The 67783-nt window shown below is 40.5% G+C and overlaps 2 protein-coding genes and 1 pseudogene across 4 annotated transcripts; all 3 read right to left on the bottom strand.

Annotated features, from left to right (window-relative positions):
* Positions 1–17452: 17452 nt before the first annotated feature.
* Positions 17453–20750, bottom strand: LOC137211072 (small ribosomal subunit protein uS2-like). The gene is made up of 3 exons (XM_067713190.1): positions 20673–20750; positions 20479–20559; positions 17453–17916 (listed from the first exon to the last, which is right to left on the bottom strand). The coding sequence occupies exons 1-3, from the start codon at positions 20748–20750 to the stop codon at positions 17527–17529; spliced, it is 549 nt and encodes a 182-aa protein (XP_067569291.1). The 3' UTR covers positions 17453–17526.
* On the bottom strand, positions 18089–18222 carry LOC137211521 (small nucleolar RNA SNORA62/SNORA6 family; annotated as a pseudogene).
* Positions 20751–35640: 14890 nt separating the features above from the next.
* MRPS31 (mitochondrial ribosomal protein S31) lies at positions 35641–64853 on the bottom strand. Of its 3 annotated transcripts, none has more exons than XM_067713154.1 (7): positions 64605–64851; positions 60751–61035; positions 55194–55349; positions 54278–54418; positions 51434–51513; positions 48140–48283; positions 35641–35936 (listed from the first exon to the last, which is right to left on the bottom strand). In XM_067713154.1, the coding sequence occupies exons 1-7, from the start codon at positions 64727–64729 to the stop codon at positions 35707–35709; spliced, it is 1161 nt and encodes a 386-aa protein (XP_067569255.1). In that variant the 5' UTR covers positions 64730–64851; the 3' UTR covers positions 35641–35706. The 3 variants fall into 3 exon arrangements, with proteins under 3 accessions (XP_067569255.1, XP_067569254.1, XP_067569256.1); XM_067713153.1 differs by having other exon boundaries at positions 55194–55352; positions 64605–64847; XM_067713155.1 differs by lacking the exon at positions 60751–61035 and having other exon boundaries at positions 55194–55352; positions 64605–64853.
* Between the last annotated feature and the right edge of the window lie 2930 nt (positions 64854–67783).

The raw sequence follows: 67783 nt of genomic DNA, 5'->3' as shown, positions 1-67783 counted from the left end.
CCTCTTCCCTTGGGCGGGAATCTCAGACCCTCCACTGAGTCAGTCGGGGGCGACGGGGAAGGGGTCAGAGGAGAGCATTTAGTGAGAGCCTTGTCACTTTATTACTTACCCTAATTAAGTTTAACTGTTTGCTTGCCATTTCTTTGCTATTTAGAATGGAAGTGCTGAGGTGTTGAGAAGTGAAAATGGAAGAAGGGAGAGGACCAAAGCCTTGGGGTGCAGCCCTGCTCCACTCCCAGATGTTCCTTTAGGCCGCTTGCCCCGTGCGTCCATCAACCCACCCCACCTTTCCCCATCTGGGCTCCAGGTCCAGGACGTCCTGCCGAGATCAGTGGGGCAAAAGGTAGGAAGACAATGGCCCTTGTGTCTCAGGGAGCAGAAGAAACAGTCGTCAAGTTTTGTTTTCTTTTGCATTTTTTTTTTTTAGGAGGAATATGGAAGGCATTTCCTTTCAGAGGGATGGGATCACTTAAGATGGAAGATTGACCGTAGGGTTTTAAATATCTTGTCCAAAATGACAGCTCCCAATTCCAAAAAAAAAAAAATCCCTGTTTCTGACAGGTGGTTCTTCAGTTGAAAAAGTGGCATCTAAAGAAAATGAGGCCTCGTTTACAGAAGTTTGAAAAGACTGAAAGATTTATTCCTCCTTGACATTTTCACTCGTCCAAACTCCTATTTCTTCATAATCTGCTTATCACAACAGCTTCCCAGTGATAAAGGGGCTGGGTGGAGGTTGTGAGCCTGATAGATGGAAGCTAGGGTTGGTTCCCACCCTCGTTTTGCGGTCTCTGCGTTTACTATCAAATTTGGACTGTTCGGGCCTCGTCTGCCCGCCGCTAGGGGACCTCAGTAACCCAGACGAGCTGAAAGGAAGGCCGTAATGTAGAACTACTGCTTCCCTCAACCTTTGCCACTGCACTCTGCAGGGGCAGCCCCCATTCGAACGGCCGCACCCTTCGAATAGGCGGTGCCCTAGTGGGTCATTCTTGGCAAAGGAAGCCAGCTGGCAAATTTGGCCTTGCCTTCATTTCAATTCCGGTTTTTCAGGGCCTCAGTTGCAGGAAAGTATTTGGTTAAGAGGGTTTTCTTACAAACTTTCTCCCCAGATCCTTGAAATCTTCTGAGCTATCCTGCCTAATTGTTTCTGTAAGTGACATATTTGCTTTTGTTTGGTCTTTTTTAAAAATTTGACTTGAAGCAGGCCCAGAGTACCTACAAGCACCAATGTCCCTGACACGTGGTTCCAAAAAATTAAAAATATATATTTAAAGGTTCTTATAGCTGCCTAAAATACCTTGGTATGTATCAATCTACTCATACAAGCTGGTGGACATTTGGCTTGTTTCTACTCTTTAATGGTCACAAACCCTTCTTCTGTAGTGAATAACCTTATATAACTCATTTTGCATATGTGCAAGTACGTCTATAGGAGGAATTTCCAGAAAAGAGATCACTGGGTCAGCAGTTAAATGCATTTGTAATTTTGAGACACTGCCGAATTGCCCTCCCTAAGGGTTGTATCAAGCTGAACTTTCTTTTCAGCTAGACCTGGAGAATGATAAAGTTGAAAGTAAACCTGGAGATCATCCTGGTGGTCCCTTTAATTTATAGGTAAGGAAAACGAGGCACAGAGAAGCTAACCGATTTGCCCGAGTTCACACAAATAACAGTGGTGCTGTTAGAACTAGAGCTTCAATTTCTTGCTTTCCCATCCATAATCTTCTCAACACACAGATAGAAAATTATAAATACCCTGTAATCCCAATATGCGATAACCACGATAAAACTGTGGTGTATTTCTCTCCAGCCAATCCCACAGATTTTAGTAATTTTACTTAGATTAACTCCACTGAGCTGGAAGTTTTGATTTAAAAGATTTTTAAAAAGCAGACACACAAAAAAATGATAGTGATAGTAAGATAATAAAAAAGATTACAAAAGAAGTGGTTTGGGTTTTTTTTAGTCAAAAAATGTAAACGTTTTCTTTGAAGGATGGCAAAGGATTTAGGTTGGCACTAGTTCTGCTTAAGAGAAAAAGGTTTATTTCTTTTCTCCTTCAGTATTTTTTTTTGTGGTAGCTGTTTGCTTAGAAGGGTTTTTCTAATGATTCTCACTGATTAGTAAGTAAGTGTGAGTCATTATCATCGGTTCATGTGGCCAAATTGGGAAGAAAAATGTTTCATGTCAGGTAAGCACAATTAAAATGAAAAAGGAAGTTTATCCTCACAAAGCCCATCTCACAAACCAATGTGGTATTCTTTCCTCTGCCTCTTTTCAGGGTAATTATTACATCATCCTTGACAGGAAGACTGAGGGATGGTTCCCTTTGATCAATTCCAAGGTAGAAATTTCTATATTTACCCCTCACTACCAACACACTGATCTCTGGTTTAAATTCTTATCAAAAAATAGGTAATTTAAGTCCAAGTTAATGAGTAAAAAGCCTGGATGCTTATTCTTCAGTCACAGCACTTAACTTCATACTTCACCTTCCCTTCCCCAGAACTGCCCATTTCCAATATTTTGTCTAAATCATTAGGAGGTATTGCTATCAACTTAAAACAGGCTTTCTTCAATTTGCCCATAGAAGATAATGATATGAAACAACACAGCTTCAGCTTCTTAAACCAGTGTCCTGAAACCTGGCCTTTTAAGTGGTAGTTATAGCAATATCAGAAGTAGCCATTTATTTTTCTCGAGGGGTAATTTCCTTCGGATTTTGTCATTCATTCAGCAAATACTTGTAGAGCACCTCCTATGTACAGGCCAGGTGCCAGGCATCACACGGTACACTGGTTTTTCTTTTTTTTTTTTCAGAGTACATTGTTTTGATGGCAAATTCCTTGAGGTCATAAATAGTTTATTTTCCTTTATATGATATTTGATGTCAGAATTAAGACTATGTCACTCTTTAAATAATCAGGAATGCATACTGACAATATTTCTTTGAAGGAATTACACACAAAAAAGTATTTGATAGATACAAGGAATGCTAAGTCAGAAAAGAATTGACGTATTATCGTAGTCACCATTTTGAAGAAAAATAATAAGATGAGGTAGAAAAGCTGAATAAATGAACATCCGTAGGTGTTGGGAGTATGAGCTCTGGCCACCAGGCTTTGGGATTGGGAGGATCTTGCTCCAAATGGACAAAAGACACGGGATATGTCAGATTATTTGTCTATTACAAATAAAGATGATGCTTACTAATCTGTAACTGGAGAGAAGCATTGGGCAAATCATAAACCAGAGATCCAACAGTTTCTATTGTGCTATGAAGATGTGTGTCAGCTTCGATAAACTCTATTCCTTTGCTTTAAGTGTTAGTGAGAGACTACCTGTGGGTCCCTACAACAATACTAAAAATGTATTTGGAGATAATCTAAATGACCAACAATAGAGAATGGTTAAATGCCTGTAAGGTAGAATCATATATAGTCATTTAAAATAAAGTGGACCAAGCATACATAATGGCATTGCGACAATGCTGGGGATACAATATTTAAAAGGTTGGAGGTACCACTGTCGGCTAAAAAATTTTGGCAGTGGTTATATCTGGGTGGTGGATTTATAGGTGATCGTTACAGGTCTCACACAAACCCCTCCTTTTACAGGTAAGAAAACAGACAATGAAAAGTTAAGTGATTTGCCCGAGGCCGCACAGTTAGTGAAGAGCTGGGCCAGGATTCAGACCTCCTAGCATTCAGGCCAAAACTCTTTCTTGTATAGCATTGCTTTTCACTTTACCTTTCTAACTGGAGGTTTTCACTATTTAATGAAATTCAGCCTATTTTAAACACTAGGTCTTTAACTAACTTTGAGACAATAAAATTACTCTCCCAAACTCCAAACAGCCTGCACATTACAATTAAAATTTTTTCTAACATTAAGGACTGAGAGTTGCCATAAAAATTAATGGATGGCACATGAAATCCCAAATTCTTTGAATATCACAAATCTGAATTTTGCACTCATGCTTGAAACACAATGTGTTTTCACTATTTTATTTCTGTTTCATGTCATATTAAAGCTCTTAACATGCTTCCCAAAAAAGGGGGGACATATGTATTAAATAAGAAAAAGCTGCCATGTAGATCACAGATGGTAGTACATTTTTGGCAGAAAGGAAGTTTAACAAGGCGTTCTACTTATTTACTTGGAAAACTAACATGTATGAATGTTCAAGTTAAGTGGTAAGAATTAATTGCTGTTTTACTATAATCAGTTTTTTCCAATCAAATTGCCCTATTTCCATAACATTACAGTAGAGAAAGGGCGTCAAATGTGATTGTAACCCCCTGGGAGTCCACGACAGTAATGAAAGAATGAAGGAAGAAGAAACAGCATTTTATAGTAACTAACCATGTTGCTTGTCATTTGTTGATAAAAATCAATAACAAGAGGTAATGACTGTATAGTCAGAGTACATGTGTTTTTAATATGACATGTATAGTCACTGACTGTGTCAGTTATGGTGTAAAAACAGGAGATAAGAGTTTATCAAATTTCAGATTTGGCTGACTCAACACAGCCCACCCATATGCAAAGTCTGCTATGCCAGAAAGTAAACATAGATGAATAGTGAGTATTTCTCTGGAATACCAGGTTTTTATTTTGTGGTAAATAGAGCCTTTAAAACACATTGAAGTATTCTATATTCTAAGGTTTAAGATTTTAAAATGGAACTTCCAGTTAGCTGATCACTGATACCATGCTGGAGGAAAAAACTGATTTGTCTCATATGATGCCGTTATATACTTTAAATAATTTTGTGTTTGAACAACAAACTGAAAACAGAACATTTGACAGCTACATTGCATGCCTGCACTCCAGAAGATTACAACCTGGAAAAACTCTTCCCACAATCCGAGACTAAGCTTGGAGAGATCTCACCCTCCTCTGTTTCAGATTTATATATCATCTGAAACAAGATGATATGTATATTGATAAATATAAATATATACCTCTCGTTTCAAAATGTTTTCATTTCTAAGCCATAAATCACTTTTTACTCTGAAGCAGAATATACACATTTTCTTTAGGCCCCGGTGTTAATAAAAACTACCATTTTTCAACAGTAGTTATGGACTAAGCACTATATAGCTATTACCTGAATCAGTCCTCAAAGCCAACCAATAATGTAGGAATTATCATGATTCATATTTTACAGAAATTGAAACTGAGGTACAGAGAGCTAAGAAACTTACTTAATGTTGTACTTTAGAAGCTTATCTAATTGTAATCAGACTTGACCCTACTGTTATCAAAATACAGAGCTCATCTCCTGGTTAACAGACCTTCTGCCTCCGTAAAATGTTGGGATTTTTCTAGAGCTCTAGAAATTAACCAGAGGTTAATTTGATGATTCAGTTTTTTTCCAGAAAATTGACGTTGGAACATTTTGGGAGGTGGAGGGATCTTTGTCAGCAATCAGCTCTGCCTGAAACCAGTTTAGTTTATGTTAATGAAGGAAGCCTAGAGATAGAATATAAATGACAATAATAATGCTGACGTTTGCATTTGTATAACACAAATGATGTCGGGGATTTCAAGCCATTAGCACTTGCTTATCTGAACAGACGGCCTCAGACCATCTACAGTAAGAGCAACCTGCCCTTCCGGAAAGGTTGGCTCATCTGGAACTCTTTCCGAAGCTCTCCTTATCTTCAATAAAGCACATCAAACCAAGTTCACCAGCTCTACTGAGCTCTGTCCCCACCAGAGAAAGTGGTTAGCTTCGGATCTGTATCTAAAAGCCATCCCTCCTATGAGTTTCAGAAGCTCAGATTTAGCTTAGAACTAGTGAACATATATTTTACAATTCAAATGAGAGACCTTACGTTATTCCAATACTACTTGAATCCAGCTCTGTTGCTGAACGTGCTGGGGATTGATCCAAGCCATAAGGTTTACTTTCATGAGCCAGTGAGTAAAATTAAGAGCAAAACAAACAAAACCCTTGTGTTCCTCTCCACCTCAAAGTGACTTGGAAAGTGCCCTCTCCACCACCAGGTGAGCATAAAATATCAGGAATATTTGTAAAGCACCTTTAGAAACACTTACTTTGGGAAGGGGATGGGATCCTATCTTAATGCCCCCAGTTTTCATAAGAAGCATGAATAAAACACCCTTCAGCTAAGAGTTTAGGCTGTGTTCTCGTATCTTCAGCTTTCCATCACAGAGACATATTGGCAGCCCCTACGACCCACAGACTACAGTCAGAAGACCCACAGACTATCAGTCAGAAGAGCTTATCTGTGGCTACCTTCCTTTCAGTCAGTTTAAATTGCCAATGAATCACGAAAGGAAAATCACGCCTCCATGCTTTCCCATCCTCAGGAGATGTCCTAGTTTTAATTAGCCAGTGCATCCAGTTGTGAGAGTCAGCAGATAATCATAATTTTGTATGATAAGTAAAATCAGTATAATAATCCAAATATATTATCTCTTTTCTTCAATAGTTGTATATTTGATACTTGATTTGATGTTTTACTTTTTATTGTAGACACAGACCGACAAGGCCTGGGGAAGTAGGGTGGAGAAAGGAGCAGAATGCCTCCGCCTGGATAGGAAAGCAAATCACGTGTGTCCCTCGCTCATCTCCAGCCAAGGCTATAGTGTGAGTAGAAAGCTCTGGAAACACAGTGGCTCTCTTATAGATCACAGCAGCTGTTTTATCAAGTATGCTGTGATGTTGGCCCTACCTGCAAAATATGATAAAATGAAATCACCAATGGCTCTTCCAAGAAAAGCAGAAAATCAACAAAGCACTATCAACTGAAGTTCTTTTATTCCCTAGGTAGTGTTCAATTTATTCTGCATTTTGAAATTTTATCTTGATATTACTTGCCACCTACATACCTCAAAGAGGTATTGTAAGGATTAAAATAATGTCTTAAAGTGCTTTGAAACAGGGATGAAATGTTTGTTCTTTGACATCGGTACAACCTCGTGGGTAGGTCTTTGTTACTATACGAATGACTTCAGCTTAGGTAAACACATGATTTCTAAATCACTGATATTTATTCTAAATCCTGCTATGGCTCCTTCATGTTCACATGTTTTGCACATCGGTTGCCCAAATCCAACTGATTCTTTGTGGATTCAGAGATAGTATGTATAACATCCATGGTATATCATAGCAAGAATTTAGGAAAAGTCTCCAATCTCAGAGATTTTTGTTACTTACCCATGCCCTACAGCTGAGTTTTAAAAGGAAAATTTCATGGAAATGACTTGAGAATTCTGAACCATTGATGCACCTTCTTATATGGCCTGATATACCAAAACATTGCTATAAAGGCTTTAAAAATCCTCTTACATTATGCTTGATAGTCTCAGCAGGCAATTAAAAAGCGGTTAAAAATAAAGTTAGCTGACTCATTTTGGTAGTTTAGCTGATGATGATTTTGGCAGCTTCATTTAACAGATAATGTTATCATAGAAAGCAGCACAACTTTAACAATAGAGCAAATTTCTCTAAAACAATTGCAGAAGAGAATTGATACAGTGTATTCTTTGGTTTTCTGTGGCTCTTCTGGGGGGGCAAAATTCTTAAAAATCTAAACCCACTCAAACACCACAGCATGTTTTGTAAGAGTTAGATGTCTCCAAGAAACATAACAACTGGAGACAAGTGACTTCCTCATGAAAACAGAATAGTCCTACAACATTAGCGCTCTCAAAAAAAAAAAAGAAGAAGAAGAAAGAAAACAAAAACATACAGAACAGAAACAAGAAAAAGTATTCTACTTAAACGGAATTGGAATATAATGGCTTCTGGGTCCCAAATTTTTTTTCTAGGTCTGATTTTTTTTTAAGACTATTGAAATACTTATTTAGAAACTAGCTTCTAAATGCTTGATTAACTACCTGTTAAGACAATTGATTCAGGTTAGCTTCAGTAATTTTAAAGCATTCCTTTAGATAAACTACCTTTCAAACTTGAACCATGAACTATTTTTATTTAGGAAGTCATGTGAAGCGTAATTCATGATGTTTTTTCCAATCTTCTCAGGTTTAATGCCTTATGTATGAGAGAGAATAAAGTGATTTTGATAGTTAAAAAAAAAAGAAATATTTAGGAATAAGGCAGTAGCTTAATTTTAACATTCACTTTTATAATTAAAAAGAATTCATGTCTGTTCATGTAGACAAATTATTTTAACAAGAAACACCACCTGTATTATCAGATTCTGCAGTTATTCCTAGATTAGTTATTCTTGGCAATGGTACTGTAAAACTGTGTCACTGTGTGTGTGCGCGCGCGCGTGCGCGCACACACACACACACACACACACACGGGAACGTGCAAGCCTGAGGGCGTACACGCCCACGTTCCTATGTGTACACACCAGGATTCTATTAAAAGATCGTAAATGCCACCTTATTTTCACAATCCAATTAAAACATACAACAAATTTAGTCACTGATAAACAAAAATTGATGAGAACCATAGAAACCTCTTAAATTAGGAATCAGGAAGACCTGAAATTAAGAAACAAAAGTTGCTAAAATTACACAGTCAAGGTAAGAATTTGTAATGTAAATGTTACCCCCAAACACTTAAAGGTGTGAAAGTTTTTTTATTAGGAAGGACCTTCATAGCTGCATTTGCTGATCAATTCTTAAACTGGTCATAATGGAAATATTATTTTTAAATGGGTCGTGATGTAGAAATTATTAAGGTGGTCATAATGGATAAAGTACTCTCTCTTGTTTCCCAGAGAGATTCAAAGGCCTTTCTTGAGTTGGACCCAGGTGAGGGGACATCTGTGTTCCTTAGTCCACACTCACTTCTATCTGCTGCCCTGCACCGCGTTCTTCTCTTAGGCAGCTGAGAACGACAGCAGGAGAGGAGAGCTAGGGGAAATTTTTAAATCGTGATATCCTATGCAATTTAAAATCCTAAGTGTGCTGTGATACCCATACATGGCACTCCCACTGGTATCTACCAGTCATCACACTGCTTCCAAGCTCACAACTTTTCCCTTTAAATAGTACCTGTTGCAATCTTAGATTGAAGTTAGTGCATCTAGATTTTGGGGGTTTGAAGAACCTGACTGTTATGGGCTACATTGCATCCACCCCTCCAAATTCATACTTTGAAGCCCCCAGAACTTCAGAATGTGAGTGCGTTTGGAGAAAAGGCCTTTAAAGAGGTGATTGAGTTAAAATGAGGCCATTAGGGTGGTCCCTAATCCCATCTGACTAGTGTCCTTATAAAAAGGGGAAATGTGAACACACAGAGAAACACTAGGGGTGTGTGAGCACACACAGAGGAGAGATGATGTGAGGACATAGCAAAGAAGGAGGCTGCCTGCCAGCCAAGGAGAGAGGCCTCAGGAGAAACCAATCCTGCTGACACCTTAATCTTGGACTTCTAGCCTCCAAAACTATGAGAAAATTAATTTCTGTTGTTTAAGCCAACCGGTCTGTGGTATTTTGTCATGGCAGCCCTAGAAAACTAATCCACTGGCTAAAGGATCAGTTACGTTTTTCCAAAGGTTAGGGTAGATTTTTAACATTCCACTGAGGGACTAAAGGGCCCTAACCCAAAAATGTAGTTAAGCAAATAAAGCACTAACTTGAGAGCAAAGTCTCAACAAAATCCATGCTGCTAATGTATGGTTTATGAACAAGGAGCATGGTCAGCATTAGAGGAAAACATGCATCTAGAACTTACGATGTTCCAAGCATTGTACCATATAAACTCATTGCATCTTCACAAACCCTGTGGGGGAGGCGCTCTTTGACAGAAGAGGGAATGGGGGCCCGTAGAGGTTGAGCAACTTGCACAAGGTCACCTAGCTAACAAGGATACCTACCCAACAGTTTTCTCCAGAGTCTTTGCTCTTAAACAGTAATCCATGTGGCTTCTTTAGTAAGTAGATCTAATACTTGTTACCCCTCCGTCACCAACCCAACAGAGGGCAGTGAAATGTGGTGAGAGGATCACTAGCCTGGAAGGTTGAAGGACCTAAATTCAGATTCAAACTCTTACTCCTTATTCCTCCAGGCAGTTTGCTTATCTGAATAATGGGAATGATAATACTTACTGCTGTGAGGCTCCACTGAGATATATGAAAGTGCCTGCAGGTGGGATTAGCCCCAGGCATTGCAGACTTGTTTACAAGGTCTGAGATTCCTTTTAAAGATAATTCAGAGGGGCTCTCTGCTGAGTGGCAACCCACCATCCACCATGGCTTTTCTGTTCCATCAAAGGCTTACTTCCACTTCCAGTTAGTCTTACATCTGTAGTGCAAAAGGGCTCAACCATCCCCACACACGCTTGCATTCCTCTCAGCTCAAACTACTGTACAGGTCCACTACCCCTTGCCCTCAGTAAACCATCATGTGGACAAGTAAGAATGGCAGGGAAACGAAGGCCTCACTCTCTCTTCCCTACCCTGGAGGTCTTCTCTCCCACCTTCACTAGGCTTCTGGAGAGCCCTTAGAAATACCACATTTAGGAAAAACAGCCTTTGGATGAAAAGCATTTTTGTGTGCAGCTCGTTGAATGGGAAGGCCAGCCTGTTGAATAAGGCGAGGGTAGACCTCTGGTGGTCCCCTCAGGAGCCTACAGGTTGCATGAGGTCCCACCCTCCCACACCCAGCTACCCAAAGTGCATTCAAGCTCCCACCACCACCCCACAACCCCTCCAGGCCCATGTGGCTGAAGGCACCCTAATGCCAGACCAGCCTTTCCAGAGACAAGCCTCAGATGTCGCGATTGGATCCGGTCCACCCAGGTTGTAAATACTGGCCATCCAGATAACCTCTGTGGCTCCCTTGCAGGCCTTCCGCAGCCTGGGCCTTTTGGAATCACAACTGATAATGTGAATTGTCAGTCGGTGGTCACCCCCATCTCTCAGACTTGGTCTCATGCGCATCGTCCATGCCTCTGTCGTCCACCTGTTTGGGCTGATGACAACATTTCATTATTTCCCTTCCTCGTCATAAGGTTAGCCCGGGCCTCTCGATGGGGAGGGAAACACTCTTCGGAGAACCTGCTTTTGAAATCAACACTCCCCACACATGCTTGCATTCCTCTCAGCTCACATTACTGCAGCTGCTCCCATGTCTGGATCTAAACCCTCATCTCGTGCCCCGCGCAGCTGAATTACCTTGCCCAGGGAGCTTTTAACATCTTGGCAGGGACAGAACACAAGCCTACCCCACTGGAGACTAGCTGGGCTGGGCCCTGTATTTGATAGCCATCTCAACATATTCAGAGCCATAGGAATTTTTTCCCCCTCTGCTGCTGGTTTCTTTCCATACTACTAAACTTTGCAAAATAAATGACAAGATGCCGCAGGCTAGGCTAAATTCAGTGCACAATCTCTAGCTGTGCAGCATAGCCAAAGGGACATGCACGGGCTTGCTTTTCCCTCTCATGGAAATAAACAATCCAAGAAGCAGAGCACTCACTTTTTTTAAAAATTTAATTAATTAATTTATTTATTTATTTATTTATGGCTGCGTTGGGTCTTCGCTGCTGCTCAAGGGCTTTCTCTAGTTGCAGCGAGTGGGGGCTACTCTCCGTTGCGGTGCACGGGCTTCTCTTTGTGGTGGCTTCTCTTGTTGTGGAGCACGGGCTCTAGGCACGCGGGCTTCAGTAGTTGCAGCACACAGGCTCAGTAGCTGTAGTTCAAGGGCTACTGAGCGCAGGCTCAGTAGTTGTGGCGCACGGGCTTAGTTGCTCTGTGGCACGTGGGATCTTCCCGGACCAGGGATCGAACCCAGATTCTTAACCACTGCACCACCAGGAAGCCCCAGAGCACTCACTTTTTTTAGGACCAGATGTTCATTCACCTCATGACGTGGGTTGTCCCTGCCAGTAAAGAGCAGGGAGCCCAGTGGTCCAGACTGACCAGATCAGTGTGGCACCCGACACCCGAGAATGTCATCTAGCTGTTCCCCACGGTATATTCTTGCCACACCTCAAGTGAATGGCCAAAGGGTCCAAGCCCAAACTACCATCTAACTGAAAGTTATTACAATCTAGGATTTTAAAGTTACATATCCTAGACCATCACAAGGCGTAGTAGACCACGTGCAGTTGAGTTTTGCCATTTGTTTCCATTTGAGGGATCCCCATACGTAATCGTCCACAGTTGTTATGGGGCATCAGAGAGCCAGCATGAAGTCTTGTGTCCAGAAGTTCACTGATTCCACACATATTACACAACTGTCACGTTAGTTTTTACACAGAAAATGATTCTCTGCAAACTTAGCCAAGATGACTTATTAGCTTTGATCTTCTAATTGAACTGTGTTTCTCTCCCTTGCCATCTTCCTCCATCATTTTCCAATTAACCTGATGGGGCAAAAGATAAGTTGCCAAAAAACCCGTTTTCACTCTGATAAAAGTGTTTTTTAATAACGTTTAACAGCAATGTTTTAGTGCCCCCTACTGGTATGTGACATTAGTGGTCCATTTGCAAAAAAGGTTCACTTAACCTTTTAGAGAAAAGATAATAAAAGATAACTCAGAAAAGAAAAAAAGAGTCTTTTATGAGCCTTTAAAATTTGTCTAATTTTTATACTATATAAATACTTAAGAGTAATAGATACTCCACCATTTTTATTGTTCATTGTATAGGCATATTTTAACATTAAACATCTTGATTAATTTATATCTTTCACTCTATCCAGTATTTAGTTGGGGTGAAAAAAACTTTATCAGTTTCATTTTGGGAACCGGATCATTTTTATTTAATAAGTAAATATACTCGTTAAGAGAGAATTTCCATTAGATCTTCACACCCTCTCTGAGGCTGCTTATTAGTCTAAAATAGAACCTTTGTTTCACTTCAGAAAAAGGGAGGAAGTAGGCTTTGGGAATGGATCCATCTTTAAAGGAAATTTATGCTTTGGATTTTCATGAACAATGGATAATAATTATGGAGGCAGATTGCTGAATAGCCGTTATGATAAAATCCAAAATCCCAGTAAGGAGAAAGGACAAACACTCCATGCCATAAGAGATCAGGAGACGGAAGAACTACTAGACGGGACAGGAAGTAAGGCAAAGAGGTGGGGAGGGTGGGTAAGAGTTGGAACCGGAGTGATGATTAATTAAATGTGGAGAAAGATTTTTGTCCCTGATAAAGCAAGCCCTGTTTTAGATAGTAAAATAATTTTGGAACAACGATTTGCACTTAGAAACCATTTTTTTTCTCATTGTATTTGGGTAGAATGTGCAGCCAACTAGGGCAAAGGGAGCCCATATGGCCTAGAGCTCTCTGTCTACTCCTAGCCAACACTAAAGGGGAGAAAATGTAAGTGGGTGTCCAAGAGCGTTCCACAGCCAACTGGAGCCTGGTCTGTGCTGAAAGGTCCCAAGGGCCCAAGAGGGGAAGATATGCAGTGATTCGGGGTTTCCACTTCAGTCAGTGATGGGCGAGCCTGTCTTTGAAAGCCAGAGGGAAACTAGAGATAGCTTCATGTCAAATATGGGCCAAGTGAAACCTTTTCACTCATAATCTTGTGCCAGGTTTGAAAGATTAGCCCTGACAGTGAAAACCACTCTCAAAGTATTAGATCCTCACAAAGAGCAAAGCTTCGCAGGAAATTTAAATTTCCCAAAATACTCTCCTCAAGGATTTTCTAAGCTGTTTTCAATCCTTTAGACTTGACCTTCTACTCAGACTTTTTTCCCTTATCCTACTTTTCATTTTAAAATTCATTGGAGGAGCATTTAAGATACATTTGTCATATAACTTTTACTTCTGTCACTTATTTCCACCTCTTGCTTTTAAAATCTGTTAAGTGAGAAGTGAACATTTCATCAAGGCATATACTTAAAATGTCCAAAACCATGGAATGTCTCAGTATGTTCTGCCAAAATCTTAATTCTAGGTATTTTAGCTTCAATTTTAATACCTGCCATTATTAGTCATACTGTAGGGGAAGAAAAGCTGCCTTAACTGACAGTTCTTCTAAAACCAAACCTACCCATTATAATTTCACAGGAACTAGACAACTTGAAAGCTGTCTCCAGGGCCTATTTCTCATAAGGTCAGAAGCACATTATAAATTTAACTCAGCTTTACGTCTCAGCTCACGCTCTAGGGGAAAGGAAGGGACAGGACAAATTTTTATTGTTTTAATAACCAAGCCTATTAAAATACAGATTGTTATTATGAAAGAGCTCATATTCACCTCCATTCCATAGCTAGACTAAAATACCTAGCCCAAAAAAAGAATAAAAACAGACGGTCACCTACAAACACATTATGGCTTATCCAGTCTTGAATGGGGATGTGGGACTTCTTGTTTTGAAATCACAACCCCTGCAGGTAGGTAAAGTTGGAAACCCTGATATAAAAAGCAGTTGCCCTGATTTTCTTTATGCTGAGTTCTTACCACTAACTTAGAGAAAACCTAGGATTGCATAGTTTTTCAACAAGATACTCACTGATGCTTCCTTACACAATGTTTATGAATAAGAACCAACATTTAGTTCCTGCTAATTATGTGTCTCAGGCGCTGTGTTAAGCACTATATTGTACAACATAGCACAACCCTATAGGCTAGGAACTGAGTTTTACAATCGCTGTCAGATGGGGAAACTGAGGCACCGAGGCAGTAAGTAATTGACGCACAGTGGCACATCTGGTCATGGAGCCAGGCTACCCGTGTCAGTGATCTAAGTGTTGTTTGCTGCACGGACACTGGGCCACACTGCCCCGTGGGAGCAAGCGGGGAGTCCGGGGCTCGCGCTGCAGCGAGTGCCTGGGAGGAGGCCTCCCAGCAGCCAAGTGCTGAGCTGTGTCTTTCAGGGATGGTAAGGAGTTTCCCAATCAGAGAAGGGGTGGTGGTGCTCTAAATAGGGAGAAAGCAAATGGAAAGGTACGAAGGGGTAAAGTTTGCCGTTTAATCGGTGCAGGGCTATGGAGGGCTTTTCGCGGGTAGGTAGAGGTGGGGAGAGGCTTTTTAAAAAGAAGATGATCGGGTTTCCCTGGTGGCGCAGTGGTTGAGAGTCCGCCTGCCGTTGCAGGGGACACGGGTTCGTGCCCCGGTCCGGGAAGATCCCACATGCCGCGGAGCGGCTGGGTCCGTGAGCCATGGCCGCTGAGCCTGCGCGTCCGGAGCCTGTGCTCCGCAACGGGAGAGGCCACAACAGTGAGAGGCCCGCGTATCGCAAAAAAAAAAAAAAAAAAAGAAAAGAAAAGAAAAAAGAAGATGATCATTATCAACACTGTGTTTTAAAACAAGATCACCCTGGAAAAATTGTGTGATCTATTTTTAGCTCTTTTAATCATGCACATAGAAGCGAATTCAACCCCATTGTTCTTGGGGAAGACAGGAAAGTGATGCTTCAGAAGGTGCAAAGTGCTCCACTATTATCTTCTCATAAGACTATGTTCCATATATTATGTTTTCATTAGCGGAACACCTCCTCCCCGAATCTGGATTTAGCCCACTCTATGCTTATACATTATAAAATGATCTTACAAATGTGCTGAGCAGATGTTTGCAAGGATGGTGGAACTGAGGGAGAGATCTGGGCGTTTGATCCCTTCTCCACCTGTAACTGGATGGAGAGCGGGAAAGGGGACTGGGCGGCTCAGCATGGATGAGGCTGAGCTCTCTGTCCCTCAAGTGAGGGGAATCAAGAAAACTGACCTGAGCTTGGGGAGATCTTTAGGACAAGAAAGTAGGTTTTCATATATTGGGATAGTTTAAGAAAACCTTGTCATTCTGTTATATTTTCATCAAACATTTATTGAATTTCAACTCTGCCAGCTAGCATGCTAAACCTTGTTCACTGAAAATGAACAAGGCACATTTTGGGAACTTTGGCAACTTTGCTTAAAAAAAAAAAAAGCAACCTCTTAGCTCTATTCTTCATGCCACTGATTTGGTAGTTATGGGTAAGGCCAAGAAGCGTCCTAAATATTGCTTATTGAAAACCACCACAATAGGTGATGGGTTGGGGGAATGCCCTGACTGTCCAGTGGTCAGGACTCGGGGTTTTCTCTGCTGTGGGCCCAGGGTTCGATCCCTGGTTGGGGAACTAAGATCCCACAAGCTGCATGGTACAGCCAAAAAAAAAAAAAATGTGGGAATCCCAAAGAATTTAAGAATTAAAAACAAATGATGAGAAAGGGGTATCATGACTCAATTTCTGTCTTAAAAAAAATATGTACCCTGGACATGTCTGTCGGGTAGACAGTGGTTTCCAGACCCAACTTCTCCTCCTAGATGGAACTGACCTGCCTACAGCCCGTAGCTCAGGGAAGCTGCCCTGGACTGGTTGGGGCAGTGTTGACCAGGATTGAATAAAAAGGATCAGAGGTTCTGATCCCAGGGCCAGCCATCCACAGACAGGATCATGAGGTGGCCTAAGAGGATGGTTCTGGCCAATATGGACTATGGTTATTACTAAGCCAGCCAGATGGGCTCCTTCCAAGTTTAAGTATACAGGGTTGAGACAAAGTTGGCTCGTTGGTAGGGAGAGGAGGCCAGGGCAGCAGTAGCAAGAACATGCAGACCATAAGAACCGGGCAGACAGGGGCTTCCCTGGTGGTGCAGTGGTTAAGAATCTGCCTGCCAATGCAGGGGACACGGGTTCGAGCCCTGGTCCAGGAAGATCCCACAGGCCACAGAGTAACTAAGCCCATGCGCCACAACTACTGAGCCTGCGCCCTACAGCCTGCGAGCCACAACTACTGAGCCCTCATGCCACACCTACTGAAGCCCACATGCCTAGAACCCATGCTCCACAGCAAGAGAAGCCACTGCAATGAGAAGCCCACGCACTGCAACAAAGAGTAGCCCCCCACTCACCACAACTAGAGAAAGTCCACGTGAGGCAACGAAGACCCAATGCAGGAAAGAAAGGAAAGAAGGAAGGAAGAAAGAAGGACCAGGCAGAGGACCTGGCTCCTAGAAGGGCCTCTGATCCAGGTTAAGTCCATGTGGACTTATCACAAATCCTTTTTCTCTTAAGGGGGTTTGAGTGAGTGAGTCTTTGCTTCTGAAGTAACTAGTGCCTAGAAACCATCCCAGGAGTAGGTGGAAGATGGATTGGCAGAAAGGCAGATTTTTGGCAACTCTGCATTTGATTAAATATTTTATTGCTCTCCTTTCAAATTATTAGTCCAATTGTTTTACATTAGATGCTGTCACTTGTCATTTTCCTTAGGCCTTTTCTTTTCACTTTGTACTCCAGACATGGCTGACATTGTGTTCCTTAAACTTTACATCTAATGGGTCCTCTATAAATGTTACATCTAGAAAGCATGGTGTGCTTAAAGACAACAGTCTACTCCTCCTAAGCTTTTTAACCAACAGGAAATTCAGGTTTCATAAACATAGTAGAACTCCAGTTTGGAGAATTAAGATGATTAAATGTTTGTAAACACTCAACATTGTTTCTGAATGTTAATTGAAGTCTTTGTTGACTGCCCACCATGTATAGGCTCAGTGTTCTGCTCACTCCTTTTTTTTTTTTTTTTAGAAACTGTTTATTTTCCATCAACCTATTTCCATTTTAAGAGTTTGTGGAAGAACAGTTTAAGACCACTCAGTGGTTGTTCCTACCCACTCAGTGGCCTGAGCAGTGGGAGCTGCAGACCAGTCTTCAGTGGCAGGCTGAGCACTCCAGTCTCCAGTGGGGAACTGCTGAATAGGCACAGAGGGCACCTGCACACCTTCGGACCAGTCCGCCCCCTCAGGCTGAGGAGCAGTGAACTCAGGAGGTGGGGCGGTCCATTCACCCTGAAACTCCTCCTTGGTCACAGCCTTCTCAGCTGCCGCCTGCTCTTCCTTTTCAATCTCTTCAGGATCTCTGTAGAAGCAGAGATCAGGCATGACCTTCCATGGGTGTTCACGGGAGATGGTGCCACGCATGCGCAGAACTTCCCGGGCAAGCATCCACCACATCAGACCCACTGAGTGAGCTCCCTTTTTAGGATCTTACATCAGGATACATCAAGTTAGTCTGAAAACAGAAAGGCCAAGTAATGCCTGAGAGGTCCAGGAGTAAGAAATAATGGAGAAAAGCAGAAGAAAACACAGGCCATTTTTTAAATGTTTTTTCATCTCTCCGTAAAGCTTTCATGTATTAAAATCATACATTTGTAGCAAGTATTACTATCAAACTCCACTCATTGGGCCAGAGACCCTTGTGATGTTAGCGAAAAACTTGCCCCTCAATGTAGCACACTACCTTACACTTGTGAGTTCAACTCCTTTTTTTTTTAAGTCAATAAATTTTTATTTGAGGCATTTCACATGCTATGATTCCTTCCACTGCCAATCCTGCAAAGTTTGATTCTTAATCTTCCAGATAGCCCTTTTAGAAAGAACTTTGCTCAAGCCACTGTTGTCGAATCACTTAGTCCACAATTCTTTTAGATGGGTTTCTTTGATCTATACTTAAATGTGGACATACTTCAAAAATTACACAGCTGTAATCTTTGGAAAGCAATTTCTTCAAGCAATTTACTTTTTTTAATAAATTTTATTTATTTACTTATTTATTTTTGGCTGTGTTGGGTCTTCGTTGCTGCGTGCGGGCTTTCTCTAGTTGGGGCGAGTGGGGGCTACTCTTCATTGCGGTGCACGGGCTTCTCATTGCGGTGGCTTCTCTTGTTGCGGAGCACGGGCTCTAGGCAAGCGGGCTTCAGTAGTTGTGGCGCATGGGCTTCAGTAGTTGTGGCTTGTGGGCTCTAGAGCGCAGGCTCAGTAGTTGTGGCGCACGGGCTTAGTTGCTCCGCGGCCTGTGGGATCTTCCCGGACCAGGGCTCGAACTCGTGTCCCCTGCATTGGCAGGTGGATTCTTTTTTTTTCCTGTTTATTTATTTTTTTATTTTCTTTAATTTTTTAAAAAAATTTATTTTGCATTTTTTTTACATCTTTATTGGAGTATAATTGCAGATGGATTCTTAACCACTATGCCACCAGGGAAGTCCCAAGCAATTTACTTTAAGGCCCTAGAAGTTAAATTGTAGGGAGTACATTGCTATTTCGGCAAATGATCTAAAATATATTATTCCTTAATCGTTTCTAATACTGAAAAGTCTTGTTACACCAATTTTCACTCATGAGCCTAACAAAAACTGTCTCAGATCTCATTGGCACCACTGCAATAAAATTACTGCGATGGAAGCATAACCTGTGTCTCCACGTAGCCGCTCTGCTCACGCCTTTTATCGCATTTACGCCTCACAGCAAACTTGTGGAACAAATATGCTCACACCCATTTTACAGGTGAGGGAACTACAACTCAACAATATTGAGTGACTTGCCCAAAGTCTCTCAGATAGGATATGGGGAAGTTAGGGCTATGAATTGAATATAGGTGGTGATTTTCCTGTTACACCTGACTTTTAAGTTAAACTGTTCCATCCACAGCTTTCAAAGGGACAGCCTAGCATGCTAATTAACCTTACTCCACCCATTCTCCACAATCCCTAAATAGACCCAGAAAGGGCACCTAACCCAAAGTCACCCATCCATAGTGTGGTCAGGGGCTGATGATGTGGATTAAGATTAAGACTCTGCCCAAACTGAGACAAATGGATCCATTAGCTTTTATCCTTCTTAAGAATGTAAACTAAGAGACAAAGATATTATTGTGAGCCAGTGGTGGACCTTTTCACTAAGAGGTTATGATGTTGAGTTGAGAGGCCCCAGTAAATGCAATGTAAGCAAAGAGGAGCAATGATGAAAGCAGCTAGACTTTCCCGGTCTCATCCCTTTGCAAGGTGGATTTAATTTTCCGGCTCTAAAGTCCAAAAGAAGAATATTTGTTGTATCCTTAAACCCCCACCCCCCCACACCAGACACACACGCATATTACTCTTACTATACCTCTATAGTGAGTAGATACAAATAGAGACATCTAGCTCTCTGCATGTAGTGGACATGAATAGATAATAGATGGGTAAATAGATGAATGATGGATGGATGGATGGATAGATAGACAGACTAATGTAAGAATAGAGTAGAACAGACCAGAAATAGTCTTATTGACAAGTCCAAGAATCTCTTGACATTATGCTGTCTTGAAGAAAAATACATCCACTTTTATCACAGGACCTTTATGATACTGGAGGCCTTCCAAACTTGCACACAATTAATTTCCAACTCTTACTCATTTGAAGCAATAGAGTCAACATTTCCTTCCTACTCCAACTTTTTAAAAATTGTTAGATGCTGTCTTAGTCCGTTTGGGCTGCTGTAACAGAAATACCATAGACTGAGTACCTTATAAACAACAGAAATTTATTCTCATAGCTCAGGAGGCTGGAAGTCCGAGATCAGGGTGCCTTTTCCACGTCGTAGACTGCTGACTTCTTGCTATTTCCTCACACGGCAGAGAGCAGAGGACAAGCTCTTTTCTGACTCTTTTACGAGAACTAATCCCATTCATGGGGGCTCCACCCTCATGACTTTGTCTAATCGCAATCACCTGCAAAAGCCCTCCCTCCTAATAGCATCCCAGCAGCGTAGGGTTTCAACGTATGAATTTAGGGGGACACTGACATTCAATCCGTAACAGATCGTGTTGCATATGATACATGGTACCAGACAGTGGACTTGCTACTGGCTGGGGGAGAGTTAGGAACCCGGAAGACCCAAAGGGGCATTAATGAAAGGACGTTTACATTCTAACTTAAAATACAGAGAGACAGGGTCAACCTTTCACCCTATACTTGCCCCCAGCAGGTCCTGGGGACAATTTTGGTCATCAGGCCTTGACAGATCCTCAGCTCTAGGAACACCAATTCCATATTTGCTCCTGTAACCAAATCAGCCTCTTGGTCTTCTTTGCCCAAATCAGAGTAGGTCCCTAGGGCTACTCTGAATAGCTGCACAAGTAGTAGGTTGAGCCACATAACACGGTCACTATTTGACTATTCTTGACCTACGTAAACAGCAGTTCCATGTAGTTCAACCCAATACTTACTGACAGAAATATACTTCCAGTGTTTTTCAACAGGGACAATATTGACATTTGGGGCAGGACTGTCCTGTGTATTACAAGATGTTTAGCGTTCCTGGCCTCCAGTCACCAAACACCCATAGCACCACCCTCCCCTAAGAGTCATGGTGACAACCAAAAAGCAAAAACTGTCTTTCCGACACACATTTTCAGGTATCCTCTGAGTGGGGCAGTAACATTCCATAATGAGTTTATATAGGATTGTAAGTAAATGTCTTGAGATTTTCATATATCACCAGCAAGTAAAAGAGAGAGAGATGACAGATGGTGAAGTGATTTTCCAAAAGCAGAGGACACAATGTCAGAACCAGAAACCATCAGATTCAGATTGGTTTGCAATTAAACCACCAAAAAGTCAGCCCATGTTTCTAAAATTCATGTATAGATTTGGAGGAGTGTCAAGTGTTCAACCTACATAGTACCTAGCACAAAATAGGCACTCAATAAATGTGTGGGACAATTGGAAGGATACCTAATCTGATTGGGTTCAAATATACTGATCACTGATTAGCACTGTCTTATAGCTAATTGTTTGTATACCTGTCTCTCACTCAAGACTGAAGCTGCTATAGCCAGGGGTCATAACTGATTTACCTTTCTCTCCTGCAGTGGTTTTGTAAATAGCAGGGAATATCTTGAACATAGTAAAGGTCAAAATCAGTGGAATATGATGAAAGGTATAAGTGGACACACTATCTACTAAAGCGTTGGTCCCCTGGCTCCTGGCTGTCTTTCAGAATCAACTTGGGGAGGGAGGATTGTTAAAACCTCAGATTCCCAAGACTCACCCCAGAGTCTCTGAAATCAGAATCTTAGCAGTATTTGTATTTTTAATCAGTCTCCCCAGCTGGCTCCAATATGCCTGCCTGGGGCCAATTTTGAAGACCTGGGTTTACAGAACCAACATCTACAGCAGTGTTTCTCATACTTGCAAGATGACAGAATTTGTTATACAAATGTCCAGGTCCCTGCCTTGGAGACCCTGATCAGAAAGTCTGGGGTGGGTCCCAGGAGTCTGTGTTTTTAATAAGCATCCCAGGTGATTCTTCACTTGATCTTAGCCAAAAGGCCGAGAAGCGATGCCAGGTGATTCTTATAACCAATCAGCATTACTAGTTAAAGGAAGGCCCGCTGAACCTAGTCCCCAGGCTCAAGGCTAGATGCCCACTTGAGGTGTTGTGGTTGGTTGCTGTGCAGCATATTATAGCAGGAGCTGTTGGAGGATGTGCTTACCAAAAGGTTAAGTAAACTGAGGAAGACTTGGCCTACAAGAAGTAATATAACCAACATAGGAGAGAGGTATCCTTAAGAAAACGTAACAAGAGACCCCAGGATGATAGCTGTTTCACTATGTGCAGAGGGCAACCAGTCCAGAGCAGGTGAAAAGCTCCCAGGTAAGACTTCTTCAAGAAGGTGAAATTGATGGCGCCGATGCATGTCAGTATCTTGAGTGGAGAGGAAGCAGCCTTACAACAGGAGATCAGCTCGGTGCTCTGTGACCACCTGGAGGGGTGGGACAGGGAGGGTGGGAGGGAGACGCAGGAGGGAGGAGATATGGGGATGTATGTTTACGTATAGCTGATTCACTTTGTTATAAAGCAGAAACTAACACACCATTGTAAAGCAATTATACTCCAATAAAGATGTTTTTAAAAAAAGGGATGTAGATATTTAGAAGGTTTTTATTTAATCTTTCTATTGGAAGTAAAGTACCTATTTTTAATTATTTATTATATATATATATATATTTTTTTTTTTTTGCGGTACGCGGGCCTCTCACTGTTGTGGCCTCTCCCTTTGCAGAGCACAGGCTCAGGACGCGCAGGCTCAGCAGCCATGGCTCACGGGCCCAGCCGCTCCGCGGCATGTGGGATCTTCCCGGACCAGGGCACGAACCTGTGTCCCCTGCCTCGGCAGGCGGACTCTCAACCACTGCGCCACCAGGGAAGCCCCTCTTTTTTTAATTTTTAACATCTTTATTGGAGTATAATTGCTTTACAATGGTGTGTTAGTTTCTGCTTTATAACAAAGTGAATCAGTTATACATATACATATGTTCCCATATCCCCTCCCTCTTGCGTCTCCCTCCCTCCCGCCCTCCCTATCCCACCCCTCTAGATGGTCACAAAGCACCGAGCTGATCTCCCTGTACTGTGCGGCTGCTTCCTACTAGCTATTTTACGTTTGGTAGTGTATATATGTCCATGCCACTCTGTCGCTTTGTCCCAGCTTACCCTTCCCCCTCCCCGTGTCCTCAAGTCCATTCTCTAGTAGGTCTGTGTCTTTATTCCCGTCTTGCCCCTAGGTTCTTCATGACCGTTTTTTTTTTTTTAGATTCCATATATATGTGTTAGAATAGCATATTTGTTTTTCTCTTTCTGACTTACTTCACTCTGTATGACAGACTCTAGGTCTATCCACCTCACTACAAATAACTCAATTTCTTTTCTTTTTATGGCTGAGTAATATTCCATACCTCTTACTAGTACATCTTATCTTCAGTTCAAAACTTCTGTTTTACCTTCTGTGGAACAAATCTCCAGTTTTTGCCAGAGTAGGGGCAGGTGATATAGGCACCTAGCTGCTGCTTTTTTTTTTTATTGAAGTATAGTTGATTAGCAATATTATATTAGTTTCAGGTGTGTAGCATCGTGAGTCAATTTGACACATTGTGCTCCATTTAAAGTTATTACAGAACAATGGGAATATTTCTCTGTGCTGTATAATATATCTTGTTGCTTATTTATTTCATACATTGTACCTAGCTGCTTCCTAATAGATTTTCAGTCAGTCTTTCTTATTTTGTTATACCTACCACCTTCTGCCTTCACTTGCAGAGGAATGTGGTGTAATCAATTACTGATCTTGCTGGGGGCGGGGGAGTTCTATAGAGTAAAACAGGTTGTTCCCATTTTCTTGGTCTGCTAATCCCTTATCACTCACCCATTTTCTATCCAGCCTCCAAAATCTTTTCACCTTTTCTCTATTCTTTCCAACTTTACGTGCTTATGACTTAAAAAAGAAATCACTTTCCTGTCATTTTAGTGAGGGTTCAGGAGGGAAGGTAGATGGCAAGAGTTCAATCTGTTATCTTTAGACAGAAACTCTGGTATAGATTGCAATTATGACAAATGTCAAAACTTTTTTATTATGGAAAGCTTCAAATGTATACAAAATACAGAGGATGTTAATAAACCCCTCATATTACTCATCGCCCAGTTTCAACAATTACCAATTTGTGGTCAACGTTGTTTCGTCCATATCCCTTCCTATTTGCCCCTCCTCCTGGATTCTTTTGAAGCAAATCCCTGACATCATATCACTTCGTTTGTAAATCAATAATGGATTTGAAGTGCTTGAGTAACTGCCTCTAGAGAATGAATTTCTGATGAGGGTACTTCAAATGTTAACTAATCCCCTCTGGAGTGTGGGTTCCTAATTAGTGTACTTCAAATGTGAACAGCCTCTAGGATATGGATTAAAGTTAATTTATACATCACACTGTTTTGTTTTAAATTTTTATTGGAGTTTAGTTGATTTACAATGTTGTGTTTGTTTCAGGTGTACTACATCACACTGTTAATACTAAAGTATTTTAAAGTAAATCACCCTACAGACAACCTAACGCTGTGGAACTCAAAGTCTAGAATTCATAGGTTTTGTTATCCGACCAGAGGGGAGATACAATATTAGAAAACAGAGGTTATTCGTGGAGAAAGATGGAGAACTTGAGATAATGTTGGACACACAACAAGAAATAGAGACATTGTTTAATATGATGAGGGCCCAGAGAGAGGTCAGGCTAGGTATTCATATTTAATAGCTGTTCTTACAGAAACGAGAATTGAGAGCATGTGCACAAGTGGTTTGTTCAAATGAGAGGCAGAAAGATGAGAATGGCCTGAGCTGGGGGATGGGAGAGGAAAAGGCGATCGATACCTGTTTGACAGGAAGGGAGTTGGGTGGTGACACTTTCAATTTACAATACTTCATTACAGAGAGCGTGGTATACACATCTGTATATGCTGTACTCTAAGGACAGGGCTCTTAACCACCTGGTTGTGAACTCTTTTTGTTTGGCTTCACCACACAGCTTGTGGGATTTTAGTTCCATAATCAGGGATTGAATTTGGGCCCTCAGCAGTGAGAGCAGAGTCCTAACCGCTGGACTGGCAGGGAATTCCCTGGTTGTGAACTCTTGAAGAAACCTCTGGGGAATTCCCTGGAGGTCCAGTTGTTAGGACTCGGTGCTCACTGTCGGGGCCCCGGGTTCGATCCCCAGTTGGGGAACTAAAATCCCCAACAAGTCTCTCAGGGTGGCCAAAAAAAAAGAAACCTGTGGACTTCCTCTCAGAGTAATGTTTTTAAATGCATAAAATAAAATATATAGGACTATGAAGGAAGACAGTTATGTTGAAATACAGTTATCAAAATATTTTTAATGTTATATAAGGAGTTACTCTTTTTCGACACATTAAATAAAAAGATCTAGTGGCAGGTCTAATAATTACTGTAACTTTGAAGCGGTAATGAGTGTAAATTATATTTTGAGATATCTGCAACAACTCTAATGTGATATGAAAATAGCTGTGACTTCTATGGGTGACAGAGTCTTAATACTACTATTACTACTGTGTTTTGTTGTATACATTCATAATTGAAGGAAATGCTAATTTTCAGTTAGAGGCGAATGGAAATAAGGAAGTAATTTTTTTTCCCCTAAGTTCACAGACACTCCCCAGCCCTGAATTCTATCTACATATATACCTCCTCCCCCAGTGAGACCCTAGACGCCAGGTTAAGACCCCGTGGTGCGTGGTCAGTTGAATTACTTTATTAATTCAACAGCGATTTATTGCATGTCAATCTGTGCTAGACATGGAGATACAAGGATAACTAAGCTTCAAGGAGCTCACAGTGAAGATGGGGAGACTGACACACAAATAGATGATGGCTATTCAGTATGGCAGGTGCAATGATAGGGGAAAGCCTGGTGTATAAGGAGGGGCAGAGGAGGCCTCTGCAAGCAGTTATGCACGAAATAAGTGAGTGACTTGAGGTCAAAGTGAACTTGGATCCGAGCCTGTGCTCCACAATGGAGGATCTGTAGGCTGAGCTGTGAAAAACCTCAGGATAAGCTGTATCCACCACACGGAGCCCAACATGCCAGTCAAGCCTCTGTACCAGCCATGCCTACCTCCTTTTCCAGCCCCTTCTTGAGACACTCTCCCGATCACTCTCTCTTAGTCTCCAAGTCTTAAACACACCATTTTCTTTCCTGCCTCAAGGCCACCCTATGCGCTGCAGCTTCTTCTCCTCACTCCCAACACCACACACACACACACACACACACACACACACACACACACACAGCTTATGCCTATTCATCCTTTAGTTCACAACTTAAACATCACTTCTTTGTGACTCTCCCCTACATGCACAATACAGTATTTAACTAACCCTCTCTTTTTTAAAAAAATTTTTAAATTGAAGTATAGCTGATTTACAACGTCGTGTTAGTTTCAGCAAAGTGATTCAGTTATACATATATGTATATATTCTTTTTCAGATTCTTTGCCCCAATAGGTTATGACAAAATACTGAGTAGAGTTCCCTGTGCTATACAGTAGGTCCTTATTAGTTATCTATTTTATATATAGTACTGTGTATATGTTAATCCCGAACTCCTAATTTATCCTTTCCCCTCTTTCCCCTTTGGTAACCATTAGTTTGTTTTCTATGTCTGTGGGTTTATTTCTGTTTTACATGTCAGTTTATTTGTATCATTTTTATAGTTTTAGATTCCACATGTAAGCGATAGCATACGATATTTGTCTTTGGCTCACCTCACTTAATATGATAAACTCTAGGTCCAACCATATTGCTGCAAAAGGCATTATTTCATTCTTTTTTATGGCTGAGTAATATTGCATTGTGTGTGTGTATGTGTGTTTATTGATATATATATATATATATACACATATATATACACCACATCTTCTTTATCCATTCATCTGTTGATGGACATTTAGGTTGCTTCCATGTCTTGGCTATTGTAAATACTGCTGCAATGAACATTGGGGTGCATGTATCTTTTTGAATTATGGTTTTCTCTGGATATATGCCCAGGAGTGGGGTTGCTGGATCATATGGTAGTTCTAGTTTTACTCTTTTAAGGAACCTCCATACTGTTCTCCATAGTGGTTGTACCAATTTACATTCCCACCAACAGTATAGGAGGGTTCCCTTTTCTCTACACCCTCTCCAGCATTTATTTGTAGACTTTTTGATGATGACCATTCTGACCAGTGTGAGGTGATACCTCATTGTAGTTTTGGTTTGCATTTTTCTAATAATTAGCAGTGTTGAGCACCTAACCAGCCATCCCTGATGGACATTTAAGTTGTCTCTAGTTTTTCATAATTACCAGCAATGAAGTCACACACACACATATGCACACACACACCTTTTTATACTTGTACCTACATCTCTGATAGATCCATTTCTAGAAGTGAAATTGCTAAGACAAATGCATTTAATGTTTCAATCAGTACTACCGATAGCTCTCAAAAAGGTGCCCTAGAGGGGCTTCCCTGGTGGCGCAGTGGTTGAGAGTCCGCCTGCCGAGGCAGGGGACACAGGTTCGTGCCCCGGTCCGGAAGATCCCACATGCCGCGGAGCGGCTGGGCCCGTGAGCCATGGCCGCTGAGTCTGCACGTCCGGAGCCTGTGCTCCGCAACGGGAGAGGCCACAACAGTGACAGGCCCGCGTACCGCAAAAAAAAAAAAAAAAAAGGTGCCCTAGAGAACCTGCTTTCTCACATTCTTAACAATATTGGATCTTACTAAGCTTTTCAATATTTGTTAATATTTTCATAAGATGGCTGCAGTCTCATTGCTAACTTTGCATATCTTTGATTATTAATGAGATTGAACATTTTATCATTCTATTATTTAAGATAAGAGGTAATTAGTTTGACATTATAGATAGAAGGATAGAGACTGAAAAAAAAGAAAATTAAAATTTCTGCTAAAGAATAAAGGAACATCTTAGGAAGGAAAAGCACCTTCTCAGCTTTGATATAAACGGCATTCATGCCTAACGCACATCTTGCTGCAAACGGAGCGTTTTAAACCATGTTTAAAGTTAACCCATATATAATTGGCTGCTCTGCTTCAGAATTATTACTGGAGATGCTGTGTGATCCTATATTGGTAAATTTTCTGATACATAAGCTTTATAATCATCAAATAATAAACTTCCCCTTTGTGCGCACATCTTGGTTTCTATGTTTTTTGTTTCATTTCGGGTTTTTTTTTTTTTGGACACAGCACGTGGCTTGTGGGATCTTAGTTCCCTGACCAGGGATCGAACCTGGGCCCTCAGCAGTAATTTAATTGATAGAATTGTATTAATGTCAATTTACGAATTTTGATCATTGAACTATGGTTGTGTAAGTTAACGTTAGGGGGTGCTGGGTGAAGGGTATACATAGACTTATTATTTTTGTAACTTTTCTGTAAGTCTAAAATTATTTCAAAAATAAAAACGTTAATTAAAAATAAAATAAGCTTCATCTGAAGTGTGATTTTCATAATACACATTAAAAACCACATCCTCCTGGTCATAGCTATGCTGAGGATTTAAATATTATTCAGAATTTCCCCTAATACTGAACTGCTCTTCACTGAAACCATGTGGTTTCACAGAATGCTGAAATGTTTTTAAAACAATTTGCATTCTCTTTCTCTTCTTTCATCTTTGAGTTTATGGAGCTCCCTGTTGTTCATTCAGAAAATAATTCTTACCAGCTTAAGCTACCAATTAATGTAAAAGAAGGAAGGGTCCCTGATCTGAATCTGGGGTTCTCAGCTCTGTCATAAATGAACTATGAAATCACTGGCAACTTACTCCCTTTGGGCCTCTATTTTCCACACCTATGAAATGAGTGAATTAGTAAAAGATATTTGGCTTTCTCAGTTGGGGAATTCTGTGCTTCATATTCATAATTCCTGACTCCTACTAGCTTGACGTCCACCTCCAAGTTAGGCTAAAAGTTTTGGTGTAGAAGTGACCAAAGACTGTAAATGCCAGTTTGTAGCTCAATATGTCAAGGCATTAACCAAAGTTAATGAATGTGGCAGAGGTAATTGGGTTCTTAATTTTTTTTTTTTTTTGGCGGTATGCGAGCCTCTCACTGCTGTGGCCTCTCCCGTTGCGGAGCACAGGCTCCGGACGTGCAGACTCAGCGGCCATGGCTCACGGGCCCAGCTGCTCCGCGGCATGTGAGATCTTCCCGGACCGGGGCACGAACCCGTGTCCCCTGCATCGGCAGGCGGACTCTCAACCACTGTGCCACCAGGGAAGTCCCGGGTTCTTAATTTTTAATATCTCAGAAATTTTAACAAAGATCTTAATCTCATTTAAATCTCTTGATTTTACACATTAATGAATAGCAGTGAGTTATTTTCACACGGTGAAATTCAATCCATCTAAATCAGAAGCTTCATTCTAGGACCATATTTCCAATTCCTTTCCCATGGAAGCATTGTTCGGCAGCCACAAGTATGGCACACCTGACTCTTTCCTCCCCTTTCTTTTCCTGATCCCTCTTGCTGATGGTATAGGGAATAGAGATTGACTCAAAGTCAGACAATGGTGGCCTAAACCACCAATGTGTGGATTATTACAAGCTGACCTAGAGCCTAAAAGAATACTTTTCTTTTTTTTCTTAATTTTATTGAAGTATAGTTGATTTACAATGTTGTATTAATTTCTGCTGTATGGCAAAGTGACTCAGTTATCACAGGATATTGAATATAGTTCCCTGTACTATACAGTAGGACCTTGTTGTTTATCCATCCTATATGTACTAGTTTGCATCTGCTAATGTCAAACTCTCAATCCTTACCTCCCCCACCCCCCTTCCCGTTGGCAACCACAAGTCTGTTCTCTGTGTCTGTGAGTCTGTTTCTATTTCATAGATATGTTCATTTGTTTCATATTTTAGATTCCACATATAAGTGATATCATATGGTATTTGTCTTTCTCTTTCTGACTTACCTTGCTTAGAATGATAATGTCTAGGTCCATCCATGTTGCTGCAAATGGCATTATTTCATTCTTTTTAATGGCTGAGTAATATTCCATTATATCTATCTATCTATATATTTATAGAGATATATATATTCCACATCTTTATCCATTCATCTGTCGATGGACATTTAGGTTGCTTCCATGTCTTGGCTATTGTTCATAGTGCTGCCATGAACACTGGAATGCATGTATCTTTTTTCTTAAATAAATTTATTTGTGTATTTATTTGGCTGCGTTGGGTCTTCATTGCTGCGTGCAGGCTTTCTCTAGTTGTGGCAAGCAGGGGCTACTCTTCATTGCAGTACACAGGCTTCTCATTGCGGTGGCTTCTCTTGTGGAGCACAGGCTCTAGGTGTGCGGGCTTCAGTAGTTGTGGCATGTGGGCTCAGTAGTTGTGGCATGTGGGCTCAGTAGTTGTGGCTCACGGGCTCTAGAGCGCAGGCTCAGTAGTTGTGGCACACGGGCTTAGTTGCTCCGCGGCATGTGGGATCTTCCCAGACCAGGGCTCGAACCCATGTTCCCTGCATTGGCAGGTGGATTCTTAACCACTCTGCCAGCAGGGAAGTCCCCATGTATCTTTTTGAATTATGGTTTTCTCCAGATATATGTCCAGGAGTGGGATTGCTAGATAAAAGAACAATTTTCTTTTTGCCCATCATGACACTGGAAAAATGACTTCTCTTCTCAGTGCTGTTTCTCACTTACCATCCCATTAAAAATTCTTTTTTCATTGTGGCCACTTTGACATTTGCCCCACTGAGCTTTCTGCCTTTAATTTTTTCCCAAATAGCCCTACTGAATTAGCCCCCCAAAACTCTGAGTTATTATTGTTATTCCACTCTTTAATGATTTTTCATCTAAACATTAACTACCACTTCAAAGTTCCTATGTTTGCAATGATCCCATTAGAATATTTTATTGAACCCAAATGAAGAAATTCCTTTTCCCTTTACTCCAGCATAGCCATATAATTGCTCTCAAATCTCTTCTTGAGGGGTACTGGGAAAAAAAAAAAAAAAACTTGGTTTTTGGAGTTGTTGATCTAGGGTTTAAATCCTGGCTGTACCACTTATTTGCAACATTGGGAAATTTATTAAATTCCTGTAAATGGGAATAATACATACCTCAGAGAATATTCCAAACTTCAGTGATGTAGTATGTGTGAAGCACACAGCACCAGGCCAGTCAGCCGAGAGGAGCCCACCACCGCGGTGGTGCCTGTGACCATCTCAGCCACGATGCTGATGACAGTAATTACTCTAGACTGGCACGCATGGAGCAGCCACCTCTACTGCCCTCAGCCACCGACCTACACCTTCCAGCTTTCCTGCACCTTGGCTAACACGTGCTTCTTCCCGAAATGGTAGGTGGTCCTCTATTTGGCTTGAGAACAGAGCATTCTTTTCTCAGATGGTTGGAGTATCTTCATTATACACATAGACCATGGGACCTAGCATCTAAGGATAGTAGATTCTTTAGAATTAAGTGTGTAGATGGACAAAGAAAGGATGTTTTTAATGTCATGGTCTCAACTGTGAAGGTATGATAGTCCTTCAAAACTATGGCCAGATTCTGCATATCTTCCAGTTATACACCCACTTCCATTCATTCCTTAAAATATCATGAAATGTTGTTACATACAAAGGGATATCTGTAATATAATTTTTTTTTATTTATTTATTTTTGGCTGTGTTGGATCTTTGTTGCTGCGCGCAGGCTTTCTCTAGTTGCGGCGAGCGGGGGCTACTCTTCATTGTGGTGCCCGGGCTTCTCACTGTGGTGGCTTCTCCTGTTGTGGAGCACAGGCTCTAGGCATGCGGGCTTCAGTAGTTGTGGCTCACGGGCTCAGTAGTTGTGGCTTGCGAGCTCTAGAGAGCAGGCTCAGTAGTTGTGGCGCACGGGCTTAGTTGCTCTGTGGCATGTGGGGTCTTCCCGGACCAGGGATTGAACCCATGTCCCCTGCATTGGCAGGCAGATTCTTAACTACTGCGCCACCAGGGAAGTCCCTGTAATATAATTTTTAAAGCATGATAATAAAATGATCACCTGTGAACCTACCATCCAACTTGGGAAATAGAATGTTAGTGCCGTTTAGGCTCCCTGGGTGTCCCTCCTCAACGCCACAGCCCGTCTCCCTTGGCTCCCTGAGTTACAGTATTGTGTTTATCATTACTGTGATCTGTGTTATAATCACATTTATTGCTCTGCAATATATTCAGAATTGTAAATGGGAGTCTATTGCATGTATTCTGCTGCAACTTATTTTTCACTCAACATCTGAAATTCGTCTGTATTAATGTGTATAGCTCTATTTTAATCATTTTTGCTTCTGTTTAGAGTTCCACTGCCTGAATAAACCACAATTTATTTATTAGTTCTCCAGGCAATGGGCACTTCCTCCCCAATTTTTACTACTTTGAACATTTTTGTAAATGCCTCCCAGCACTTATCTGCAAGGGTTTCTTTAGGTATGTACTCCAGAAGCGTTGTTCACAGTTTATATAAAGACACACACACACACACACACACACACACACACACACACAGTAGATGTTTATACTATGTATTTACATATAATTATTAAAAAATAACTAAATGTTTCATGTATGTTATATATTAAGTTACATACTATATATGTATGTTATATTATATATAATTATGTAATTCCAAGAGTATTTGCCAATTTATACTCCCACTAACCTCAACATATGAGTGATATTGCCTATCTTTTGATTTTTCACCCATCTAAAGAATACACAAATGTTATCTCAATATGGGTGTGGTTCTTTTTGTTTGGTTTTTGTTTTTGTTTTGCGGTACGTGGGCCTGTCACTATTGTGGCCTCTCCCGTTGTGGAGCACAGGCTACGGACGCGCCGGCTCAGCGGCCATGGCTCACGGGCCCAGCCGCTCTGCGGCATGTGGGATCTTCCCGGACCGGGGCACGAATCTGTGTTCCCTGCATCGGTAGGCGTACTCTCAACCACTGTGCCACCAGGGAAGGCCTCAATATGGGTTTTTTAAAAAAATTTTTAACTGAAATGTTCTTTAAATTCTATAGTGCTTTAAAATTTTCAAAATTTCACACATAATTTCATGTAATCCCATAATAGCCTTTCCCCCCACCCCTATGTTGCCCCTCCCCCTTCCCTCTCCCCACTGGTAACCACTAGTTTGTTCTCTGTATCTGTGAGTCTGCTGCTTTTTTGTTTTATTCATTAGTGTGTTGTATTTTTTAGATTCCACATATAAGTGACATCCTACAGCATTTGTCTTTCTCTGTCTGACGTATTTCACTTAGTATAATACCCTCTAAGTCCATCCATGTTGCTGCAAATGGCAAAATTTCATTCTTTTTTATGGCTGAGCAGTATTCCATTGTGTATATATACACCACATCTTTATCCACTCATCTGTTGATGGACACTTGGGTTGCTTCCATACTTTGGCCATCGTAAATGATGCTGCTATGAACATTGGGGTGCATGTATCTTTTTGAATTAGTGTTTTCTCCATATGGTTTTCATTTGCATTTTCCTCACATTCTTTCATATATTAGCCAGTTATATTAGTTCTTCTATGAAATGCCTGTTTATATATTTTGACCATATTCTTTTGTGTTGTTTTTCTTCTACTTGATTTTTAGGAGTTCTTTGTATACATACTACTGATTTGGTGATTGTATTGAAGCATTTATCTTCTCCATGTTGGACACGTGTCTTTTCACTCTTGGTGGTATCTTTTTTGATTAAAATTTCTAAATTTTAACATAGCCAAATTTATTAATCTTTTTCTTAGAGATTGTGCTTTGGTATTTTAAATCCTTGCCTACATCAGAGCCATAAAGATATTCTTCTGTATTTGCACTTTAAATGTTTATAATTTTATCTCATTTAAGTATCAAATTCAACTGAATTGGATTTTTTTAAAATATAAGAATCCACTTTTTTTCCTTCATGTGTATAACCAATTGTCCTAATACCATTCATTGAATATCCACTCTTCCCATTGATCTGCAATGCCAACTTTGTCATGTATCAAGTTTCCATATACTAATGGGCCTATTTCTGTGTTCTGTATTCTGTTCCATCAGTCTATTTAACTATCTCTGTGTGTAATATCCTGCTAATTATCACAGCTTTATAATAAGTCTTTTAAAAAAATATTTATTTGGCCACGTTGGGTCTTAGTTGCGGCATGCGGGTACCTTCGTTACAGCGTGCAGGCTTCTCTCTAGTTGTGGTGCGTGGGCTCCAGAGTGCACAGGCTCAGTAGCTGTGCAGTGTGGGCTTTCGAGCGCAGGCTCAGTAGTTGTGGCTCACAGGCCCAGTTGCTCCGTGGCATGTGGGATCCTCCCAGACCAGGGCTCGAACCCATGTCCCCTGCATTAGCAGGCAGACTCCCAACCACTGCGCCACCAGGGAAGCCCTACACATATTTTTAGATTCTGAATATGATAAGCCCAATATTTAAAGGCTCTGTGAGTCTGATTCTGTTGTCTGTTGTTTCTGCTGGCATACATTCATGGTGCTTTCTTTCCTTATGTGTTTTGTAATTTGAAGACTGGGTTTATGGTGAGTTCCTTCACATACAATTTTTGTTTGCTTGTGCCAGAGCTTGAACACTATTAGCCTGAGGCCACTGTAAACTAAATTCTTAATTTGAGGTTGTTTTTGTTTTTTTAAAAGAATCCTCAGTGCTTTCAGTTGTATGAATCTGAATCACGTTGCTATACACCATAATGGAAATTAGTTCTGGGCTTCCCTGGTGGCACAGCAGTTAAGAATCCACCTGCCAATGCAGGGGACACGGGTTCGAGCCCTGGCCCAGGAAGATCCTACATGCTGCGGAGCAACTAAGCCCGTGTGCCACAACTACTGAGCCCGTGTGCTACAACTACTGAAGCCTGCACGCCTAGAGCCTGTGCTCTGCAACAAGAGAAGTCACTGCATTGAGAAGCCCACACATGCAACGAAGAGTAGCCCCCGCTTGCCACAAATAGAGAAAGCCCAGGCAAAGCAGTGAAGACCCAACACAGCCAAAAATAATGAACAAATAAAATAAATAAATTAAAATTTAAAAAAAAGGAAATTAGTTCTGATTTTAGCATGATGACCTAAAATTCTAGAAGTGATTAGTATAAGCCCTTTATTTCTATAAGGTTACTTCACTATAGTGACCCAGACTTAGGTAAGGGTAGTTAATTTAGTGTGGAAATATAAATATGTATATATGCAAATATAGAAACATGTATATGTAAATATAATCTATGCATATAAATTTGTCTGTAAATCCTCTCAACTGTTATAGTCCTCTGATGACATCACATGTATGGCGACTTATATTTCAAAGAAGTATGGTCACTGAATGAAAAGAAAAAGGTTACAGGAAGTTGCCTTAAACTTACTTATTAGTGATTCTAAGATACTCTTTTTGTTTAGAATTACTAGTTGAATCCATAAAAGCTGGTAACTTTTTTCCATGCAGGAATATTTTTCAGTTACCACCGTACATATACTTTTAAACAATTTAACATTTATACGATTCAAATCAGATGCAATAATGAACACAATATAGGAAAACTTCTAGTAAAATTATTTAATTATAATACGAATCTCCAACAGCTTGAAATAAGAATTTCCATGATCTTCAATTGAACTGTATGCCACTTTCTTTTAGAATGTCCCGTTTTTCATTAAAATAGTTCCTAAACCACTCTATATGTTCAACCTTCTGTTTAACACTCAGATACGGGTTTTTGGAAAGGCCACAGGTCACCAACTCCATGAAGTGGCGAATTGGTCCCTGTTTTGGAAAATCCTCCAGGTATTTATCCAGAAATATATGTTCATGAAATTCTGAACCATCATCATCAAAACCTAGGAAATGAGACAAAATATGTTACAATTTTGAATGTAAAACCTACACTATAAAATTAACATTAATGAGGTAGTATAGTATTACAGTAAAGGCATGAACACTGGAGTAAAACAGAGGTTTGCTCACCAATTTAACAGCCACATGATTGGGCAAATTAACTTCACTGAGCAACAGTTTCCTCAGGCATAAAATGAGTATTAAGACAGCACGTTCTTCATGGGGTTTTATAAAGTTAAATAGACATAAATCTTACAAAGTTCCTTTACAATGCTTAGCATACTACAAATATTCAAAATGTAGCAGCAATTACTACTAATGGATATTTTAATATCTAAAGAAACCACTAAGAAAACTATACAAACTACACTAAAAAAATACATAAAGCAAAATAAGATGGAATCCTTATATTCAAGCAGCTCACAGGAAGCCCAGAAAAGACAGAGGAGTGAGAAGCAGAGAAAATGAACAGAAACCAAATAACAAAATGAGACTTAAATCCTAACAAATCAATAATTACTTTAAATGTAAATGTCTAAATATACCATCAAAAGAAAAACACGATCCAACTATATGCTATATACAAGAAACACACTTCAAATATTTACCTATAACATAGGTAGGTTGAAAGTAAAAGGATGGAGGCAGACATATCTTGCTAACATTAATTTTTAAAAAAAGAATGCATGAGTGGCTATAGGAATATCAAAGTAGACTTCAAAGAAAATTATTAGAGAGAAAGAGGAACATTACATAATAAAAGGATCAACCCACCAAGAAGACAAGCAATCTTAATTATGTATGCACCAAAGAGTTTCTAAATACATGAAAGAAAAGTTGATAGAAATAAAGTAGAAATTAAAAAATCCACAATTACAGTTGGAGGTTTCAAGATCCCACTGTCAACAACTGTGAGAACTAGCAAGTAGAAAATTAGCAGAGACACAGAAGAACTGAACAACATCAACCAACAGGATCACAGTGACATCTACAGAACACTCTACCAGACTATTGCAGAATACAAATTCTTTTGAAGTATCCATGGAACATTCACCTAGTTTAACCATATCCTGGGTCACAAAACAAATGTCAACATATTTAAAATAACTGAAATAATATACAGTATGTTCTCTGATCATAAAGGAATCAAAACAGAAATCGGTAACAGGAAGACAATAGGAAAATCTTCAAACAGTTGGAAATTAATGTAAGTAATTCATGGTCATAAAGGAAATCTCAAAAGAAATAATATTTATTTATTTGGATTGCGGGTCTTTAGTTGTGGCAGGCGGGCTCCTTAGTTGTGGCATGCATGTGGGATCTAGTTCCCTGACCAGGGATTGAACCTGGGCCCCCTGCATTGGGAGTGTGGAGTCTTAACCACTGTGCCTTGAGGGAAGTCCCTCAAAAGAAATTTTAAAAAACACATAGAATCGAATGAAAATACAACAAATCAAAATTTGTGGGACACAGCTAAAACAGTGCTGAGAGGGAAATATATAGCACTGAATGCACACATAAGAGAAGTCTCTAATCAATAATCTAAGCTCCCACTTTAAGAACCTAGTAAAAGAAGAGCAAAATAACCCCAAAGCAAACAAAAGGAAGGAAATAATAAAGATAACATCAGAAATCAATAAAACTGAAAACAAGAAAATAGAGAAAAATCAATGAAACCAATACCTGGTTCTTCACACGCACACACACAAAACAAAAAAAACAAAAATTGATACATTTCTAGCAAGTCTGATAAAGAAAAAAGAGAAGGCACACACCAACAATATTAGCAATGAAAAGGGGGTTATCATTATAAATCCTGAAATCATTAAAGGGATAATAAAGGAATACTCCAAACAACCTTACACTCACAAATTCAACAACTTGAAAAAAATGGACAACTTAAAAAAAAAATCCATTGAACTACCAAAACTCAACCAAAATAAAAGATAACCTGAATAATCTTATAACTACTAAAGAAAAGCAATATGTAATTTAAAAGTTCTCAAACATTTAAAGAAAAACTAACACCAATTTTACACAATCTCTTCCAGAAACTAGAAGACAGGATACTTCCTAACACGTTTTATGAGACCAGCATTACCTTGTTAAAAAAACAGACAAAACAACCAAAAACAGGAGCAAGAGAGAGAGAGAACTACAAAACAATATCTCTAATAAACTTAGAGGAAAAACCTTTAGACAAAATTAGCAGACAAATCCAACAATGTATAAAAAGATTTATACACCAAGATCAAGTGGAATTTACCCAAGTAGGATTTTACTGCAAGGCTGGTTCAACATCTGAAAGTCAAGGTAATCTACCATATCAACAGGTTAAAGAAGAAAAATCGTATGACCCAACCCTCACTTTGATAAATATTCTCAGCAAATTAGGAAAAGAGAAGAACTACATCAACATGGTAAACCTACAGCTAATATCATAGTGAAAGACTGAAGGCTTCTCCCCGAAGTTCCTGAACAAGGCAAGGAGATCAGCTCTCACAACTCCTGCTCAACATAGTTCTGAAATTTCCAGCCACTGATGAGGGAGGCAGAAAGAAAAGTCACGTAGATGGGAAAGGAAGACATAAAACTATTTGCAGACGACATGATTGTCTACGTAGAAAATTCCAAGGAATCTACAAAAAAACTCCTAGAACTAATTAGTGAGTTCAGTAAGGTTACAGGATACAAGATCATAAAAATAAGAATCACTATTTAAATTGGAAGACTCAACATAGTAAAGATGTCATTTCTCTCCAAACTCATCTACAGGTTTAATGTACTTTCTACCACAATTCCAGCAAAGTTTTGCCACAGACAAGCTTATTCTAAAATTTATATGGAAAGGCTTAAGTCCTAGAAGAGTTAAGACAATCCTGAAAGAGAAGAATCAAGTGGGAGGAATAACGCTCGGGCTGACTCTACAGCTACAGTACAGGCATGCCTCGTCTCGCTGTGCTCTGCTTTACTGTGCTTCACAGATATTGCCTTTTATTTTTGTACAAATTAAAGGTTTGCAGCAACCCTTTGTCAAGCAAGTATATCTACACCATTTTTTCCAATGGCATTTGCTTACTTCCATGTCTCTATGTCACATTTTGGTAATTCTCACAATGTTTCAAACTTTTTTCATTATTATTATATTTGCTATGCTGATCTGTGATTGGTGATCTTTGCTGAAGGCTCAGATGATGGTAAGCATTTTTTAGCAATAAAGTATTTTTTTTAACATCTTTATTGGGGTATAATTCCTTTACAATGGTGTGTTAGTTTCTGCTTTATAACAAAGTGAATCAGTTATACATATACATATGTTCCCATATCTCTTCCCTCTTGCGTCTCCCTCCCTCTCACCCTCCCTATCCCACCCCTCCAGGCAGTCACAAAGAGCTGAGCCGATATCCCTGTGCCATGCGGCTGTTTCCCACTAGCTATCTACCTTACGTTTGTTAGTGTGTATATGTCCGTGACTCTCTCTCAATAAAGTATTTTTTAGTTAAGGTATGTACTGTACTTTTTTAGACATAATGTTATTGCACACTTAACAGAATACAGTGTAGTGTAAACATAATTTTTATATGCACTGGGAAACCAAAAGATGCATGTGACTTGCGTTATTATAATCTTTGCTTTATTGCGATGGTCTGGAAACACACCTGCAATATCTAAGGTATGCCTGTAATCAAAAGAGTATGGTATTCACAGGGAACTCAATATTATGTAATGACCTATATGGAAAAAAAAAATCTAAAAAATAGTAGATATATGTATAACTGATTCACTTTGCTGTACATCTGAAACTAACACAACATTGTAAATCAACTATATGCCAATAAAAGTTTTTTAAAAAATAGAGTATGGTATTGGCAGGCAGTAAGACACAAAGGTTGATGGAACAAAAATCGAGGACCCAGAAGTAGACCCTGTTATGGACTGCCAACACATGGATCTTGGACTTCCAGCCTGCAGACTTTGAGAAAGTAAATTCTGTTGTTTAAGGTACCTAGTCTGTGATATTTTATTATAGAAGTCTTAGCAGACTAACACAGATCCACATGAATATGCCCAACTTTTTACAAAGATGCACAGACAATTCAATGGAGAAAGGACAGCCTTTTCAACAAATGGTGCCAGAAGAATTGAAAAAGAACCTCAACCTCATACAAATCAACAAAGAATGGATCACGGTCTAAACTATATATATAACAGAAAAAAAACCAGAGGAAAATCTTCTGGTTCTAGGGCTGGCAAAGAATTTGACACCAACAGCACAATCCATAAAAGGAAAAATTGGGCCCCATCAAAATTGAAGACTTTTGGTCTGTGAAAGAATCTGTTAAAAGGATACAAAGACGGGCTTCCCTGGTGGCGCAGTGGTTGAGAGTCCGCCCGCCGATGCAGGGGACACGGGTTCGTGCCCCGGTCCGGGAGGATCCCACATGCCGCGGAGCGGCTGGGCCCGTGAGCCATGGCTGCTGAGCCTGCGCGTCCGGAGCCTGTGCTCCGCAACGGGAGAGGCCACAACAGTGAGAGGCCCGCGTACGGCAAAAAAAAAAAAAAAACTAAACCTGTAACTACCACACTACCCAGCAACCGCACTCCTGAGTATTTATCCCAGGGGAATGGAAATCTGTATTCATACAGAAACCTGTACGTGAATATTTACAGCACCTTTATTGTAATAGCCAAAAACTGGTAACAGCCCAGATGTCTTTTATCAGGGGAATGGTTAAACAAACTATAAGGTACATTCAAACCATGGAATATTACTCAGCAATAAAAACAACAGCAGCAAACAACCCCTATTGACACACACAACAACTTGGATACATCTCCAGAGAATTAATCATGCTGAGTGGGAAAAAAAAGCCAATCCCCAAAGGTTACATACTGTGTGATTCCATGTGTACGTCTTTCTTGAAGTGACAAAATTACAGAAATGGAAAATGGATTTAGTAAGATTGCCAAGGATCAGGGACTAAGAAAGGACAGCAGTGGGAGGTGAGTGGATGTCGTTATGAAAGAGTATAAGAGAGATCCTTGAGGCGACAGAACTGTTCTGTATCCTGACTGTGGTCGTGATTACATGAATCTACATACGTGACAAAACTGCACAGAACTAAGCACACAAACACACTCACACAAAGGAGTACATGTAGAACTGGTGACATCTGAACATGGCTGAAAGACACGGCTGCCGGCTGCCTGCCTGTGATACTGTGCTGTGGTTACGTGGGCGGTAACTACTGAGGGAAGATGGGTAAAGGGTATGTGAGATATTTATCATTTCTTACAGCTGCATGTGAACCCACAATTACCTCAAAATAAGAAGTTTAAAAATGCTCTCTAATCACTTACAATTATCTTACACTTATTGAAAGAGATTTTAAAAATTTTATTTGGACAGTTAAAGATCTATTCATCATTTTTCTTTTTTTTCTTTTTTGCAGTGTGCAGGCCTCTCACTGTTGTGGCCTCTCCCGTTGCGGAGCACAGGCTCCGGATGCGCAGGCTCAGCAGCCATGGCTCACGGGCCCAGCCGCTCCGCGGCATGTGGGATCTTCCCGGACCAGGGCACAAACCCGCGTCCCCTGCATCGGCAGGCAGACTCTCAACCACTGCGCCACCAGGGAAGCCCTATTCATCATTTTTATAAAAACTAAAACACACAAGAAATAAATTAAGGCATTAGACGGCCAAATGGCCACATACTACTCCTATGCTTGTATACATTCCCCTTTGCACTGTGCCTTTGCCATTCTTCCCATAAAGAGGTAGATACAGCCTGTTTCTCCAACCCTTAAATTTGAGGTTGGCCAGGTGACCTGCTTTGGTCAACGGGACATTACCAAACACAATGCAGACAAAGACCTGAAAAGCGCTTGCACATCAGTCCCTGCTCTTCCTTGTGTTAGGAACTCTTCTATAGCCAGGTGAACAGCCCAGGCTAGCCTGTGAGATGATGAGTGACATATAACCCTCCTATCGCCTTCTCTAACAACCAACTAGACACCAACCAGACACTTGAGAGAAGCTACTCTAGAACAACCCACCCCAGCCAACCTGCCAAAACCAACCAGAAAACCCATAAGTTCATGAGCAGTTACAACTTAGCTGTTGTTTTAGTAAGTTTGGGGTGGTTTGTTATGTAGCAAAAACTGATTGACATGATCGGCTGAAGTATTCCTAAAACTTCTTCAAATTCAGAATCCAACTCTTCTGAACTGGCTTTTCAACTCGGAGTTGTCAGCGGCCGTGCTTTCCAACGTCTATTGAGAACATTTGCGATGCAGCGTTTCTTAAGAGTGTTCCACTATGGCCTCTCTGACGCCCCTAATGCAAATCTGGATGCGTATCCACAACAGGCAATGACAACTGCTCCTTCACTGATGCCTGACTAGCATAACCAGGTGCATCACGATCTCAGAGATATTTAAAACGGTGAAAGACAAAAGTAGTCACAGTCAATGAAATACAGGGAAAAGGCTGTGCAGGAATTTTTTAAATGGAAGTTTTCTCTATCCTATAACCCCCAAAAGTTTCTACTCACATTTTCCCAGGCTAGTCACTTCCAAGACTAATCACTTCTAAGGTGTATATCCTTCTAGTCCTTTCCCTAAATGCATACGTATTTTTTAAAAATAAGACAAATTATTGTTTAAAAAAATCTTTCTCTGAATCCCATTCAGAATTCTCTATGGTTCTCAATAGTTTATACCACCAAGCAAGCATGTTGTTACTCCTTCACTTTTTTTCCTTTTGTTTTTAAGGCGTATGCACCTGGGGATAGGAATGGGAGAAGTGCAATCCAGAGAGGTAAAAAATGAAAAATAAAAGCCTCGCTTTGCTAAAGGTCTTTTCCATATTGTCAAACACTGCTAACAGTTTCCTGTGACAATTATTCTTTAAAAAAAAAACAACAACCCAACATGGCTAATGTGAAAAACAAGGCAGGTTTACATGTTCAATATATTTGAAAGAGTATGTTAGGGCTAAGACATAAGGTCTGTAGCACTGGAGACTTAATAAATCAAGGTGATACGTGCTCTCAAAAATCCAAGGGTGACTTCTGGATTGAGATGTTGTTGTTGTTGTTAGTTATTAATATCCTTAGATGTACTTAAAATATAAGACTCAAGACAGAAAATTTTGCAAATCATTTTTAAAAATAGCTGTGTTAACACAAGTTCAATAATCAATTTATTAAATCATTAACAGATTGACTATCTCTGACATAAAGTTATAATGAGTTAATGGGTATAGCAATTATGACTATGCTATATTAGGTGGAAAAGCATCTAAGGGCATAGGTGATCTTATTTCTTATTACTCTTCCCCTAGATGAGAGATCAACCATCTTTTTAACTCAGAATGTTCCAGCAGGGCGTAATGAACAGATCCTTCCTGAATAAGTCAATGAGTGAATGAAAGCCAAGTGGTACTGGCAAGTATAAAACAAAGGAAAAAACGAGAAAGAGATAAAGAGGGGATACTATATACAAAAATAAGTTCCAGATAGATTAAACAGGAAAAGGCTAACAGATCTGACTAGGTCCAAATTAAAATCACTGTTGGTTGAAGACGTTCTGAACAGTTAAAAGATAAGCAACAAGGACTTCTAGTTAAAATGTAGCAGATTGAACCCATGCTTTAAAAATCTCTGCTCCCCTGTAATATGTACTACATGGCAATAAAAGGAATAAAAAGACAAAGAGAACAGAAGAAGAAACAATAACAGACAGGAGGTATCAGCAAAATGTTAGAGGAAGGACAGTGGACAGATAAGTAGTAACTGACTCAGCTGAGTCAAAGATGCTAAAACCAAATTAAGAAGCAGACTTCAAAGGCTTCGGGAATTAGTGGCAGCATATACCACTGAAATTAGGAATGGGGATGAGGGACAAAAAACCAGAGGATTAATTAAAACTGGTTTAGGGAATACTTAGATCTCCCACCTTCTACCTATATCTCTAGATGACTACACCATCCATTTCCCAAAGAAGATGGGAAGTTTACTTTTTGGAGAAACTAAAACAGAAAGAGGAATGAGTCACTAAATTGATAAGAAGGGGAATTAAGTGAAAATCTGTGTGCTGAATGGTGAGACATTCCATGCCGCCCCCGCCCCCATCCTACCAGCTGGAGGAGCAGCTGGCTATCTTTTTAGAAGAGAATGTGCCAATATTTATTGCAATATAAAACACGCCTATTGTTTGACCCTTCTAGGAACTGAAGTACTCAGACATCTACAGAAGGATATGTATAAAAAGATTCACTACAGCTCCATCCATCAACAGGAAAGTGGTAAAATAAATTACAGTGCATTCATACAATGGCATACTATAGAATATGTAAAATAGTTCCATTTTATGGTCCCATATAGACCAAAACAACAGATAAATGTGAAACTACCATTTAAAGTGGACTGTGAGGACACTTATCAAACTATTGACAATGGTCGTTTCAGAAAAAGGGAAGAGAACTGAGAGGTAAAGGTATATTCTCTATTCTTCCATATTATTTAACTTTTTTGCAAGTAAACTTTAATATATTTATTTCTGTAATTTAAAATATTTTTTAATAAACAAAAGAAACATAATATAGTAAGGAGAAAATAAGAGAGTGTGGGAAATTAAATACAACAAGGAAATCCCAAATGGTGTACAATCAACTCAGGTTAAATCTGTGTCTAATTCTCCTTTAAATATTACTGAATGCAATTAAATATTACTGAATACAGCTAAAAATATGGTACAGCAAATAAACGGTAAAATCCAGCTAATAGCAATGACTGATTTTTTTTTTTTTTTTTTTTTTTTTTTTGTGGTACGCGGGCCTCTCACTGTTGTGGCCTCTCCCGTTGCGGAGCACAGGCTCTGGACGCGCAGGCTCAGCGGCCATGGCTCACGGGCCCAGCCGCTCCGCGGCATGTGGGATCTTCCCGGACCGGGGCACGAACCCGCGTCCCCTGCATCGGCAGGCGGACTCTCAACCACTGTGCCACCAGGGAAGCCCTGACCAATTATTTTTGACAAGAGTGTATTATAGCACTGAAGCAAATTCAGTCACTTTCACTTTGACTTGCTTCCACTTCTATTTTGTCAAAACTATTATTTCTTTTCCTGTTTGTATTCTGAGGCTCTTGTTCAAAGGCCACCATCTCAAACAACCAACAGATTGTTCCAGACAACACATACTTAATCATCTTTATATTTGCCCTAATTTTCTCCACACTATACCCTCCCACATGACAACAGAGCCCTCTTTAGAGTTCTATGGTAATTCTGAACTTTTCTCACTATTCTTGCTAGCTCATATTACAGCACACATTCCAGATACCCTAGCAAAGGATGGCACATTACAAGTTTAAACCAACTGAAGAATAAAAACAAAAGTGTGACTGCCATCCATGACTGAGCTTTTTTGCCCACTGAAGCCTCTAAACTGAGAATTACTCCTGGAGGGTATTTCAAAACACCTGTAATTCGGTGGCATGTACATGGCTAATGGATATTCAGGAGCAGGACCCTGTTAACTGGGTAGTGGTAAAAATGGGATTAAATTTAGATAAAGCCAAAGCTAAAACAGAAGTGATCTTATTATCAATCCAATATATAACAAAGACTACAAAATCTAACTGGGAATAATTCCATCTAACAGCTTTTATAAATCTCTAGGCTCGCAAAGCACATAGAAGGGACAAACCAGGTTTTAAAAACTGACAAAAAGCTACTTCAAACTGGGAAAACAATGTTTACATTTTAAGTGGCAAAACAAACAAGTGCAATTTTTTATATAACAGAAAAACACAACACTGGGAAGTAAATTTTAAACACAAGACATGCATTTTATCATTTTTGGTATTATGTTCCCAAACTGACATGGTGAGTCCCTAAATACACAACAAAACATCTTTTCCCAAAAACATCAAAGTAAATCTTCATGAACCTAATGATTAGGAGAGAGAGCATGATGTCTTACTACTCTTAAAATTTAAGTATAAGAAATATAAAAGAACGTTACTGAACGGCTGAGGCTCCAGGTTCTAAGGCCGGTCCTCTTAAAGTATTCAGAAGACCCTAAGTGTGTACTGAGGGGAGTGATCAAGGTGAGAACGTTTCCACAGTTCCCTTCCTGTTCTTCGTTCAGATAACAATTGCCTTCAGGAGCTGGAAATGAGATACCTCCCTTTCCGACCCCAAAGCATCAATAATATGTACAGTGTATATGGACACTTGTCACATTTATCTCCCCAACCTGACCAGAAAACATGTTTTTTTCCTTTTTCAGAAATTACACTTTCTCAGAAACGAGGTCAAATCTAAGATAAATTCCTTTGGAGTTTGGATTCTGATGAACTTAAATGTTTTTCTGCTGATGACAATGTACTGCCAATTCATGCTTTTCTATTATCCTATTTGGTGGTTCCTAGAAAATATACAGTATCCTCATGAATATTTTAAGATTTAAAGATGTTATAGTATAGAAGAGAAAACAGTTATAATAGCAAATCTCCTCACAATATCGTTGTTGTAGAAACAGGGATGATGATGGTAACAATGCTTTACTTGTATAATCAGTTGTTTCTCAGAAGAATCCCATAAAATAATCCTATTATTATTCCCATCACTTTATAAGATGGAGGAAGTGAGGCTTGGAGAGATGAAGACTCACTCAGGAACTTGGTCTCTAACCACCACACTCACTGTCTCTCCTAAGTAAAGTCACATATTCTACCTCAATACTGGGTTTTAAAACCATATCTTGACCCATGAGGACCTGGAACACCCAACTTTCATCAAATATGGAACAAAGTCTTCCCTTAATATCATAGATTGTATTTTGTTAGTTTTTTTTTGCTACTTTTAAAATTCTATCATCATACAGGAGCGGAAAAGAACTAACATTTACTCCTATGTATTATATGCCAAGAACTGTGCTGAGCAGCTCAATATCTTATTTAATTCTTACATTCTTCCAGTGAGGTACCTTTAATTTTACACATGAGAAAACTAAGGCTCAGGAGGTTAAATAATTTCCTCAAAGGCAAATGGCTAATAACTGACATAGCTGGAATCTGAACTCAGGCCTACACAAATAAAAGTCCTTGGTTTTGGGTTTTTTTTTTTTACCTTATCCTGATACCTTCTAGAATGTAGAAGCCATAATACTTTTAAAAATATTTAAAGTATACTTTAAAAAATACACATTATTTAATAGATGAAATGCAAATTTCTATATTACTGAATATATCATACAAATATATAAAAGATTAAGAATTTGCTAAAGGATTTGTAAGTCCCTAAAGTTTTCCTATACAAAAGATTACTTTATGAAAGTATAAGACTATTTAAGCTACCACTCCACTTATTAATCCAAACAAATGAAAGGTTATCAAAAATGAAAATATTACAGTGCAGCATAATACTACAAAGGTTAAAATACAGACTACATTTTCCTAAGATTTCCTGAGGTGTTTGCTATTTCTATTTAATCTTACCATAAAAGTAAATGAATCCCTTCTAACTGAAAATACATCAATAAAAATTCAATGAAATGTGTAGCTGATGACATCACGGGCGCCATAAAAAATAAACAGCATAGCAATACAGTTTTCCTTTTGATTGAGGAAGATGTAACACCTCTAGAAAAATCTCCAGGAAAGTAGATAATGTTTTATTACTGGCTCAAAGCATCTAGGTATGCAGCCAAAGAATTTCAAAGCCTCCTAACCTATTTGTTTTGAGTGGCTTTGAATACAAGAAACTTGTGTCTCATTAATGCAACCGTTTTAAATAAAAGATACCAGCATAAAACTTGAAGGTTGTAATGTTCCCCAAAACTGAAGGATGATCTCATACCCAGTATCTAATGTATTAGAAGATTTACCAGGTAATCTCCTGCTTTTAGCAAGTAGAAAACTGTCATCATTTGCAGTTCTCAACACTTCTATGTCACAGAAATTCATGATGCATTTCTGCCATATAATTTTACTTCTTTATTTTCCTTATCCAACAACTAGAATTCAGTGAAATCGTAGCATTCTTTTTAAAAAAAACACTGTCAGATTTCTTTTAGGACATCACAAAGATGTTTACACGAAGTTTTGAAATTCAGGTAAATATCCAAAACCTACAACTGAACATCTGCCAGATTTAATCTCAATCATTGAGTTTTATAAACCTATGGCATTAAGACTTACCTGCTTCATTGTTAATTGGGAACTCCCACAATTTCCCCTCTTTTGTCAATTGGATCATCTCTTCAAAACCATTCTGAAAGGGTTGTTCATTGACCGCCGCTAACTGCTTAGCAAATTCTACATCCCAAAGAGAAGGTACTGCCTCTGTAGAATAAAAACATCCAAATTACACACAATTCCATATAAATATCTTTCTTTTTAAAAATGTTATCATCAGGGCTTCTCTGGTGGCACAGTAGTTAAGAATCCGCCTGCCAATGCAGGGGACACGGGTTTGATCCCTGGTCCGGGAAGATCCCACATGCCACGGAGCAACTAAGCCCATGTGCCACAACTACTGAGCCTGCCCGCCACAATGCTACTGAAGCCTACATGCCTAGAGCCTATGCTCCACACCAAGGGAAGCCACCACAATGAGAAGCCTGCACACCACAACGAAGAGGAGCCCCCGCTCGCCACAACTAGAGAAAGCCCATGCGCAGCAATGGAGACCCAACACAGCCAAAAATAAATAAATAAAATAAATTTATATTAAAAAAATGTTATCAGCTCTGAATTGATAATATATTTTCAGATCTAGAAGCTCATAATTAAACAGTATATAAGGACTTCCCTGGTGGCGCAGTGGTTAAGAATCCACCTGCCAATGAAGAGGGACATGGGTTCGATCCCTGGTCTGGGAAGACTCCACATGCCTCGGAGCAACTAAGCCCGTGCACCACAACTACTGAGCTTGCGCTCTAGATCCTATGAGCCACAACTACTGAGCCCACACGCTGCAACTACTGAAGCCCACGGGCCTAGAGCCTGTGCTCTGCAACAAGAGAGGCCACTGCAATGAGAAGCCTGTGCACCGCAACGAAGAGTAGCCCCTGCTCACTGCAACTAGAGAAAGCCCGCGTGCAGCAACAAAGACCCAGTGCACCCCTGAAAAAACCACAAAAAACAAAACCAACAAAACAAAAACCAGTATATAATGAAAGGTCACTCTTTGATAGCTAAAATTGAAACAAAAATAATACATAAAGACTGCAACCACAATAATTGCAAGCCTTACTTTTTGTTTTTACTACAATGCTAGGTAATTAACCGCTAGTCTCACTGCCCCCTCTATTGGAAAGGAAAAAAGAAATGTCTATTCTGTTCACAGATCTTTTTATGACTGAATATTTTTTATACAACATGTGATTTAGATCTTTAAAGTCCAGTCTGTTTATCTTTATTTTTAGTCTGTTAAGATAAGTCACAAATGTACTACTAATAAAGACCAAATAAGTTAAATTAACATAATTACAATGACAATGATAATACTATTAATGCATACTGGGCACTTATTCTGTGCTAAATGCTTTTTATACATTAGTTCATTTAATCCTCACAACCAACTCTATGAGTAAGGTAATATAGTGTTAGCTTTTTACCACCATCATATCACATGTTTCAATCATTTATTTGTTTTGAAAATTTAAGACATCTTTAAAGAATGAGTCACATTCCCACCAAACATCACTGGTGGAAATGTAATGGTACGGCTGCTCTGTATTGAATAAAAGAGTGTGGCAGTTTCTTAAGAAGTTAAGAATATACTTATCGGGACTTGCCTGGTGGCACAATGGTTAAGAATCCACCTACCAATGAAGGGGACACGGGTTCGAGCCCTGGTCCGGGAAGATCCCACATGCCGCGGAGCAACTAAGCCCGTGCGCCATAACTACTGAGCCTGCGCTCTAGAGTCCACGAGCCACAACTGCTGAGGCCACATGCCACAACTACTGAAGCACGCACACCTAGAACCCGTGCTCCGCAACAAGAGAAGCCACTGCAGTGAGAAGCCTGTGCACCACAATGAAGAGTAGCCACCCCTTGCTGCAACTAGAGAAACCCGCGCACAGAAACAAAGACCCAAAGCAGCCATAAATAAATAAATTTACTTTTTAAAAAAGCAAGCTGGCTCCTTCAAGAACCCATCACCTCTTCTGGCTGTTCATTAGGTGAACCTTAGCAGCTGCCCTGACAAAAAATTCCCCTTTTGGGGCAAGCTTAAGAGTTGCCACTTCAGGAATTCCCTGGTTGTCCAGTGGTTAAGATTCACGGCAGTGGCCAGGGTTCAATCCCTGGTCCGGGAACTAAGATCCCCACAAGCTGGGCGGTGTGGCCCAAAAATAAAGAGTTGCCACTTCAACAGGGGAGAGGTGATCCATTCTCCACGCCTGTGCATTTTGCATTTCCTTTTCATCAATCATAGAAGACAGAATGCAGTTGTCACAGTACAAGAAGGGGGGGTTGTTCTCTTAGCTTCATCTTCAGCTTAAATGAACAGTGATTGAATTAATGCCTTTCCTCCATGGATATTTATTTTATAGCTCAATTTGTTTAAAAAAGGATTTAAGATAACGGATTCCTATTATTTGTAAGCCACTTGGCTAGGGGCTATTGGGTATACAAAAATCAGTGAGACCCAGCCCCTAATATCAAGGAGTTTATTGAATAGTGGGAAAATCAGATGTTTTTATAAGTAACTGAAAGATTAAATGAGCCACTGGAAGATGGCCTAGAAACTTAAATATCAAAAATAAAATTATTTCTACCAAGGTCCAAAAAGTTAACTGATAATCCTTAGAAATGAAAGTCACTTATAAGCTAAGACCATTTGTATGGAGTTTCTTCATTTATTTTAAGTTATCAGTAAAACAAATTTAATGTCAAGCAAGAGGACACTTATTTCTCTTTTAATTAGGCTTAAAATGGTGACTGTGAAGGATTTGACTTCTTGCCGAAAGAAGAAAGGGGGAAGAACAGAGAACAAACACTAACTGTGTGTTAAGAAAAAAACACTACAAGTCTGCTAAATATATTCCCTGAATGCTCTCCTTCCCATCTCCTAAATAATCTCTAAATCACTTCAATAAATTAGCACCTATAAGTGCTATCTCCTCTTCTAGATAGTAAGCTGCCTTAGGGCAGACACCACAATTTATCTTTACATAATAGTACAAAGGTGTGTTGCAAATAGTAGGTGATCATTAACGTTCTAACCCAAATTAGCAGCCAATCTATAGCTCTGGATTCATGTGGCTGATGGTACTTACCTCCCATTGCCTCACGGGCTGCAGCATTTCAAGGGAGAAATCTGACCAACACTAACATGTCAACAACTACGTTAATAAGAAAGATCCAGGTCAAGGACAGGATGGAATATTAAAATACCTGATGATTACGCAATCAAAACATGAAGGACATTTTCCAAAGATGGAATGTTTACACCTGAGAAATAGTGTTATTTTCTTAACAAACCTGTTTCAGGTGCCTCTTCAGTAACTGCCTTAAGCTCAAAAATATTAAGCCTCTTCCCCTTGAATATATTTTTCCTAAAACTGAAAAAGAAAAAAATTATTTTAATGAATATTTTATACACAGTCAACAAAAAACTGTTTATGAGAAGAAAATTTTATATGAAATATTCAACGTAAAAATTAAAAATAATTCTGCTGCCCCACACCAGACATTTTAACTAAATTGCCACGTCTTTAGGACTGATAACTAAAAACAGGAACAAGTTCACCTGAATTTCTGCATCATAATACAACAAAGAAGTTACAACAATTTAACTACCAAAATACCTAATTGAAAAGATCAGCTTAATTTGCCACCATCTTTATTTGATCCATTTCATATTAAGGTTTTAGAAAACCTGACATTGTGGAAAGCTACTAAAATATGCTAAGTTAGAAGTTGTTGAAGTCAACATTTGTCTTAGTTTAAGGGTAAAAAACACTGCCTGCTTAATTATAAATTATAATTATAAAAGATTGCACAGGGGCTTCCCTGATGGCGCAGTGGTTGAGAGTCCGCCTGCCGATGCAGGGAACACGGGTTCGTGCCCCAGTCTGGGAAGATCCCACATGCCGCGGAGCGGCTGGGCCCGTGAGCCATGGCCGCTGAGCCTGCGCGTCCGGAGCCTGTGCTCCACAACGGGAGAGGCCACAACAGTGAGAGGCCATGGGAAGCTCTGGCAGGTGGATTCTTAACCACTGTGCCACCAGGGAAGCCCCACAGTTATTTTATAATAGAAAGCTGTCTGTATTTACATAAAGTTTCTGTTCTTTCTCTCCTTCAAGCCTATAAAGTGACAGTTGGGGAGGGGAACCAAATATTTAGCATGGTCTGACAAACAATAACTGAACTTCATAGCAGGAGGTGCTTACAGAATGTCTTCTGTGTGTTGTGTATTCCATGGGTTTTGTTCTATGTATAATCTCAGGAACCTGAGTTAGCTCCTTCTGGGTGTTAGATTATTAATTTGTACAGGAAGATTGGAAAAGATGGTCAGCAGTTAACAAAGGAAGTTCAGGGGTTATAGTGACTTCGGAAGATTATTTGAATTACTAATTTAAAGTGATATTTATATCTATGACATTGAATAAAGCAGAATGTGTACTTGGAGTTTAACTTATTAAATATTGCCCTGGGACTTCCCTGGTGGTGCAGTGGTTAAGAATCCGCCTGCCAATGCAGGGGACACGGGTTCCATCCCTGGTCTGGGAAGGCCGCACATGCTGCGGAGCAGCTAAGCCCGTGCGCCACAACTACTGAGCCTGTGCTCTAGAGCCCACAAGCCACAACTACTGAGCCCGCGTGCCACAACTACTGAAGCCTGTGCGCCTAGAGCCTGTGCTCTGCAATGAGAAGCCACCACAATGAGAAGCCCGCGCTCCACAACAAAGTTAGCCCCCCGCTTGCCGCAACTAGAGAAAGCCCATGTGCAGCAATGAAGACCCAACGCAGCCAAAAATAAATAAATAAGATAGAAAAGGCATTAAATTTGTTAAAAAAACAAACCAAGAAATATTGTCCCAAAATATTTAACTTTAGTCTTCTTTAAATCAGTCTTCTTTGAAATGATGCCATGCAACTACATCAGAATGTTATATTATAGATTGATTTTTTTTTTTCGGTACGCAGGCCTCTCACCGTTGTGGCCTCTCCCGTTGCGGAGCACAGGCTCCGGACGCGCAGGCTCAGCAGCCACGGCTCACGGGCCCAGCCGCTCCGCGGCATGTGGGATCTTCCCGGACCGGGGCACGAACCCGTGTCCCCTGCATCGGTAGGCGTACTTTCAACCACTGTGCCACCAGGGAAGCCCTAGATTAATTTTTAATGATTCAAGCTGTCATCAAAAATTAGAAGGTGGTGAGGAAGAAGCTGAAAAAGTAGGCAGGGGGTTTATATGCATATAATGACTGCATTAAAAAGCGGCCTAGGACTTCCCTGGTGGCACGGTGGTTAAGAATCCGCCTCCAATGCAGGGGACACGGGTTTGCGCCCTGGTCAGGGAAGATCCCACATGCCGTGGAGCAACTAAGCCCGTGCGCCACAACTACTGAGCCCGCGCTCTAGAGCCCGCGGGCCACAACTACTGAGCCCCTGTGCCACAACTACTGAAGCCCGCATACCTAGAGCCTGTGCTCTGCTACGAGAAGCCGTTGCAATGAGAAGCCCGTGCACCGCAACGAAGACTTGCCCCTGCTCACCACAACTAGAGAAAGCCCGTGTGCAGCAACAAAGACCCAACGCAGCCAAAAATAAATAAAATAAATAAATGTATAAAAACACAACCAAAAAACTATGTAACGCATGGCTTAGCATCTTTAAGAACTGCAAATTACCAAATTCAGATTGCCACAAATAATCCACTACTTTAAGGTATTATAATGGATCTTCTTTCTTTTTCTGATGGTGGGTTATTTCTCTAAGGTATGAAGAAAGATGATTACATATAGAGATAGAGAGAGTACATGAATCTACACTGTTAGGCACACATCAGAATGAAAAATAGTGTTTCTCACAAAACATTCATTTGTTCAGAATTCAGTCAGCTCCACTTACTCTAAATCAGGAGACCTTTATTCACCGTGGGTAAATGTGAGGCAGGGCCCATTCTGATTTACGATATAGAAAAATGTAGGGCTGCTAAACCCAGTACATCTTTCCCTCTCTAGGAAATGGGACGTGGAGAGTAAGGAGACAGATATAAATGCAGCCGTGACGCTCAGACACCCAACAGCAACAATATGCACAGCAACAAAGTAAATCTACAGTTCAACAAACAAAACCAAACTGACTGCAGAGCCTGAATACCTTCTTCTCAGATCAGCAGGCTTCGCTTGGCCAACAAAATCATCAGTCCCTTCATCAAACTGAATCTGATGCACTGGTCTTGTGCTAACTCTCGCTGTGGCAGATCTGGCAACTTTCATATCTGATATGATGTCAGTGAAACTGAAATAAGAAAAAGGTCAAGTGTGTTAGAAATTGTAGCTACAGAAGAGTAATAAACTTTCTTTTTTTTTTTTGAGTAATAAACTTTCTTAAACATGAGATTCATACCACTTAATTCTTACTTCACTTCTATGCACTAATACTGAACAAAAAGTCATGTTTAAATAAAAAATTATATGTTGCCTATTAATACCACAGACCACTAAGATTGATGTGGCTTTCTCTCTTTTAAAGATGTTCTTCAGAAATGTTCATTTAAAACATAATTAAAAGTATCCCTCATGAAAAACTGTCAAACATTCAGACAAGTAGATATCAATATCTGTATACCTAGCACCTAGATTAAAAACCTGTATTAAAGTTGAGATTTAGCCATATTTATTTATTGCCTTGCATTTGTTCAAAGACAAATAAAATGCATGATCATATTGTGCATAAAACCAGCATATTATTTAACTAAAAGAAAAACTTCTCAGAGAAATTGTCTTATTCTATTATTTATTTCTTTATTTTAAATAACATTACTGAATTTACCACTTCTTTTTCAGGGACAAGAAATTATGTAACTTCTCAAAAGAAGTTTAATCATTCAATTGGTCTTTTAAAACTGAAATCTTACTTAACACACGAGTTTTAAAAGAAATCAAACTGCTAATACTTATGAGGCATATTTTATATATAAATGAATATATTATGTAATGTAGCTCATCACTCACATGAAGCCAGCCTATTTTGACATATCAGCATCACTGACACAGCTATTGGATTCACCAACCTAATTTTAGGTCTCTCTCCATCCTTCTTTGCCCTCGAGGCTTCCTCGTGCTGCTGGAGCTGCTTCAGCAGATCTGACTTGGTCATCTGCTTGTCAAAAGGGAGAGAGTCTGCAACCGCGGAGGCAGCCGCCACCAACTCCGGGCTCAGGGACTCACTTCTGAGAGAGAACATGGAAGACAAATGAGAGAAAAGAGGCATTACTTCAGTGGAAAGTAAAATGATTTCTTGGGAGAAAACTTTTTGTCCTTCAAAAAGTATCATTCAATTCAATTTCTGACAAAATCAAGAATTCTTAACACAGCATTGTAAATCAACTATACTTCACTAAAATTTTTTTTTAAAAAAGAATTCTTAAACACTAGGTGTCGGTTTTATAAAAATGTTACAATATTGAAAGTTAAAGTTAATGGATCCTTAATGAAGCACAATACTAACTCAGAGCAACAGATTAAGGTGGAGGAATGAGGAATCAGCCTCGAAAGTGATAAATTAGTGGATTTTTAAGTTAGATGCCATTTTATTTCAAAAACAATACAGGCTGCAAGCAAATATAAAAGTGGTTAAACCTGTTTATACAAGCTTTAATGGTAATATCCTCAAATTGGAAACAACCCAAAGGTCTATCATCAGAACAGATAAACAGTGAAATATCCATGCAATGGAACAGTACTCCGCTCACTCCACAACATGTATGAAACTGAATGAAAGAAGCTGGATTAGAAAAAGTATATATGGTATGATTCCTCTTATATCGAGTTCTAGAAGAGGCCAAATTAAGGTGAAAAAAAATCAGAACAGTGGCTGCCTCAGGACAGAAGGTTACTGATGGGGAAGGTGAAGATGGGAAATGATCTGCATCTTGGAAAGTATGTGGGTTACATGGGCACATCAATTTGCCAAACTCCTACAGCTAAGATTTGTACACTTTAACGTATGTAAATTTTACCTGGAAAAAAAAAAAAACATAAAATCACCACGTGGGAGATGGAAAGTGGGTGAAGGTATAGATGACAAGAATGGCAAGATTTGATAATTATCAAAACATCATACGATTTTGTTTATGTTTTAAACTTTCCATAAGCTAAAAAAAAAAAAAGCTGTTCTTCAGTAAATTAGGGTAAGTTAGGAGAAAAATATGCCGGATATAAAAAGTTATTTACATTTTTTACATCACTGAAAATCGCCACCTCAATGAGTAGGATCTGAATTACTGTTTTACTGCACCTGGCTTTCTACCTTAGGAAATGATGTCTAACTTGCAAATCAAAGTTCCCACATCCCTGAAGCTGGGCCTCAAAGAGACTGTCAGAGACTGGAAACGCTCAAGGACGCTGAGAGTGAGGGCTGTAGGAAAATCAATGTTACTGGAAGCTGGAGGAAAGGGGACCTTAATGAATAGGTAGCTGAAATCAGAGCAGGTAGTTGCTTGGTTAAGAGAATGTTACTTAAAGGAGGAGCTAGAAACTATGGTTATCACTGCACCCACCAGGGGTCTTGTAAGGTTTCACAATACATGCAGACTCACAAGTCTACCACTGACGTGCCTGGCCCGGACTACTCAGAAAGGTAAAGGGCAGAACCACAGCAGGCTGGCAGGGCAGCCTCAGGTGTCCCTCTCGGGGAGCCCCTGCAGCACTCACGGGCGACACGTCACACAGCCATCCAGGAGTTAGGATAGGAGACCCATATCGCGCAGGTGCAGGAGCTTAGCGCCCCAAAGGAACCAGTATCTCTTGTAACAAGGCCACAGGCAGAGTATCTGTGGTCCCTACAAAGGACACGCAGTTACAAGAGTAACTGTGCTCAAGGAAGCCCTAAGTACACTGAACCATACGGTACCCATAGTTCGCCCAATCCAGATGCAATCAGTTATTCAGGGGGTCAATTTTATCATGATAATGTTGCCTTCAATACAGCTGACAACTACAGTAATCAGGTTAACGGCTGTGGCGGATACTTTCCTAAAACAGAGACAGCAGTGTTTCGGGTCCCACAAGCTCTTCCAAAACCTTGCTACAAGCCCATCTAGAGAGGCAATTTCCCCTCCCCCTGAAACCAGGGGAGACTTCGTGACTGCCTCAATGAACAGACTGAGAGAAATGATGCCCTGTGACTTGTGAGGCTAGGCCACATAATGTGACACGACTTTTGTTGGGATGTCTCTTGAGACGTGTGTCCGTGGACCCCAGCTCTCTGGTTGTGAAGAAGCCCAGGCCACTTGGAGAGGCCCTGGGTAAGTGTTCTGGCCAAGAGCCCCAAATATGGTCTCAGCCAATAGGCAGCATCAAGCGCTGGAATGTATTGTACGTGGGCAAAGCTTTCAGAGAATTCCAGATGCCAGCTTTGAAGCTGCCTTGCTGACACTGAGTGGAGCAGACACAACTATGTGCAGCTCTTTGCCCAAACCGCAGAGAGATGCTGCCCCCAAGCCTTGGGATGGTTTGTTATGCAGCGATAGATAACTGGAACAGATTTTGGAGCCTGGAGCTTGGGCGCTGCTGTTATAAAACAAAAACAAAAAAACCTAAAATGTATGGGAGAGTTTTGGGTACTGGCAGAGGGGGGAAACCGGAGGGATCCTGAGGCAAGTGTTAGAGAAAGCTTCGGGCCTCAAAGAGACTGTTAGAGCCTGGCGGCCGCGTGAGCACTATAGGAAAATCAACGTTACTGGAAGCTGGAGGAAAGGGGGCCTTTGTTTAGTGACATTATTGCTTGAAGTAATATGGCAAATGAGAGAGATGCTCAATGAATTGGACGACCTAGCAAGGAGGCTTCCAGACAGAACACTGAAGGTGCCTCCTGCCTTCTTAGTGGCCAATGGTAAAATGTGAGAGGAGAGAGAAGAAAGAACTGTCCCACATAAAGGAGCCAAGACCTGCTGGGATCAAAAGAAAACATCTCTCATTCTTAGCCCCTCCAGATAGCAAATGATGCCAAAATTTAGAAATGGCTTCTGTACAGAGATCAAATCCAGGGCAGCATTAGGAAAACGGTCTAAAGATAAAGCCATGGGCATGACTGTAAAACACTCTGTTAAGATCTTAGAAAGATTTAAGATGGTGCCTTAGAGTGCCCTTCAGACAACAAGAATTCTAGGAAACTTAAAGGTGTGGTCCCAGGGCCTCTCACGGGGAGCTCAATGTAGACCAGGACCCTGGTTCCCAAACTGTGCCCTAAGGCACCCTGGAGTACCATAGGGAAATATCAGCCACGTCTGTCAGTGACTGTGTGAACTACTAACTCAAGGTAGTTCACAGTTTCAACATTAGACTACCGCATTCCTTTCAATGCCACCATATCTTTGTGAAGATGGTTCTCCAGCAGTTGCTGTGATGAAAAAGCAAGAACCCTTCAAAAATCAATATGGAACAGGAATGAGAGTGGCGGTGTCCAGTCTGACTCCAAGGCTAGGTAATAAAACGATACAAATTCCTAGGGGCTCGTTTTCTCTTGGGACACTCACCCTTGGAACCCAGCCATCATGCAGTGAGGAAGCCCAGGCCACATATAGGTGGCTCTGTAACAGTCCTGGCTAAGGTGTCAGCTAACAGCCAGCATCAACTGTCAGACCTGAGTGAGCAAACCCACAGATGATTCCAGCTCCCAAACTTCCAAGTCTTCCAGCTGAGGCCCCAGACATCACGGAGCAGAGGTGAGCCTTCTCTACTGTACTCCGTCCAAACTGCTGACCCACAGAATCCGTGAGCATGAAAAAAGGCTGTTTTATGCTGCTGAATTTGGGGGCAATTGTTATGCATCCACGGTAACTGTATCAACATGGGGGAGGGTGTTCGACATATAATACAAATAAACGAGCCAAAAGCGGGCCATGCGCGGGGCAATGATGACAGTACATCATGAATCAAAGACGATGACGAACCAAATTCTCTGCATCTAGGATTCCTTAAAAAAAAAGCGGACTGGAGGGGGGTGGGAATCATTAAAAGATACATTTTTGAAAACTCAAAATAAATGTATCTCATTCACCAATCTTTTGATATAGGATCAAAGCCTCTTCTTTGAACACAGGACCACTGACAGAAGTTCCAAGGTATTGATACATCTCTTATATGTATACTACACCCATAGTACATCCTCCAATATTGCCAATTTTGGTTTCTTTAAAGTGGAAACATGGAGCAAGAACTTAAAACGCTTACAAAGCAGTCTGAGTGCAGAATTTTCCTGGACTTTTATGCTTGTCTCATTCATACCTAATTGGAAAACAACTTTAAAAATTACCTTTACTGAGGCTTTGCAAAGCAATCAACTCATTTTAACCACTTCATTAATAGTTAATTAAATTGTATAATTATAAAAAAAAGCAAAATGAATCATAAACAGGTCTGGAAGCTGGGGAAAAAACCTTACACTTCATAAGTAATTATAAAGTGCGTGGGAGTATTACCTAATTACGTATGTATATATTTTTTATTTGTTTTATATTGTTTCTAAAAAGGAGGAGAAGGTACTTAACATGGGCATTTCCTTACTTAGCTTAATTAGCTTACTCTCTACCACCCAATTATGCTTTCCAGTGGTAGTTTAGATACAATATGATACAATGTAGAAACTAAGCAGTTCTGTTAAAATGTTAAGTCATTCTGGGAATAGAAACCTATACTATCTGTTTATTCTGCTAAGAGAAGTCAGAGATGGGGATCTTAAAGCCACATTTCTTATTACTTGAATTGACTATGTCACTGGTGTAATCATTATTTATATATCACTAAAACAAAATACTGCCATTTAAACTACAACACAATGCTAAAATATCACTGATTGCACTTAGAATCAGTAAAATATTATACTCTTTTGACAAGCACGAGTAATTACAATACTCTGAGGAAACCACATAAGCTGAGAGCCCTGATAATTACTGGTCAAAGGAAGTAATATAAAACAGCTGTAATTAACATGACAAAATTCTATCCTAGGTGGAATTTTTTTTAACGAAATTTCAAATAAAGAAGTCCTTCAGAGACACAAAGCAACCTTCAAATCAGGATGTAAATAATTTGTTAATTAACAGCTTAAAGAAGCAATTAAATGCAGTTTATAACTGATGAAGGGCTTCCCTGGTGGCGCAGTGGTTGAGAGTCTGCCTGCCGATGCAGGGGACACGGGTACGTGCCCCGGTCCGGGAGGATCCCACATGCCGCGGAGCGGCTGGGCCCGTGGGCCATGGCCGCTGAGCCTGCGCGTCTGGAGCCTGTGCTCCGCAACGGGAGAGGCCACAACAGTGAGAGGCCCGCGTACCGCAAAAAAAAAAAAAAAAAAAAAGTGATGCATATGTAAGAGAATGTGGAATTCTCAATTAGATCACTACTCTTTCCCTCTCTCTAGACTCCATACAGATATCCACTTATTTAAATACAGAATAACAGTATTTCTCATTTAATTATTAGTCTCTGTGTTACAAACTAATATTTAGTCTCCATTAACTCTGTATCTCCAATGTTCTCTAATTAAAAAACTTTTTTTTCTAAAAGAAAAAGACTGGAGTTTCAAAAATTACTTCCAAAGAAAAACATTCAAATTGCAATTCAATTTACCTCTTTTGGGGGGCATCTTCTGGAGCACTCTGAAGTCTGACAGTTGAAGCCTCCAAACTTTTAAGTTGTCTTCTGTTGGGTGGCTTTGTTGTTTGTACATTTACTGAGCTTAATTCAACTTTCATTCCCTTAAGAATATTTACCAAGTCTTTTTTCGTATTCTCCTTTACACTGTGTTGGCTCTCTGTCTCCTTGGAAATCTCACGGGTTGGAACAGACTGCTCATCTTTCTTGCTATAGATCACGCTGTTAGTGCCAAAATATCTTTGGATATTATATTTTGTCCTGAAAAGATTAAAGAAAACAAAAAAACACTGCAAAATAATACAGGACTCAAAACGCTGCTTCTATGTGTTTAAAATTTTTTCAATTAAACCCTTCCCTTTTGCTTATTACTGTTATCAGCAACTGTAAGGACAGCAATTTAACATTTACTGAACATATACTATGTGCCTAGTCTTGTGCAACATTTTATGTACATTTTCTCATACCCACATCAACTCCAAAAGGTAGGTATTATCCCCATTTTGCAGATAAGGGAACTGGAAACCAGAGGAGTAACTTAGCCAAGGTCATGTAGCTCAGAGCTCACTAAGGCCTAAGACCCGCTGGTGAGCACAAATGAGTTACAGGTGTGCTGAGATACTGACCACCTGGTCCTTGAAGTGGCTGGGCGAGGAGCAGGGCCGCTGGTGCACCTGTCTGTTGCTGCCTCCCATTTATCTCAAGGTCTGGTACAAATATCATTGTCTATGTTCCATGACATTAAAAAAGTTGCGAAACACTGACATGGTTAATAAATTTCAACTTATTATTCTCAAACCCCAAACTGACAGACTGCCAAGTCCTTGCTCTTAACATGATGTAAGACCTCTATAAAACGTCACAATTAAACAATATGAAAATAAAGAAATTTCTGTCAGTAAAAAAAAGGTTACTTTCTTCAAACAAATTCCTGGGTGTGATTCTAATCTATTCAACTTTCTCATTGAGCTCCATGCCATTTAACTGATCACTATCTGTAAACTAAGCTAAACTGGAACAGGAAAAAAGAACATTCAGTGGCTAGAGTTGTCATTCTGCTTTATTCTTTAGATTTATTTGTGAAAAAGAACAACACAAACAATCACATCTATTTCAAACTCATGCAAAAAAAGACTTCCCAATTCTAAGGAACCCAAATATCTAACTTTATTTTGTGGCATTAAGAACCTTTTGAGAGTTAATGTTCAAGAACTTTAAAAACTAATGAATGTGTTAGTTTCAGTAAGAGGGTATAAAGTACAAAAAGTCATTTATTAAATATAATGAATATCTACTCTGTGCTGGGCACTATACTAGGCATTGATGATGCCTTAGTAAATAAAAATTTCATGGTGCCTATTTCATGAAACTAACAGGCTAGAGCACTGTTTCTCAAACTTTAATAAGCATAATAACTACCTAAAGGACTTGCTGAAACACAGATTCTTTGGTTCCACCAAGGAATTCTGATTCAGTAGCTTTGGGGAGGAACTCAGAGTCTGCATTTCTAACAAGTTCCCAAGTAATGCTGATGCTGCCCATCAGAGGCCCACATCTGAGTAGCTATGTTACACATGCCATTTAATCCTTACACTCTTACAGAACAGGTTTTATTATTCCCATATTACAGAAGAAACTGCTGCTCAAAAAGGTTAAATTAGTGGTTCTTAACCTTCAGAGGTTATATGAATCACCTGGGGAGCTTATTTAAAACATGGATTCCTGAGATTGTCAGTTGGTAAGTTTGGAATCAGGCCCAAAGATCTGAATTTAATCAAGACCTCAGGTGATTCTGGTGCAACTGATCTCAAGAACCTGCATCAGACTCTGGGTTAAATAGTATCTCAAGTTCTCGAAGCTAGTAAGTGGTAGTGCCAGATGAGGGAGGCTTTAATGAAAAGAGAAATGGCTATTTCCAAAAACGCTGAAACAAACTATTTGATCTGCTCATAAAAATGTCAGAGGCTAACACATCAGACACTTAAAAATCAGAATGAAAACCAACTGCTTAACCAATATCCTTATAATCAGTACACAGGGGACTTCCCTGGTGGCACAGTGGTTAAGAATCCACCTGCCAATGCAGGGGACACGGGTTCGAGCCCTGGTCCGGGAAGATCCCACATGCCGCAGAGCAACTACGCTCATGCACCACAACTACTGAACCTGCGCTCTAAAGCCTGTGTGCCACAACTACTGAGCCCGTGAGCCACAACTACTGAGCCCAAGAGCCACAACTACTGAAGCCCGTGCACCACAACAAGAGAAGCCCCGGCAAAGAGAAGTCTGTGCACCGCAACGAAGAGTAGCCCCCGCTCGCCGCAACCAGAGAAAGCCTGCATGTAGCAACAAAACCATAAATAACACAGCCATAAATAAATAAATAAATTTATTAAAAACAAATCAGTACATGGACACATTATAATATTCAATATATGGTACCACTGAGTTTAGGAAAATGCTCTATTATTTTACATGTGAAAGTTAAATTAATACTAAAGGTATTATAACAGGAAGGTGGCAATCAGGAGAAAGAATCTCACATATAACCCGTACTTCAATGTTTCCTTCCAAGACTGCTCTAGTGCTACAGAAAGTAACCTATATTTATACCAGGAAAATCATGTATAAGGAAGTAACTCCATAACACTAAAGTAATAAAACTCTAGCCCTAACCTCCCACCTGGGCTTGTTTCCACTAACAGCATCTCATCAGCACTTCAAATGCAGCACATCCAAGACCACATTCAAGAGCTTGCCTCTCCGACTGACTTTCCATTTTTCACTCTTCTGTACTGAAGGGGCCTCTTACCATAAATAGCTATTTTTGTATTCTAAAAATTATGACATATTTTAAAACCTGCCTCAAAGCTGGTCCTCATTCTTCTGTTAACATTAATGGTACCCTAATCCTCCCAAGCAGCCAGCTGAAATCTTTGCTCGGACTGCCCTACCCTTACCTCATCATATATCACATCCCAGCAATTTCACCTGTGAATTCTTTTCCATCCAGCTACTTCTTCCCATCCCCACGGCTCCTAACCTGCTTCAGGGCTATACTTAACCAAAAGGGCCCCCAACTGATCTGCATGGAATATATATGCAGGAGAATTAAGTTTTCATAATCATGAGAGTTCTCAGAGAATAAATACCAACACCAAGTATGCTGCAAATCTTCTTCTTGCCTGGCTAACTCCAACCCTTGGGCCCCCTTTAGATTTTATCAGGCTTCTTTTCCCGAAGGGATACTCTGAACCTCTCCTGCAATGGTCAGGTGTCTCGATTTGCTCACCCAGCAATTACCAGTTCAATGAATTCTGTGGCACTCTGCGCTACCTACACTGTCTCAGCGATTACTCCACTATACTTGAATTGCCTACGTGGTGGAACTCTAAGCTCGGCGACGGCAGGACTGTGTTACTCGGGGCTTAACCCCAGGGCTGGCACACGGTAAGCGTTTTCAATAATGAAGGTAAAAATGAAACCATCACAGGCTTGGGAGGCAAAAAATTTAAAAAGAATTAAAAAATAAAACAACTTCGCTTTCTGGAACCTGGATAAAATGAGGGGAGAAGTGGCAAGAGAGATGAGGCACGGTATGTAGCAGAAAGAGCACAGGCACAGGCGGACCAGGCCTGTCACCATGACCTTGGGCAAGTCATTTTATCTTTCTGGGATTTCCCTTTGCTCAGATTTAAAGCGACGGCTTCTAAGATCCCGCGGATCATAACACGGACTCCAGGAAGCCGGAGAAAGAGAACTGAATGTGCAGGAGCGGGGACAGGGGTTGCCTGAAGACCTGCCGGGCCAACAGCGCTGCAACGCGGTACCTGACAGATCCATGCGGAGAAGCGAGTAGCACGACGGCGGCCGCCGATACCTCTGGGTCTCCGGAGCACAAAGGGAGGCGGGAAAGGGGGCGAAGAGGGAGGAGAGCCGAGACCCTCGGAAACATCGCAGAGAAACAAACAGAATTGAGCACACAGGGGCGACGACGCGTCCTCTGACAAACACGCCCCCCCGCTCCCGCTTCCGTTCCCCAACCTGACGCGCTCCTCTCGTTCGTGCGCCGGCTGACAACAGGGGCTGCTAACTGTGTTCCGGGTTCGTCCGCGACCGAGCCCGCTGTCTCCAGGCGACTCCTCCCCCCCTCGGCGATTCTGGCCCCATCCCAGAGGTGGAGTCAACTGAGGTCGGCAAGGGGGTGGCGCTGGGGGCGCGGCCGTGACCCGAGAACTGAGAGTGGAGGGAGCGATCGACTGTGCAAAATCCTGCTGATGGGGCCAGTAAGATGAGGTGCAGAACAGACCCTGCTGTGCAGCGTTAGGGGGAGAGGATCCACAGCGTTCATCATATTCTCGAAATGATCCATGGCCACCAAGGAGGTTAAAAAACAAAATTAACATGGGACATGCTGTCCGATAAATTAGTATTTCTTTTCAGTCTGTTTTTGACGGAGAATCAAAACATGAGACATTTATGTTTCATTGATCTAAAATGGCCTTAGAAATTAAAAAAAAAAAATGCAAGAGAAAGACCTGGCTTTCTCCTGTCCCGTATGAAGGCAGTGAACAGTGGCCCAGAAGAGATGAGGGATTCTCAGATCTGGAAGGGCATGAGCGTACACACCCGGGTGAAAAATGCCGGCTGGTAGGTCACATGCCAACCTCTAGCTTAGAATTCCATACTGTCGGCTGAATATTGGCATCAACATTTTCCCTGACGCTTCAAAAAAGAAGCAAGATTGGTGGAGAATTTTTTTAAATAAATTTATTTATTTTATTTATTTATTTTTGGCTGCGTTGGGTCTTCATTGCTGTGTGTCGGGCGTTGCCGTGCTGGGGCTTCTCATTGAGGTGGCTTCACTTGTTGCGGAGCACGGGCTTCAGTAACTGTGGCTCTCAGGCTCTACAGCGCAGGCTCAGTAGTTGTGGCGCAAGGGCTTAGTTGCTCCACGGCATGTGGGATCTTCCCAGACCAGGGCTCAAACCCGTGTCCCCTGCCTTGGCAGGTGGATTCTTAACCACTGCGCCACCAGAGAAGCCCTGGTGGGGAATTTTTTGTGATGCTGAAAACACAGGTTACGTTGAACAGATCTTGCTAAGATCCACTAGCCCTGGCAGAACTTTTGTGACAATGCTAAACACAGTACACTCAAGGATGCTTTCCTTTTTTTTTTTTTTTTTCTGTCTACAAGAAATGCACTCTGTTTGGGGGTGGGGGGTGTTTGTTTTTCCTCCAGTTTTGTTGAGATATAATTGATAACCAGCACTGTGTAAGTTTAAGGTGTGCAGCATAATGATTTGACTTGCATACATCATGAAATGATTACCACAATACGGATAATTAACAGAGTAGTTCTAACTGGCCACAAATTAAACCACAAGAGAACTTCAATACATTCTGAGAAAAATAAGAATAGATCTGCCCTTTGAAAAACCATAACTTGTGCAATTGTCCAGAGCAATCATTTATGAAAGTGACAAAAACATAGCCTAAAAGAAAATGTTTTTTGTCCTCCTTCTCTTCTGGCGCTGATTCACCAGTCCTTTTCTTCCCAGTGCCCCCTTGAAGTGCACTTTCTAGAGCAATGTGCCTTGGGCAAGGGGCAGCAAATCAACTGAAATAGGTCCTGACATACATCAGTGACTTTGGCCTAAATGTCTCATGAAATTCTACACTAACTGACTCGATAAGCCTGCCATGAAAATGAAAAAAACAAAATCATTCTATATCCCAGTTATCGATTGCTACATAACAGACAACCCCAAAACTTAATTAAATGGCTTAAAACAACAATTTATTATCTCTCATGGCTCTCTGGTTGACTGGGCTCAGCTGGGTGGTTCCTGCTTGGGGTCTCTCATGTGGTTGCAGTCAGATAGCAGCTAGTTGGACGTCCAACATGGCTTTTTCTTTCACATATTTGATGGCTTAGCTGGAATGGCTGGAAGAAATGGGCTGGCTGGGCAACTCTCTCTCTCTCTCTCTCCCTCTTTCCACGTGGCCTCTGAGAGATAGCAGAATATGCCAGCACAAAATATGCCCCTTTGGTATAAAGATTATTTTGAGCTGTAAGCATTTGAGAAGAAGCAAACACAAAAAAAACCTCTCTGCCTTCCTTCTGTTTGCCCAAAAGCAGGACATAAATTTGTAGAGATGTCCCCACCCTCCTCTACCAGAAAGAACAAAAATGAATCACCGAAAACAACCCTAGACGCTTGTCAGCCCAGAGATGACACTAAAAGAATCCACATAACCCACTTTACTCACTAACCTCTAACTTCTGTTAGTTCCCCCATATATCTGCCTTCTCACAATCTGCTGCCCTAGAAACTCAAAGTCTTTCGCTTTGGTTTCACCCGTCTCTAAAAATGTACTGCTTTTTTGTTAAGATGCTCTATAACCCTGAGTTATAACCACTCATTTGAGTTACTCACTCTGAGTGCTCCCACGTGTATGCATGATGCATGTGTTAATAAACTATTATTTGTTTTTCTCTTGTTAACCTCTCTTTTGTCAGTGTAATTTACAGAGATCCAGACGATGAACCTACAATGGGTAAATGGAAAAGAGATCCTTTTCCTTCCCTTCACCTCTCTACATGGCTAGCTTGGGCTTCCTCACAGCATGGCACCTTAGGGTATTTGAATTTCTTACGTGGAAGCTGGCTTGCCTTGCCGTGAGGGTTCCACAGACGCAGGCTAAAGCTGCACAGCTTTTTATGACCTAGTACCGGAAGTCACATAACATCACTTCTATGACATTCTATTGGTAAAAAAATGAGTCACAGGGCCAGCCCAGATTCTAAGGGAGGGAACTACATTTCCCTTCAGATTCCAGGAGTAGCGACTTCCCTGGTGGTCCAGTGGTAAAGAATCCGCCTTACAATGTAGGGGACTTGGGTTCGATCCCACATGCCGCGGGGCCACAAGTACTGAGCTCGTGCACCTCACCTAGAGCCTGCGTGCCGCAAGCTACAGAGCCCACGAGCTCTGGACCCCACGCG

Source organism: Pseudorca crassidens, chromosome 18 (assembly GCF_039906515.1).
Source record: "Pseudorca crassidens isolate mPseCra1 chromosome 18, mPseCra1.hap1, whole genome shotgun sequence".
NCBI classification, from domain to species: domain Eukaryota; kingdom Metazoa; phylum Chordata; class Mammalia; order Artiodactyla; family Delphinidae; genus Pseudorca; species Pseudorca crassidens.
Note: the sequence above shows the minus strand (reverse complement) of the source record. Positions and strands in the feature narration are given on the sequence as shown.

What these genes read in the sequence shown, in the direction of transcription:
- LOC137211072 (XM_067713190.1), bottom strand. Translation starts at nt 20,750, where the DNA reads ATGGAATTGGTGTTCCTAGAGCTGAGGATCTGTCAAGGCCTGATGACC. An exon ending in CCAGGACCTGCTGGGGGCAA is followed by an intron (nt 20,560 to 20,672) that starts GTATAGGGTGAA and finishes CCCAGCCAGTAG; the next exon opens with CAAGTCCACTGTCTGGTACC. An exon ending in GTGTCCCCCTAAATTCATAC is followed by an intron (nt 17,917 to 20,478) that starts GTTGAAACCCTA and finishes GATCCTAAAAAG; the next exon opens with GGAGCTCACTCAGTGGGTCT.
- MRPS31 (XM_067713153.1), bottom strand. Translation starts at nt 64,729, where the DNA reads ATGTTTCCGAGGGTCTCGGCTCTCCTCCCTCTTCGCCCCCTTTCCCGC. An exon ending in GGAGAGAGACCTAAAATTAG is followed by an intron (nt 54,419 to 55,193) that starts GTTGGTGAATCC and finishes TTCTTATTTCAG; the next exon opens with TTTCACTGACATCATATCAG. An exon ending in TGAAGAGGCACCTGAAACAG is followed by an intron (nt 48,284 to 51,433) that starts GTTTGTTAAGAA and finishes TTTATTCTACAG; the next exon opens with AGGCAGTACCTTCTCTTTGG.